Source organism: Lissotriton vulgaris, chromosome 6 (genome assembly GCF_964263255.1).
Source record: "Lissotriton vulgaris chromosome 6, aLisVul1.2, whole genome shotgun sequence".
NCBI classification, from domain to species: Eukaryota; Metazoa; Chordata; class Amphibia; order Caudata; family Salamandridae; genus Lissotriton; species Lissotriton vulgaris.
The window spans coordinates 1,311,534,842-1,311,606,930 of record NC_141694.1 but is presented as its reverse complement, the minus strand read 5'-3'; positions in this window follow the sequence as shown (position 1 = coordinate 1,311,606,930).

The window sequence follows — 72,089 nt, the reverse complement described above, 5'->3', positions numbered from 1 at the left end:
ACCACAAACTGGTGCTCATCGCTGTATTTCCCTATTTTCACCTGCACGGGTTCTGTCAAGGGGCTGGTTATTCTCCTGTTTGCGACCCCTACCACTTGTATTGTCTCTCCAGACATGGGCAGGCCTGGAACTGCGGCTGATCTGATCGTGGATCGAGTGGCTCCTGTGTCCACTAGGAATGTCGTGGGGCACCCTGCTACCTCGGCCTCAACATAGGGTCCCCTTTGATCCACCTCCAAGGCTGCCCCGAGGGTACAGTCCTCCCTGTCCACTCTCTGTCCAGTTAGTGGGTCTACGTAATAGCATTCCTCTCCACCTACAAACAGAGGCATCTGTCTATATGTCTTACCCATAGTCCCTACTCTCGGTGGCTGAGGGAACTGGGCTCGTGGAGGAGCCCCCCCCCTTTGAGCACCTTTCCCTGGTATTGCGTTACCCCTCTCGCAGGCGTACTCTGGACCTCTTCCTCCTCTACCTCCTGTTCCCCTATCTCAACATTGTAGGGACACTCGCGTTTCCAATGCCCCACCTCGTTACACTGGTGGCACCGAGTCGTTTTCTTCAAGGCAGCTATGTCTATTCTGGGTTTAAAGGTGGAGTTCTCCTCATTGCCCTTGTTCTGGCTGTACTGTTTCTTGCCCCCAGTACCCGTTCCTTGCTGCTGTTGCTGCTGTCCCCCCTTGCCAGCTGCCTGCATCTGCACCACCATCAGTTTCTCTTTTAGCTTCTTTGCCTTGGAGTCTATCTCATCACAGCAATACCTGGCATACCTCAGGATTTCATCTAATGGTTTATTTTGCCAACAAATCAAGTGTTGCTAAATCATTAAACTAATATCCGGCCTCAGGCCCAGAACAAACTTGGACACAAATTGCCCTATGTCCTTCGGATCCATTACATCCAGACCGCTATACTGTTTAAACGCCTTCAGCAATCTCTCATAGTATTCGTGAACTGTCTCTTTGGGTTCCTGTCTTGTTCGATCTATTTTTACCCAATCTATGTCCTGCATTGGCACTTTATCCTTCAGCCAAGTCATCACTCTCTCGTATTTTGCCATTACGGTCTCGGACGGCCCATTAGTCTTAGTGTCTCTCTCTGGCTCTGTTGTGGGCCACTCAGCACTAACCTTGCATGCTGTCCACAAATCTCCTGGTACTACAATGTCAAACAGCGTGTTCAAATCTATCCATAGGACCTTTGAGATTTTTACGAATCTCTCCACTTGCTTGTACCACTCGACAGGGTTCTCCCGCAATTTGGGGAACGAAGTGGTAAAAGCGGCTAAATCTCCCCTACTCCATGGCACATGCACATAGTTCCCATTTGCAACCTCACGCAAAGGATATGCCTCTATTCTCTGCGGTCCTCCTGGAGTCATACTAAGCATGCTTCTCCTGACGGTCCCTTTCTTGGACCACCTTTCCTCCCATTTGTCTAGTGCCCTCCACGTCCTTATTCCAGTGATCAATTCCCTTATGTGAGTTTTCAGTCCGATTGTTCTCCTCTCATCTAGGTCTCGATCTGAATAATGTAGCCTATGGTTACCCTGTAATGCTTTGGTCCTTGACAGGTCCACCATATATTTGCCTGCTAGTTCAACTAATTTCTCGTGAATTGTTCTCGCCTTTCGAGTGATGTCCTTTGCCATGAACAGTATTTCATCCTGCTCATACATTTCCATTCTTTCTAAAGGCAGTGTACCATCTACCATGTCATCCAGATCTGACTTTAAGCTGGCGACATCGAGTCTCTTGGCTTTTATCTCAGCTCGCAATATGTCTTTCGAAGGGGGCTCACTGGTCTCTCTACCATCCCAACTCCGAGCCCTACGTTTGGGCTCGGGAGAGTTAAGGAGTGTTCTCCCTTGCTCCCATCTTTCTAGGTCCCAGGCTCGGCCATCCGATCTTGGAAGGTGATGGAACACGGGCCTGTTACCCCCAATCTTATTTTGTCCATTCCCTCCTTCTTCTCTCTTTTCACAGTAGGACTCTCTGCTATTCTCCCTCCGGTCGCCATTCTCTCTCTGTCTAGTATCACTCAGCATTCGGTATGATCCTTCTTGGTTCCCCATATCCCCTGGATTGCGTTCTTGTCCGTCATCACAGGGACTATGGCGCGGCCTCTCGCAACTCCCATTCTGTTCTCTGTTGCCGGGCACACAGTGGGTACACTTAAAGCTGCTTCTGTACTCCTGCGTTCTCCTGTCCTCTTCACTGCGTGTTGGGCGAGACACCCCCCCACTCTCTGGGCCCCCGTTTTCCAGGTCTGATCTACCTCCACTCCGGGCCCAATGGGTGACTCCCCTACTGTCTTTCTCCCTCCCGTCCCACTCCGGACTGCTTTCATCAGCCCCGCAGTGAGTCCGGGTCCTGCTATCCTGACTTTCCCTTCCAGCTTCCGCAGCTATGATGCTCTTGTGAGTCTCTACTGCCTCATCCCACTTCTTCATGTACTCGTTTAACTCCTGAAAGGATTTCCGTCCTGATCCCCTCATATCCACTGGCCATCTATGGCCCCCCGGATCCCCTACCGGGTCCTCTGCTGTGTGTACTGGTGTGCTCCACTCTCTTGGTATCGGCAACTGACTTGGGGAATTGATCGTATCGCTCCTCCTTGCCATCTCTGCTCTTTCTCGGTCCCTCCGTACCCGTTCCTCCCCTCTCGCTCTCTCTGGGTCATAAATCGATACTATAGGACCTAAGGTAACAGGTACTTGTAGTGCATCTGGCAGTGCGTAGGATGTGGCACACTCCGTTTCCGGCACCCTTTGTACCACAAACCTCCCGACTACCTGCTGCACCGAACTAGGCTGGGACAGTTCTTTCTTTGCCGCGGGATCCCAATCGGAACTGGGAAGCGGTCCATGCTCTCCTACGTTGCTCCCCTCCCTTTCGCTATGCTCTACATCTCCCCCTGCTCTGTTATACGGGGGTGGCCTATCCGTCAGTAACCTGTTTATCAAGCTGTCCTCTGTTTCGCTCTCATCATCTTCTTCTAGGGGACTTTTGTTCCCGGGCATCTCTAACACTGGGTACAATTTATTTACTTCCATGTTATGCACTCTCCATCTTTTGGCATCTGCATCCCACTTGGCATCCTGCACTGCCCTTACCGATCGTTTCACCCTTTCTTGTCGTCTATTCATGTTCTTCTCGTGCGCTGCTCTAATCCAGGCATTGAGAGCTTCAAACTGGGTCGGTCTAGGCAAGGGTCTCATTGAGGTCATAACTGCTTTTAATCGGTGTAGCACCTCTAATCTGAACGTCCCGTACTTCGGAAACGTTAGTTCCTCATTTCCTTCTGTAATCTTACTCCACTCTGAAATCCACAAAATTGTATGCAGCCCAACATTTGCCGCCATATAACGAGCCGGCGTACCCTCCGGCGGGGCTTCTTCTCCTTCATAAGATCCCCGCCTCTCTTTCTTAAACGCCGCTCTCAACCATTTAAAACACTTCATGATTATACGCACAATTTCCAGCCTCAATACTCTGTTTACTTCCTGATGACAATCCACCAATCCTAGCGCGGCTTTGCTAGCTGGCCTATCGCAGCGCGGTCTTCCTCCGGCCGGCCAATCCCAGCGTGGCACTTTCTGACGTCACTCGTCTCCGCTTCGCAGCAGCACCCCTCCTTTCTCAGCTCTTCTCCCGGTCATGCATGCGTCCCATTCATACTCTGAAAAAAATGACTACTTCCGACCAAGCGGTCACTTCCCTCGACTGTACGTCCACAGTCTATCTGTAATTGTCAACACAACTGACGAAATGTCTATCGTCTCTCTGATAGGTTGTTTACACACACAGTAACCTCCGACCAGCGTCCGTTACTCACGCACTCACTCTTACGTTCCCCCTATCTCGGTCTTTCGGGTGATCAATGGTACCTCATGACCCCCTTCACACTGGTTGACAATTACTCTGGATGTCCGATACACCCGAACCACTTAAGCTCTCCTTGAACTTAAGATTTCCACCGGTTGCGCGCGCTCACAACCTGTTCCACAGTCACTCTACAGACATTCAACTCCGCCAGACATTACAACATAGATACAATACAAAAACACCGCAATCTAACACGCATGACCCTTTATACTCACTCTCGACCGATACTGCTGCTTTTCTGTCTCACGTCATCCGGACCTTCTTCGGCGGGCGGTTCTTCCGATCATCGATCTCTAGGGGCCTTGGGGTAATCTAACCTGGCCTACATCACCTTCCTCAAGAAGGCAACCATCCTCTATAGCTACCAACTGCTGGGGCGAGATTTTGATCGATACCTTATCACTATTGATCTAAAACCCCGTTCTGGTCGACTGAACCTTTGTTGCCTGTCATTGAGGGAAGAAAGTGCATCTTTTACCAAGTTAGTTCACCCAACCTGGACCAACGCATTTTGGAAGCTTTGAATCAGGTGGCACCTCTGGGTACGTCGAAACCAGGCGGCCGTACACAACGGTCGGCGCCCTGGTTCAATGAGGACCTGCGTACGGCCAAGGCGGCATGCAAACGCGCCGAGAGGAAATGGAGGATCGCATACTCCATACAGGCCAAAAACGGTTACACTGACTGCAGACGTGCTTATCACATGTTGATTAGGAAAGCTAAATCTTCATATTATTGCAATAAAATCGAGGAAGCTAAGCAGTCTACCAAAGAGCTTTTCTCTATCTACAAAAGTATTGCAATAGGAAAATCTGTTTCAGCACCAGAAAAACTTTGTACTACGGAGGGTTGTAATCGTATTGCGGAGTACTTTGCAACCAAGGTCTCCAATATATATAATTCCTTCCCCCAGAGGACAGATAGTGGCACTGCCCTCTTGGAACTTCTAAGAAGGGAAGGGGAACATCGGCTCACCAGGTTTGTTACCCCCCCCACTACGGAGCTCCTTCGTATCTGTGGATCCATTAAATCCGGTTCCCCCAGAGACCCGACCACTCCCAATCGGCTCATGGATAGCTTGCCAGTGCTAGAGCCTTATGTGCGTCAGCTCTTGGACACTTCCTTTGAGTCGCAAGTGGTCCCGAAGGCCTGGAAACAGGCAGTGGTACTCCCCCTGCAAAAAAAGGCTAATGTTAGTTTTGAAAAATTGGAGAATCTCCGTCCCATCTCCCTTCTCCCCTACATGGCGAAGGTGGCGGAAAAAACAGCCAATATACAACTTATGCAGTTCGTGGAGAGGGCTTCGCTACTCCACGACTCGCAATTTGGCTTCCGTCCCCGTCACTCGACGGAGTCTGCTCTCCTCGTGGCGGTGGAGGCACTTAGACAGGGAGTCGACGAGGGCCAGACGATGGCACTGATCCTCTTAGACTTAAGCGCAGCATTCGACACTGTAGCACATTCCACCTTGCTACAGTGTCTGAATGGAGGTGGGGTGACAGGAGCTGCGCTTGGGTGGATTAAGTCCTTCCTCTCTGAGAGGTGCTTCCAGGTCAGACTAGGTGAGTGTTACTCTAGGGAGATTGAGCTGGGCCAGGGCGTACCACAGGGTTCGTCCCTGAGTCCAACCCTATTCAACATTTATGTCTCCCCCCTAGCGGCCATTGTGGAGGGCTATGGCCTCCGCCTGGTGTCCTACGCCGATGACACGCAATTGGTCATCTCCCTTTCACGCGCGCCCGATCTTGCGGCAGACATTTTCAGGAACTGCATGAATGATCTCGCTGCCTGGATGTCTGCCAACTGTTTAAAGTTGAACGGGAGCAAGACCGAGGTGCTCGTGGTGGGGGGTGTACCGTCGGCGTGGTCGTCGGCATGGTGGCCACCGTGTTTGGGGGAAGTTCCCGCACCCTGCCGTGAGGCTAGGAACCTGGGCGTGTGGCTCGATAGGGACCTCACCTTTGGCCCACATGTCGGTCGGGTGGTGGGGGTATGTTTCAGTGTTCTGAGAACCCTCAGGAAAGTCTTAGACCTGCTTCCTATCTTAGCGCGTCAGACGCTGGTGCATGCCCTGGTCACCTCCCGACTTGATTATGGGAATCTTCTTTATCTGGGGGCCATCGGCAAGGTCATTCGTCGTCTGCAGGTTCTCCAAAACGCGGCAGCACGGCTGGTCCTCAGACTCCCTGGGAGGGCATCTGCCAAGCCAGCCCTGCGAGCGCTCCATTGGCTCCCTATTGAGAGGAGAGTGCAGTTTAAGGCCCTTGCCACCTGCCACCGTATTCTGAATGGCAAGGCACCTCTCCCGCTGCAAAGTCTCATAGCTTACTATGAGCCCACACGCAGCCTTCGGTCCTCGCAGACCGGGCTGCTAAAAGTACCCAGAATTTCCAAAGCTCGCATGGGAGGCAGATCCTTCAGATACCTTGCCCCCAAATGTTGGAACAATCTGCCGCTGGAACTTCGGCTTGAATCTTCCGAAATCCTGTTTAGGAAAAAACTTAAAACTTATTTGTTTCAGTAGGTAGCTTGGTTGGGAGTAGGGGGGACAGTTACTCCGCTTGCCATAGCGCGGGGACACGCCAGTGGCGTAACCAGGCGCTTAATAAATCTCCAATAATAATAATAATAATAATGGACTCCGCTCTGAAAGATCACAAACAACTTCTAGCTTTCAAAGATTTATTATAAAGTTAGGATAAGCTGCAAGTACAGGCATCTCAGAATTTATTTATTTTATTTATTTATTTATTTAAATGCTTATAGAGCGCCAGAATCGAACCCAAGGGTTATCTCCGCGCTATGGCCGCAAGCACAGGTGACTGAATAGCAACAGTACCGGTGAACTGATGATGCGTAGTGAGGAGGTGGAAGGCTTATAAAGCAGTGAACAGATTGGTCTTTAGTGCTTTCCTGAATGTAAGGTGGTGGGAGATCTGTCTGAGGCTAAGGGGCAGATTGTTCCACAGAGTTGGCCCCACTGAGGAGAGGGCGCGGCCACCTTGTCTGGTCTTTTTAATGAAAGGAGATTTAAGCAGGAGCTGGTTGCTGGACCGTAGATCACGTTCCGGTCTGTAAGGATGAAATAGTTGGGCTAGGTAGCTGGGGCCATTTCCAAAAAGGCATCTGTGGACAGTACAACAGATCTTGAATTTGATCCGTTGGCGTACCGGGAGCCAGTGAAGTTGAAGAATGAGATTCACAAGATACACGGGCCCAACTACATACATGTGCTCTCTGAAAACCCTCAGACGAGCAAAGAAGACTACGAGTACAAGTTCTAAGAATAACAAAGCTATAAGCATTGACACGTATTGAGATCTCTCCGTCATTTAAGGCTAGAGGAAAAACACAGGTTAGGCTGTCCCTACCCTGCTCTGGATGGTATCCCTACTTAACAAGGTCTCAACCTATCAAAAGGTGTCAGCGGTGAATGACCTCCTAGGGAAGTCACCCACTCCTAGTCTCTTGGTGAAAACCTATAGTTCTCCAGTCATGACCCCTCTCTGCCTACCCATCCGCTCTCTAAAGGGTCCTCAGGCATCTGCTCTAACTCCACCCAGGGGTGCTGTCCCTAATACAAAACACACAACATCGTTTGAGACGCCCCTCGTGAGACGCCACTCACGTGGTGTAGCTTCTGGCTTTTTCCATGATGAGGCCTCGTGCGTTAGAGTTGACCTTGCTTCTCAGACTCTTCTCCGGCCCGCTGATACCCCTTAAAACATTCCGGAACCCTCCTCCGTGTCTGTGCCGGCTCCTGAACAAACCTCTATTCATTTCATTTATAATTGGATCCCCCCTTTCTCTTGCAGACAGACATCTGCAGCCAAGATCCCAATTCTCATAGACTTCCAACAGGGTTTGCAACATTTCTCGGCCCAGACCAATACGTGTAAATCAATGTCCATAAACATGTCAGGCCTACAGCATTTCTCATAATGATTATACCATTCAAATCCTTCATTAATTCGGTAAACACATCTATACATATGGCCCATTAGCGCTATTACTAAAAGACATTAGTGCAATCCATGTCGTGAAAACAAACACCTTTCCCATCCCTTCCAGCTCCGGCCCTGAGGCCTTCCACATCCTACGTTTAACCGCATGCCATCTTACATTTTAGCAGCTACACGACATGGATTCAGGGTTAATCACGTCTAATAAAGTTATAAATTTCACACATTTCTGCATTAATTCCACTTCTACTTAAATCTCTAAGTTAACTGCGCATTTCAGAATACAGATGCATATAATATCAGCACTCATGGCATTTCTCTTCATGACTTGTGCTTACTACGTGTAAGTGTGAGGTACTCATACATTTAGGTCAGTTTGCGCTCTCTCAGGCTCCATGAGCCACTTGGAAAGAGTTAGTTGGTCTCTTTGGCTGCTGCCTCCGACTGCACGTATCATAATGTGTTGGTCAGGCCGCAACCGATTAGCCGTTGGTTGCAGTCCGGCCAGCATCGTAATTAGAACATAAGTGATTTGACCAGAATCACAGGATCTTGAGTTAATAATGGAAGTCAAACCTGGTTCGCTAATTCGATGGTCAGAAGCTCTACCTATGGACCACTTCTCAGAGTTATGGGGCCTCATTTATGACTTTTTGCCGTAGGGAAGCGCAGCAGGCCTTCCTGCTGCGCTTCCCTACGGCAATAGAAAAGGGCAGAAATGCGCTGTATCTATAAGATACGGTGCATTCCTGTCCTTTTACCCTGCGCCAGCGCACAATGGGCTGCCTGCGCTAACGCAGGCACCTTTGCACCATGGTGCAAGGGTGCCTGCATTGTGGGGATGATTATTTTTGTACAGGAAGGGAAACCTTTCTGTACAAAAATAATCACAAGAGGCTTTTCCTCTTTCTATGTGTGCTGTAGAATGCAGCACACATAGAAAAAGGAAATACGAGGAGAAATAGAGACATTTCTCCCTGTTGCGCCTCCCGTACGCCTCTCCTGGGGAGGCGTAAGCTTTTGGCACTGCTTCAGAGTTACGATTTCTCGTAAATCTGGGGCAGTGTCAAAAGGCCATGGATGTTGCTGGGAACGCCCCCAGCAACACCCATTGCACGCCCCTTTAACGCAGAACACAGCGTTAAAGGGACTGATATTTATCAGGCAGCAGTACGCCACAAAAACTGGCGTACTGCTGCCTGATAAATACCACGCAGGCTTCTGCGCCACGGAACTTCATGAAAAGTGAAGTTCCCATGGCGCAAGGGGCCTCATAAATGAGGCCCATGGGGTTTACATAGAAAACAATGAGATGTCATTAGGTTTGGTGAAAGTTTGTGAATTCTTCCTCATCCAACTGCAAAACTCCCCAGATTTAATATTGTTGATGTAAAGAAGTGTTCTTTTCACACTCCCCTCCCTTATCCCTACCTTATTCACTGCAGCCAGTTTGGGTTACAGCATGTAGACCATGTGCTTTGCTGATGCATGTGAGGTATTTTTTCACCTGCCCTTTTTTTGTAGCATGTCTCTCTAGTTTTCTGCACCATGCCTAATACCCTGAACAAGTCTATTTGTCAGACGTTACCCTAAAAGACCATCATATATTTGAATAAAGATCAGAGTGTTACTCTGGCAATGCTGAGCTCTGAGGGTGATCTACATAAAGGCCATCGGTTGAAAACTGACATGGCTAGCTACTAGCTGTCGATTTTTGGCTCAAGAGTATATGCAAAAGAATCTCAACTAATCTGACACATTTGAGATGTTAACACCTTAAAACGCCATCCAGAGATTGCCACCATGTATGTTGCAAGGGATTTGCGCCTGTTGAGGCAATCATTTTACCTGATGAGCTGGTGAATCTGCAAAATAGTGGAGGTGCATGAAGCTACTCTGAAAAACTTAATGAAAGTTTGTGCTGAAACTTTGATGGTGTGGACCTGAGAAGATCAAAGAACAAAGAAGCCGATTTACAAAAGCATTTCTGAGAATGGGAAGTAGTACTACAATAGTACTCTTGTACGCACTGTTACGGTCTTTGTACATTTCCCTAAAACGTCCAACTTCCTATTGGTAAAAGTGGAAAGAGGGCAGAGAGCTGTCGGTTTTTACTAATTGTATATAAATATTTCCTGAATATTCCCATTCTAACTGTTTGTGGTCCAATTCACAGCATTTAAAAGTACGTAAATGAGTTCTACAGGAGTGCTACTTTAATTACTTTAAAACTTAGAACTTACTTATCATTCCCAGCACCTACACAACCTATATTTTATTAGTATCACCATATCATGTTCTGTAACTTGGTGTTCACATCAGTCTTATTTTTTATGCCCTCTTTGTGAAGCTAATGCTCTAGGGAAGCACTTCAAAATGGGTCTAAGTGAGACTGCTTAGAAAAGGACAGCATTGCAAATAACATAAAAATAAGTTATTAGTATTATTACTGCAAAAATGATGCATAGGCGGGATAAAAAACAACATAATTTGCCTGCGAGATGACTGACTAATAAAAAGCAAAAGACACATGCAGCCGTACTATTTACATTAGCAAACGAGTTAGTTTACATATTGGAAGACATGCTAGGTTGTAATTATGATTAAATGGCTTATAATTATTGCTTACCACCTGCAAATTACCAGCAAGAAAATCGTCATGTGTTTTGAGTGATCAGTTTCTGACTAAACGCAATTGAACTCTAAAGGGAAGTGAAAACCCACTCAGTGACGAATGGGTTCTCCAGTTGACGTCATTGTTTCCAGCGATAAGAGGTCAAAATTAATTATTATGGCTTCTTTCTGGGTCACTGGGTTCACACTCAAGGAATGTTCGATTCTAACTCAGCATAAACATGTCACTTGCCTTTCTTCAGAATCCAGAGTGATGCCAGTCTCAGCATCACATTTGATAGCGGCAATGCTTAATTTGTGCCAGTGGTTGATGGTGGCGGGTGCCAAGAACACTGAAATAATATTGATCACACAAATATTGTGATACTAAAATATTGAGGCAAAAAATATCGAGTAGAAAAATATGATGTTTGCATATTTGTATAGGTATATGGAAAAATGTTGATAAAAATATAGTTTCACACTAATAGCGTTACAAAACATACAGAAAAATGATTTTCATTACATATAGAGAATAACAGTATATTCAAAATAATTTAACATATAGCATAAAATTATATAAAAATATTATTTTTAAGCTATACTAATATAATAAAGAGAGAGCCCAAACCTTTGAGGCGGGTAATCTCAGGAACCACAGCACCAATCACAACACCCAATACAGCGTTGGAAAGGGCAGTTGCAGCAGAAGGACATAGGCTATGCAGACGCCCACCATATACATTTAAAAGGTAAAAGAACCGTGCCAGCAAAGTAGTCCCTTGTGGGCGTGTCTGTGTTGTGCTGTGGGCGTGTGCTGGGGCGTGACAAACGCAGGGGGCATGTGGTACGTTCTGTCCTTCATGCCATGTCTCATATTGTGTGCTAATCCCACCCTGCTCCCTTTAAATACCCCTGCACCCCCTAATCATAGCCCACCCATACTCCTTAAAATAACCCAACACCCTTAAACACTAACCCATCTTAACCCTATAAAGCTAAAAGGACACTCCAGCACATAAATTGCAAACTCAGTTTTACATGTTAATCCCATATTTACAGGCCTTGCAAGTTGCACATTTACGAAAACCCTTGCTCGCATCCAACCAAGAACTGTTAGTTTTTTACTCTGGGCTGTTCCTGACAAAAGAATTACTCATGGACCTTGCCTTCCTGAATATTATATTGGGCGATTTCGCGAAATTAACACCCAATACAGGATCCTTTTTCACCAAGTTCCAATTTTTATTGACTATCCTACGGATAGTCAATGATTACTATAGGCCAGGATTAGTCTTAATGGATGCTCGGATAATATAGGCTGCTCTGTTATTATTTGAGCTTTACAAATCAGGGCCTGTGATCTTTCCATCCTTCTGGTTTTCTCAATGGCTTCGTTGACTTCGCCACTAGAATAACCCCTAGCCAAGAATCTCTTACAGCTGTCTTGTTGGACATTTTCAAATTCAAAATCAGTGCTGCAAAATCTACAAATTCTCAGCATCTCACCATAAGGGATGCTACGGACCAAATTTGTGGGATGGTGACTCATGACGTGCAACAATGTATTACCAGCTGTTGGTTTCCTGAATAATCTGGTTTCAAGCTTGCTACAAACAACCATTATTTCAACATCCAAGAAGTAAATGGAGTCCCTGCTAAGGTGGCCGGTGAATTGTAAATTTAGACTGTGCGTTATACATTTAAATGAAACAAAAAATATTAGAACACTATTACAAAACATTAAACTAACTTACTGACTAAAATGTGTTAGACTTATTTAAAAGAAATTAAAATATCTATATATAACAAATGATATAAAATTAAACAAACAAACAAATAATACTAATTTGTATTTTAACAATTTAAAAATAAGCATTTAAATAAGAAAATAAAAAAGCATTGGAATTTGGAATTCAAATGGGTAAATTGTACTATTACCTCTCTGTAAGAGTTTTCACTTCTTCTCCTTTAAGAGGTTCCCTGGGTCTACAGTCTGGTCTTAGGATAATACACGAGGTGTGAAGGTGTAAATCAATATCTCAGTTTTATTCACTGACAATAGTCCAACCATTTAAATGCGCTACAACATAATGGAGAGACAGCACAGTCTGGAAGCACAGTCATGGAGTGTAAGGCCTTTGGTCTTCAAGCTTTTCCCGTCAGTACTTTAGTCAGGGCCGGCGCTCCCCCAAAAGGAAAACAGAAAAAAAGGACACTACTATTTCTATTCGCTCTATTTTTCTTATAGCTTTATATTGTGCTCCCCATTACCAGAATGCTAAGGTCACCACTTAGTGAGGGTCGGTATATACAACGGTAGGGCTGGGAACATGAAGGTTCTGTGTAAAGGATTCCACTCATACTCTTATCAGTGCTCCTACTTGTGCCACCGTCTCAAGAAGCCCTTCCCCGACAACCTCCTCCTCCACCCTTCCCTCCAAGTCACTTGTCTGGGGCTACGGTCCCCCGGACCATAGCAGTGGGCATCTCGGTGTCCTTTTTCCTCGGGGGACTACCGGATACAAGCGTGGTGTGTGTCGGGGACTTCTCCCTGTTCTGAGCCACTCTGCCATAGTCTTCTACTCCATAGGGCTCCTCCGGTCCGTGTCTGTCTCCAGTTGCCTTCCTCCTCGCTCCCTCGCGCTTCTTCTTACTCGCGTCCTCCTCTCCGCAATCACCTAACTCCCCGCAGCTGTCCAAACCGTTGCACGCCTCCTGTGGCATCTGGTCTGATTCCTCGTCCACGACTAGACTGCTGACTCCCCTTTCGGATGACGACCATCTGGGCGCCATCTTGGAGGTCCCATTCTTTCCAGTCCCAGCCTCGGTCCAGCCCATATTACACCCTCCCAGTCTGTGCAACAGTAGGAAAAGGGTTTGAGTTTGGAGGGGTTGAATTTCCTTTACTCCCATTCCCCCCAGACTATACAACAGTAGGGAAAAGGTTAGCCTTCACTGGGGTTTAATATACTATTCCAACGCTTCTCTGTGCAACAATTGGTAAAGCATTGGACTTTATAGGGGTTAAATGTGCTATACCCACTCTAGTCTGTGCAATAGTAGGGAAAATGTTGGACTTCTTAGAAGTAAAATTTACTATTCCAACTCCACTCTGTGCAATAGTAAGGAAAGCATTAGACTTTGAAGGGATTACATTTACTATTCCGACTCCAACTCCAAACTGTGCAACAATAGGGAAAGCGCTGGACTTTGGAGGCGTAAAAGTTACCTTTCCCACTCCAGTCTGTACAATAGTAGGGAAAACAGTACACTTCAGAGGCGTAAAAGTTACCATTCCCACTCTAGTCTGTGCAATAGTAGGGAAAGCGTTGGACTTTGGAGAACTTGCATTTACTATTCCCACTCCAGTCTGTACATTTGTAGGGAAAGCGTTGATCTTCAGAGGGGTTAAATTTACTATTCCCACTCCAGTCTGTGCAACAGTAGGGAAAGCAGGGGACTTTGTCAACTTCAGAGGGGTTACATTCACTATTTCTATTCCAGTCTGTGTAACAGTAATTTACCTTCCTACTTTCTCTTTTCTTCTCTCCTTGGTGCATAGCGCCTAGACACCTTAGGGTATTAGAGCACTTTGCAAGTGTCACTTTATTCATTCATTCAATGAGCAATTAAATAATCATTAATAAATTATTATTATTATTAATTAAATTAAATACTATATAAATTCCCATAACAGCCCACTCCTAATTTACAATATAAAAAATATATCATTAAACAATTTACATAATTAATACTAAATTAAATAATTTATAACAAATTAATAATTCATTTTCAATTAATTATTACTTAATTAACTTCCCACCCTATATCCCAGCCTCTGGCATTGCTAAATTCTGGAATGCCTCTTTCTTCTAGTGCCCACCACCATACAATTCTTTTCCATTCATCCAACTCTTGCCATTTCTTTTTGATAATTGTATTCTAGCTTTGGCACTCTTACCCTCTCTTTCCCTTCTTCATTCTTTGTCTCTTTTCTGCTTTTTTGTTGCTCTGAGTCAAAGTGTTATGATGAAAAAAAAGTCCTGGTCCCTGAAATGAGTGCTGATACCTGGTATTTGCACAAAGTATTGAAATATAAATATTAAGATACACAAATAATGAGTTTTTAAAGGTGTGGCACATAAATAGTGTGATGCGGAAATATCATTGGCAAGAATATCTATGTTTGGGTAAGTAATTTTCGAGAATATCTGTGTTTTAAATATTGATTTCAATACTATAGTTTAAAAAAACATAATTTCTTAATCATTTTGATGTGCTTTAGTTCACATATTTATTTTATATCTTAAATATTGTTTGTATAATTGTTGACAATTTTTTTTTACAAATAATTTGTAATTCTAAGTTTTTTGTAAATTTTAATTAAATTGTTAATATTAAATGATAGTGTCGTAGAGGATTGTCAGGATAGTAGGGGTACAGGGTTGGAAGTTTATTAAGTTCAATTTATTAATAATACCTCTTTCATTTAGTATTAATTATTTAACGTTGTTTGGGATGTCCTGGAAAAAGGTGGTCAACATTCATGTGGAAAGAAATTCCAGGCAAATATATTCCACTACTAATGAGACCCTAAATATGAAAACATTGGCAAAGGAGATTGTGATTTAATACATAATTGTTAGTTTTCCTCAGTGTTTTCCTAAATGCAGCTGTTATGCCCAGACATTGTTCAATGTAGCATAGGACTTATGCGGCTCCCTACTGAAGATGTCCAAACAGGCCAAACTAGTCTGGAGTTGCTTCTGTTCCCATTCAGAATGGATTAGGTTTAGGAGCTCAGGTTGGAGTTTTCCAATGGGAACAGCACTGAGGATGATTTTCATACATTCGAGTCTCAGCAGGGAAGCTCAACATCCTGTCATTCTGGGCAAATCAGATGTAGGAGCCCTAATACCGGTCGGTAACGGCCGAATTCGGCCGTTACCGACCGGTATTAGGGTTTTCTGATGTAGGGGGCCTATATTTTACCGATTCTGTAAATTTACCGAATCTGTAAATTTACAGAATCGGTAAAATACAGAACCGGTATATTTACCGATTGGGTAAAATCATATGTAGGTGACAGTCCTAAGAGTGCCACAGGTCCTTAAGAGTCGGTATTTTACCACCCAATCCTATTGGGTGGTAAAATACCGAATTCAGGTGTGCATGCACACCTGTGCAATGTGACACACAGACATGCCCTTAGGGCATGTATGTGTGCCACATGGCACACAAGCCTGTACATGGGGTGCTAGAGGGTGTCAAAGTGACACCCCCTGCACCCTTGCAGGATTCGGTATTTACCGATTCGGTAAATACCGAATCGGTATTGCCCATTGATTCCTATGGGCTTCTAAGGCCCATAGGAATCAATGGGCAATACCGATTCGGTATTTACCGAATCGGTAAATACCGAATGTTAAAGATTCGGTAATTCTAAATAAATTTTGCTACATCTCCCTCCTTCTAATTTACCGATTCATAAATACCGAATCGGTAAAATTCGGTATTTATGAGTCTGTAAATTAGAGTTACCTACATCTGGCCCTTAATCTCTCTGTGCCTAACAAAAATGAATGTTTCTGTCTGTATCGCAACGGGTGCTCGTGTAAAGCACTCTGATACCTTTGGGTCTAGTTGCACTGTATAAAACTCAAAAATGAAAATACATTGGTTTCCTCTCTGAGGTGGCATGATGGGTAACAAAAAGATTGACTGGATTGTGGCCCAAAGTAATGACAAGTCTCAGAGATTTATTCAAGCAAATCCACTTATCACTTTTTCGTTTTCCTCAAGCATAGTAGAGGCATACAGACTTGCCAATGACAGTAAAAATATGTTGCCATTTCCCTGTAGCAAACAAAACCTATCTTTACTCAGAGGACAATTTCCTTGTGACTGTAATCAACTCAATAACCCATTGCGAAAGTAGAAAGCAGAACAGAAAGTGTATGTAGATGCAACACAGCCCTGTGATTCAAGTTCTTTGCTATGCCTGCTGGATTCTCTTGTGCAACTTTCTGTTTTGTAAGCTGCTAAATTAAACTTTTTACACACTTGCAGATCACATAAGGTTCAACGCTCTTACAATTTACAGTCAATAGAAATAGAGGTAGAATGGCTCACCTAAGAAAATGCATTGTGACAAGGGATGGACGATATATTTTTTGCAACCCTGATTTTTTGTTTCACCACCAGACCACACCTTTATCCTGATGAATGGTCACACAATTAAGCTAGTCAGTGAAAAATTGAGTCATATCAATTTCAGTACAATTCATGAATAAATGTTTCAACAAAGTGGCACATTTCTAAAGTTGCCATGTGTAAAATAGTTACACTAAATTTGACTTGGGCAGCCAGCCAAGCGTATTGCAACTGTTCTTTTAATATCTTGAAGTGCAATTTTAGTAGTCCCATCTGGAAGTTGGCACTGCTGTGTTATCTGTATTTACCTCCATACTATCAAATGGGGAAAGTAGGTATATTACAGTGAAAATAACAATGCAACGGTTTTACTGTCAGGATATGTGAAGTCCTCCTAACATATGTCCTGCTTTTTCATTTAGTGCACGCTGCCTTTTGGGCTTGTTAGGCCCACCTTAAAGGTGACCTCTAAATATTATCAGGGAAGCTTTGGGCTTTGCCAAGGGATGAAATGGCAAAGTCAAGCTAGCAGTTTAAAGAATTCAATTCAATTCAATTCAATTAATTTATATAGCGCGCTACATACCTAGAAGGTCTCAAGGCGCTTGGAGAAGGGTGGGGAATTACTTGTCGAATATCCATGTTTTAAGTTGCTTTCTGAATGCTAGGTGGTTCTGAGTGAGGCGAAGGTGAATGGGAAGTGAGTTCCAGGTTTTTGCCGCCAGGTAGGAGAAGGATCTTCCTCCCATGGTGGTTTTGTTGGTGCGAGGTACAGCAGCAAGGGCTTGGTGGGAGGAGCGTAGCTGGCGGGAGGGGGTGTAGAAGGAAAGTCGTGTGTTGAGGCATTCGGGTCCAAGTTCGTAAAGTGCTTTGTGTGCGTGGGTTAGAAGGCGGAATGTTATCCTCTTATTGACGGGGAGCCAGTGGAGGTTTTTCAGGTGACCAGAAATGTGGTCTTTACGCGGGATGTCTAGTATGAGTCTGGCTGATGCGTTCTGGATGCGTTGGAGTTTTTTCTGAAGTTTTGCGGTGGTACCGGCATATAGGGTGTTGCCGTAGTCCAGGCGGCTTGTAACCAGTGTGTGGGTGACCGTTTTTCTAGTTTCGGTGGGGATCCAGCGAAATGTTTTTTTGAGCATGCGAAGAATGTTGAAGCAGGATGATGAAATGGTGTTGACTTGTCTGGTCATCGAGAGTGAGGAGTCCAGAATGACGCCCAGGTTCCGTGCGTGGTCTGTCGGGATGGGTGCTTTTCCAAGTGACTCTGGCCACCACGAGTCGTCCCAGGCGGAGGGGGAGGTGCTTATGATAAGGACTTCTGTTTTGTCGGAATTCAGTTTCAGACGGCTCTGCTTCATCCACTCGACTACTTCTCTCATTCCTTTATGTAGGTTGGTTTTGGCGGTGTTAGGGTCTTTGGTGAGTGAGAAGATCAGTTGAGTGTCATCAGCGTAGGAGATGATGTTGAGGTTATGTTGCACTCTGTCAGTCTGCCATGTCAGCCTGGAAGTCATGCTTTACTTTGTCACACTTGTGGTGGCACAACCAATGCTTCAGTCCACAAGGGACACCTAACTTAAAGGCCTTGGGTACACCTGGTACCATATTCTAGGGACTAAAAAGTTAGTTAAGATATGTCAATTCACAGTAAACCAATTAAACATATACTCCAGCACTGGGCCTGTTCAGGAGCGACCAGTGCATTACATAGTCAATATAGCACTACTAAATCCAGCAACAGTAGGGCAAAAAATGTGGATGAGCCTGCAAAAAGAACATTTCCCCACAATACACACGTATCTTTCTGAAGTGGTATGCAATTTGGAATCTCCAGAGAAGTCCTGTTTTGTTGAGTTTCCAGAGGGCGTTTCTCTATACCTACTACCCACCCTTCTGCTTCACACTAATTCAGAGTCATTGGGGTCTCATGCCATGAGATTCTCTCTGGCATGCAAGTAAGGTAATTGTTTGCGCTTGATAACCCAAGTTTTGGAAGGCTTGTGTAATGAAATTATGCTCAAACAGTGGGTACCAGTTATTTGAGCATCAAAAGCCATAAAATCTTGAACAAGCCTTAAAAGTCTACTGGTATCTCAGACAACATGACATCAGCGTGTGAGGGCAGCTTGAAGGAGGGAGGTTGCTGGTAAAGAGCTGACGGTTATGGCTCCTGGCCTTTTTAAACTATTTGCTATTGTGTTTAATTCATTTTTGGGGCATTTCTGTTAACTTGCCTGTTTTTTTAAAAATATTCTTGGACACTTTTAAAATCTTTAAATCCTCTTTGCACTTACCTGCGAGCATAGTGGGACCGGGCTAACGCGCCTATTCTTCTCCTGCTCTCCCGACTTGGGGGTTCGTCCGTGCGAGAGGACCCGCCATCTTGGGATTAGCGGAGTGGCGGTCTAGTCTCAAAAGCGGACGCTGGCGCGAGCGCGCAGCGGACGCGCCGAATGCGCGCCAAAGGCAAGCCCGTCTGCGCCCGTCCGCGCTAAGGACGCACCTAGGGCCAGTTATGCTGCCTCTTTTGGGATGGGACTGGGACCAGCTGTTGGGTGTGGTCTCAGATGCTACACCAGTAAAGAACTAAACAACATTGGTGAGTGGGGTTGTGATAGGGGGACTCTTCTGCTGTCCGACACTGCTTTTCCTGTGTCAGATTTTTTGAGGAGTGACACTATAGCTGGTGGGCTTCTGAATGTGAGATCCCTACCCAAACACAGCGTTGAGATACAACTGGGGCTGGAGGCTCATGAGCTGGACATTTTGTGTATGACTGAAACATGGACTGTGCCTGAGTGCGAAATCGACGTTGGGAATGCATGTCCGCCAGGGTTTAAAATCCATCACAGGCCTAGATCTAGTGGGAGTGGGGGTGAGGTGGGTGTGATCATTAGAGATACGCTGGACCTGAATGTCATCGAGATCGATGCTTGTAATGGTTGTGAACTATTTGGGTTCTCTCTCAAGAATGCACAGAGGCATCTTTTAACGGTTATTATCTGTTATAGACCCCCTGGGATCTTTACCTTAGCCCAGCAGCAGTCGTTATTAGAATTGTTCACCAATATGGCTGCTACTCACAGCCAATTAGTGATTCTTGGACACTTCAATCTGTGGTTGTATGGCACTATGAACACAGGCCTTCTTAACGTGATTTATTCATGTGAGGGCTTTGGCCTCTCTCAGCGAGTTTTTCAGGCCACCCACACAGGGGGTCTTCGGTTGGACCTTATTTTCTCTGAGACCAACCGTCTCACTGTTACGTACCTTTTACCCATGGCCTGGACTGACCATTCCTTGATTACATTTTTTGTGAAGTCAGGCAAGTCTACTGCAAGGACATCTAGTCAAGTGAGGGAGTATGTTAGCAGGGACTGGAAGACTCTCGCTCTGAAAAAAGGTGCCTCACCCGTGTTCAGGGTTGAGGAGTGTTTCTCCCCTGATATGCAGATAGAGGTGAATTACGCCGCCCTCTGCTCGAAGATTACTTCGGTTTTGGATACCTCTGCTCCTTTAAAACATCATAGGAGTAGGGGCAGACCCTCAGCTCCCTGGTTCACGGACAGCCTCAACAATTTGAGGCTGGAATGTAAACAAGCAGAGAGGAGGTGGAGACATGCATACCTGGACAGGGGTAGGCTTGCTTGGAAAGCCAAGCGGGTGGATTATAAGAAGGAGATCCATAGATTTAAGGCATCGCACTTTTCTAAGGTGATTCTCAATTCCCCAAATAGCTCCCGTAGTATTTTCAATATTTTGAATAGCCTTATTAGTCCGGATTGTGCCAAAAATGAGGTCCCCCCCTCCCAGGAACTCTGTGAGAACCTAGCTAGGTTCTTTCAGGATAAAATCAAAATGATCATTGACGATCTGGGGTGGAGCAGCAACAAACCAGAATTGACCCTCTAGCATTGGCTGATTGTGGTAGTCCGCTGAAGCAGGTCCCGATGAACTTCGGGTCTGTTCCTGAACAGGGGGTAGATAAGTCCCTTGTGGAATTCGCGCAGTTGACTGCATATGAGTTCAGGGGAGTGGCCTTGGTATTACATCCGGGTCTCCGCTTGATCCGATTCCACTAAAAATCAGAAAGGAGTTCGAGGCTGAGCTCTTTCCCAAGCTTCGGCTGGTTTGTAACCAGTCGCATACTACTGGAGTGGTTCCACCTCAGTGGAAACAAGCAGTGGTGACCCCTTTTTTGAAAAGCCCACCCTTGATCCTGAGTGCCTGAAGAACTTTAGGCCCCTCTCGCTTCTACCCTATCCAGCTAAAATTGTAGAGCGGGTGGTGGCAGGCACTCTTTCTAGACACCTAGAACAGCATAAGCTCCTGGAGGAAGTCCAGTTTGGCTTTCGCCCAGCCCATGGCAACGAGATGGCCCTGGTGACCGTGCTGGATGAGCTTCGATAGCTGGTAGACATGGGTCAGGCAGGTGTTTTGATCCCGCTTGACATGTCTACCGCCTTCGATACGGTGAACCATGTAATTCTGCTGGACAGGCTAAGAGAGTTGGGGGTTGCAGGTAGTGCCCTTGGGTGGCTTGAGTCCTTTCTTCAGGACAGAGAACAAGCTGTGTCCCTCCCTCCCTTCCAATCCGCCTTTTCTACCATCTCGCATGGCATTCCACAAGGCTCGGCAGTTAGTGCGATATTATTTAACATCTATATGAAGCCTTTAATCGCGGTCATCAAACAATACAATATTGAAATTGTTAACTATGCTGATGATACGCAGTTGATTCTCTCCTTGGAGGGAGATGAGTCAACTTCTTTGGAAGTATTCCACAACTGCCTGCGAGATACGGCGGGTTGGCTGAAGGCCAATTCCCTGCAATTCAATACAGGAAAAACGAAGGTGCTGTATTGCCCAAGGCCTAGGGTGCAATCTCTTCTACCCTACAACTTCTGGCCTGTGGATTTTTCCCCATTGGTGAGTGCGGAACCTGGGTGTCATTTTTAACAGCGATCTTACCCTGGAGGTGCAAGTTTCGAAGATAGTAGCTGGCTGTCTGGCCATTATTAGACTCTTGAGGAAAATCCTTCCATTGTTACCCCCTCTTGCCCGGGTAGAGGTGGTGCCTTGCACCGTTCTCAGTAGGTTAGACTACTGTAATTCTCTGTTGTTGGAGTCTCCAAGTTATCTTATGGATAGACTCCAGAGAATTCAGTCTGCTGCGGCAAAATTAGCCCTGGAGTGGCCAACAAGATCCCCCTCTTCAAGGACTCTGGCTCAGCAGCACTGCCTCCCAGTGAGACAGAGGGTTCAATTTAAGTCTCTCTGTTTGGCCTTTAAAGCTCTCCATGGGATGGGCCCTGTTCGTTTACAAGGGAAGTTCATGTGGCATGCGCCGGCCCGTAACCTATAATCCTCCTCGGCTAGGTTGGTGACAATACCTAGGTTCAAGAAATCCAAAGCAGGAGGTAGATCGTTTGGCGTGGCCGCGGCGAAACTGTGGAATGCCCTTCCGGCTGAGCTTAGACATACCTCCAACCTCCTCTTGTTCAGGAGGAGTTTAAAAACATGGCTTTTCTCGAATCCTTAGTTCGCCATCAGTTCGCCCCCCTCTGATATGAGTCTGTCAGCGCCAGGATGCCTTTTTTAGGTGATAGTGCGCTTTAGAAGTGAAATAAATAAATACATAAATCAGCAGCATGCCACACTTCAGATGGAAGCCATCTATTTTCTCAATCTTCAACTCAACTGAGAGAAGTTAATGTAAAATTCAGGAGGAATTAAGAGGCAGACTGCAAGCGTGAACATCTCCACCTCACCAGGCTGTATATTTTGGTGGGTGCATTCTACATAAAGAGGGCTGTCACAATCACTGGGGTGGGAACAGCTCAAGTTATGTTACACCAGCTGCAGGCAACCTGCAGATAACCCATAGCGTGACGTACTGGCTACTGTGAGGACCTGGCCCACACTTCCCTAATGTGGTCTATATTGTACTTTTCCCCTGCCAAATGCCCTCACCTCCGTGCTCCATGTTACTTTCTTCCTTATGTGCTTCTTCCCCCACCACTCTGTAGCTCTTACACTCATATGCTGCTTTTCCCCTCCCATCTGCCCACTCTCCATTGCATCCTATACAATTGTTCCTCCATTGACACTCCCACCTCCAGCGGTTCTTATTTTTGTAATATTTTATGTTTTTTGAGGGCCAGGCAGCACATTGCTTATGGTCCTTCTGGCTTTAAAAAAAAAGAGACTGGGCTGCATCAACACAGCTTTGTTTAATTTTTTATTTTAGCCAATGCGGCACAGCATTGGCAAAAAAAATCCTTTTGGACGATAATATACACTGGTAAATCCAGTAGGCCAGGCAGCACATTGCCAATGGTCCCTCTGGCTTTAAAAAAAAAGAAACAGTGCTTTCATAATACTGAAATGTAAGCTTTTTTTATTTACTGATCAATTTTGGATTGTGTGATGACAACTGCACACATACCTTCAAACAGGCACATGCCTACAAAATGACACGACCGGGCTGCAACAACAGAGCTTTGTTTCATTTTTTATTTTAGCCAATGCTGCACAGCATTGGTGAAAAAATGTTTTTTCCAATAACAACCACTGGTAAAGCCAATAGGTCCAAAGTTGAGACCTACTGTCCTTACCAATGCTTTTATATACTGTCTATTATTCCACAGGACGCCTAGCATAATTCAAATTTCTAGTTGTCAGACGTTAGCCTAAAAGACCATCATGTATTTCAATAAAGGTAATAGAATTACACCTTCAAGGCTGAGATCTGAGAGACATCTACACAAGGCACACTTTTAAAACCTTACAAGTATAGCTACTAGTATCATTTTTGTGCTCAAGACTATATGGAAAAACACCTTGATCAAACAATTACATTTTGGATATCATCATTATAAACTGACATCCAGAAATTGTTTTGCAAGGATTGGGAAGGTATGCAGTCACTCAGTAAAGCTTATTGAAAGTGTATGCAATAATACAATAGGGTATTTTCACAAAAATGTTAATGAGTATGGAAAGTAGCACTCTAGGGGTATTATTTTACACACTCATAAATTACTCAGGGACCTTACATGCCTTTGTGAATCAGATGCAAAACCTCCAACTCCTTGTTAGTAAAACTGTACAGAAGGAACAATCCTTTCTATTTATACTAATTGTATAGAAATAGTCAATGAATAGTCACACTTAAGGAGTGATTACGATGTCGGAGTCACATCCGCCCGACACCTATACGGAAACGGGACCGACCGACCTCAGGTCAGCGGTGCCGGCTGCCAATTCACGATATTAAGACCAAACACTCGGTCGCATACTACCATTCCCCTATTTGAGCTCGTGTTACGGCTTTGAACTGGCCGTAACACAAGCTACCATAGAGGAATGGGAATCTGTGTTCCTCCCTGCACCGTATGACAGGCACCTCAGGGTGCCTGCTACATGAGATGAGTGCCCCCTCGGCCCCCAACCGGAGGCCGCAGAGGCAATAGGCCCTGCTCTGGGCCCCCAAACTCTATCTCTGACAAGCTTTCCATGTCGGAAAGCCCAACATGGAAAGCTTGCCTGCCTGAGACCGAGTATCATAATCCCCAAGGGCGGAAAGGCCGCCCTTTGGGATTACAGGCCAGCCTCCAACTGGCCGACAGGCTCCTTGAGCCCGTCGGAAGCCAGCCGTAATGGCCGGCTGGTTTAATATCCGACCGTCAATATTGTAATGCAGCAGTCAGAAATTAAACAAAGATGTGGCCCGGAAAGGCATCATAATATGGCCCAGTTTTCCCATTTTAAATATTTTGGGGTAATTCTCAAAAGCATGTAAGAGCAAGTAAAACAATAATACAAGAGTTCTACTTTAAGTAATCCAAAATGCCTAGCTACATGATTGTGATTGGGACTTATATTCTCCTGCGCACCTTTTATCCCCACCTTTTAGTATCCCCACTTCATGTTCTGTAACTTGGGGGACAATTTAATTGTAGCCATAGAGGGAACCCGTCACAATGGCAATAGAGTTCCCTACCCACCAACACAGTGGTCCACTTTATATGCAGTGGTCCATAGGTTTGGCTACGACGGTGACTACTCCGTTAATGCTGTAGCTAAACTTCTTAGATAGCTCGACAGATGAAGTGTCATCGCCGAATTGGCTTTAGTAATGTTTGCCCAATTAGGATCAGAGGACATTTACTGTTTTTTATTGTCCATCATCGCCTGGCATTAAGGGGCAATAAAAAACAAAAAATATCCCCTCACCGTGGGAGATGACTTCCACTGTGAGGGGATCATTACCTTTTTTTTCCAAAAAGAAAATCCCACCTCTGGATTTTCATTTTGAAAATAAAAAAGAACCCAGTCTGATACAAGGCTCCGTTATGTTGACCGAGCCCTGTACCAAACCTCATAAAGCATTGACAGGAACCACAATGACCAAGGTTCCTGACAATGCTTTAGAAATCACCGCCACCTTAGCAATCAATTCAAAATTCAGCAGGTGACATCTCCGTCAGGGCGACAGAAGTCACCTTGATGGAGAAATAGGTACCCCATGAAAATTAAAACGTCCCAATAGTGTGAACACCAGGCCCATTATGTGACTTCTTTATGAAACTCATACTGTGGGGAAGCACTTCAAGCTGGGTTTGAATGAGAATCTAGAGAAAAGGACAGCATTGCAAATAGTATAAAAATAAGGGGCATAATATCAAGACAGGCAATAAAATTATTGCCGCTTTAGAGGCAGAAAACTGCAGCTAAAACGGCGATAATGGGCTTGATAATATGCTCTATGGAATTCCAATTGAAGCCCATGTTAGATGTGAAGGACATCTAACATGGGCTTCAATTGGAATTCCATAGAGCATATTATCAATCCCATTATCGCCATTATAGCGGCAGTTTTCTGCCGCTAAAGCGGCGAAAATGTTATCGTCTGTCTTGATAATATGTCCCTAAATTCTTTGTTTTATTCTTGCCCATTTCACTGGCGTTTATTTCCCTCACCTCTTCTATGCTATTTTCTGTAAAACATTTGAAGGGGGACTTTTTATGCACAACAGGAATCTTCACATGAAAGCAGATGACCAAACCTAACAAAAATCTAAAATACAATCAAAGAACGAAATTCAGAATCTAATTCTAAGAAATAAGAACCAATGCTTCTGAATGGGGGTAAAGCACTAAGTTTCGCCCTCATTCGTGGCAAAAGTGCACCAATACCCATTCATTTTGCAAATACATTGGAAAAAAAGAATTTTTAATAACTGGAAAAACTAAAAGAAACAACCAGAAATTATGTACAGGTTAAGGATAAAAAAATAATTTGCCCGACAGACTAAAAAAAGACACAAGACACATGCAGCCGGACTAATTACATTGGCAACCGAGTTAGTTTACATATTTGAAGACGTAATAGGTTTTAATTATAATTGTTTTAATAACTGCTTACCACTTTCAAATTACTAGCATTAAAATTGCCATGAGGTTTGAGTGATCAATTTCTGACTAAATGCAATTAACTCGAAAAGGGAAATGTGAATCCACTTAGTAATAAATGGGGTTTCCGGGTGACGTCAGTCTTTCCGTTGTTAAGAGGTCAAGCTTATTATGCCTTGCTTATGGAACACTGGATTCACACTCATGGAGAGTCGGATTTTAACTCAGCCTCGCCTTGTCACTTGCCTTTCATCAGAATCCAGAGTGATGCCCGACTCAGCATCTCATCTGATAGCAGTGATGCTTAATTTGTACCACTGGTTGGTAGTGGTGGGTACCAGCCATCATTTTAGGGACCTTAATTCCATTTTTATCATCAGATTTTGACTTAAAGGACAGAAAAGCAGAAAAAGGAGAAAGAATGATGAAGAGGAACAGAGGAAAATAGTGATAAAGATAAAAAGCAATTATGAAAAAGTACTGCGAAGAGTTACATGGCGACATAAGAAATGTATGGTGTTGGGCCCCTAAAAAAAAAAGACACCCCACCATTCAGCAGTGACAGGGATTTCTAAAAATACTTTGGGCTGTGGACTGTGGGCCTCATTATTACAAGTCTGGTGTTCTTGCTACAGCCAGACTCGTAGTGGCACAGGAGCTCCCCAAGAATTATGCGGAGCAGGTACTTGCGCAGTCCCGCTCAGCATATTTAGAGTTCTTGTACCGCCAGCTTTTCATGGCGGAATCCCACCATGAAAAAGCTGTTGGTGCAAGAACAAAGGGCACCCAGGTCCCTCTCGCCATGGGGATACAGTTGTCCCCCCGTCTGTATTCCCCCCAGTTCCAGCATGGCATGGATGTCACCGTCCATGTTGTGGTGGAACTTTTGGTCGTTCCCATGGAGGTCCCTGTTTTCAAGGCACCGCCACGGGAACAGCCAAAGGAGTTGCACATTTTCAACTACTATTACCGTTGGCGGTCCTTGCGTGGCTTTGGCGCAGCGGAGGACCATTGCACCAGCGCCACTGCGCCAAAGTCATAATCAAACCCTTAGCTTTTTTCAAATAAGTTGAGCAGTGAATAGCAGGCATTCCTCCTATCTAGAAGCCTCATCAAGGCAAATTCCCCACTGTCAATATCTGCAAACCTGCAAACAGGAAACATGGGCTCCATTACTGTAACAGCTATGGTAATGAACTATCTTCACACCGTGGTCATTATTTGTCTGCTTTTGCAGTTAAGCTATCACACATTACTGCCAGTGTTTCAATCATGCCGCTAGCATGATTGAAGTCAGAAGAATGTACTGCAAATGCTAATGCGCAGCATCAGGTGGACATCCATTCTTGCGAAGCGGATACAAATTAAAGTGCAGTACCAGGTCACTCCTTGTCACTGACATATTTGAAGACAGGGATACATGGTGATAGCATGACAAAACATTTCAAGTGAGAAAAGATTAAGCAGACTGGGATTCAAGGCATCTGCATGGACTGGACCCCAGTATTGGTAACTCTGGGGTAGGGTGGCCCCCTCCCTCAGGGTATATATAGACATTTTTTTCATGTCCTGTACCTTTATGTTATAACCTAATGCATTCTGGGCATTGTAGTTCTTTTCCCTTCCATTGGACACATCAGAAATAATTTGTAGATGAAAATTTCAAGACTGTAGACAGTGTCCTCGGGACCTAGAGACAGGGTGTCACCCTACCGGCTGGGAAAAATTCCAGGCAGATAACTGTTCTGCTTTGAATGGAAGCTTAAATCTGAAAATATTATCAGCCTTTGATTTAGTTCAAACTCAATCATTGCTTATTTTGTTTTCCTTAGTATGATGTCCTAAGTGCGACTGTAATGCCCAGACAGGAGTCCCCTGCTCAATGTAACATACGACTTAACTGAAACCTTACTGAAGGTGTTCAAATAGCCTAAAACCAGGCTGAGGTTGCTTCTTCCTGTTTAGAAGGAACCTGGTCTGGAAGCTCAGGCTTGACTGACCCTACTGGAGCTGAACCATGACTGAAACACAAGCAAACCCCAAATTAACCTGTGCCTAACCCTAAATTAGCTTGGCAAAAAAAGGCAGTCAGGCTTAACTTAGAGGCAATGTGTAAAGTAGTTGTGCAGCACTTCAAACACTAATAAAGTGATAACCCAAGACAAGAAAAACTCACACAAATTTTGAAAAACTGAGTAAAATGCAATATATTATTTGAGATGAAAATAACAAAAATCCCACAGTAGACCCGGAGATACGCAATTTCAAAGTTTTATGTAAAATAGTGTCCAGAAGCATAAAGCGCTAACAGTGGTTAGTTGTGGTTAATAAGTGCTGCCAGCCCACTAGTGGCATTTAATTTACAGGCCCTGTGTACATGTAGTAACACTGTAATAGAGACTTCTAAGCAAATTAAATACGCCAAGAAGGTGGAAGCTAATTTTACGATGTTTAAGGGAGAGCACAAGCACTCTAGCACTGGTTAGCAATGGTGAAGTGCACAGTGTCCTAAGGCCAACAAAAAATAAATCTAATCAAAAATTTGGGTGAAAGCTACGCCAAGCATATCTGGCCCCGCTGAAAGCAGAAGGAACTACCTGCTCCTTGGAAAAAAAGGTCGGGAGAGGATCACTCTCCTCCTCTACTCCATCATCTGTGACCAGGAGCAAGATAACCTCAGACCTCTGGAAGTGGGGCTTAGTGATTGTCAGACAGGACCGGTAAAGGGCTCCTGGGGGTCCACCAAGCAGGTGGCATCCGCCTTTCGCTCGTTCAGTTCATAGCGCCCAGTCAAGCAGTCTTGTTTGCCCCTTGGCTCTACAAGCGTCACAAATCACGCTTCCTGTCCTGGACTTCTTGTCATACCATTGTTTCATAAACTCCTGGCTGGCTTCCAGATTCACCTTTACCTTCTTCCAAAAGCACTTCATCTGGGTGCAGAGGGCCAGCATGTAGGTGACTAGATCCTGCAGGGCTTCCTTGGGAGCATGCTCCCAACCTTCCTTCACCAGGCTGAGAAGCCCTCTGAGAGGGTGCCCATACAGAAGTTCAAAGGGTCCGAATTCAAGTCCCTGCTGCCATACCTCCCTCTATGCAAACATAAGGCATGGCAAGAGAACACCCGACTACTGCCTCATTAGCAGTGATTACGAGGACGCTAGAGAAGGTTAAATCACTGCGAGGTGTAAATCAGCTCGCGGTACCCGCTGCGCGGGTCCCGCTTTGCCGGAGGCCACCCCTGCACAGCGCCACTGCCTACAGTCATCTTCTGGGCACTCAGACCTGCAGGGCTGCGAGCGTGTTGTGGGCGCAGGACTCCAAGTCCCAGGAGCGCCCACAACTCCCAATTGCCAGCAGCTGGGACGCTCTCCCTGCAGGCTCCTCCCCTGGCTTGTGAACGCAGAGAAAAGTCGCTTCCTCACCTACATCGGCGGATTCTACTGTCTCCTTGCTGCTAACGAGACGCTGTGCTCGCTGTGTTGCTGCATTTGCTGATCCTTTCTGCCTCCCTCCTTCAACAGCTCGCGGTACCCGCTGCGCGGGTCCCGCTTCGCCGGAGGCCACCCCTGCACAGCGCCACTGCCTACAGTCATCTTCTGGGCACTCAGACCTGCAGGGCTACGAGCGTGTTGTGGGCGCAGGACTCCAAGTCCCAGGAGCGCCCACAACTCCCAATTGCCAGCAGCTGGGACGCTCTCCCTGCAGGCTCCTCCCCTGGCTTGTGAACGCGGAGAAAAGTCGCTTCCTCACCTACATCAGCGGATTCTACTGCCTCCTTGCTGCTAACGAGACGCTGTGCTCGCTGTGTTGCTGCATTTGCTGATCCTTTCTGCCTCCCTCCTTCAACAGCTCGCGGTACCCGCTGCGCGGGTCCCGCTTCGCCGGAGGCCACCCCTGCACAGCGCCACTGCCTACAGTCATCTTCTGGGCACTCAGACCTGCAGGGCTGCGAGCGTGTTGTGGGCGCAGGACTCCAAGTCCCAGGAGCGCCCACAACTCCCAATTGCCAGCAGCTGGGACACTCTCCCTGCAGACACCTCCCCTCTCAGGCAGTATAACTTTAACTTGAGTGTCCCGCTGCGCGGGAGCGCCGGGAGAAGCCCGGGACAAGGGCGGGACCGTCTGTGGCCGTCCGTGGACGTACGAGGACGGGACGGGCCACCCCCCCTTCCACCTACGCACCAACCTGGAAATCTCTGTGGATGTACGAGAGTAAGGTCTTCTCCTCTAACACACATATTGCGAGTGAAGAGAAGGGTGGTAGGGGAACGCAAAGAATCTCCCAATAGCAATACCACTTTCATCTTATTCTTGGCGAATTAAGCGATATAGAAATCAAATAAAACCGACAATCAGATAAGAAATGGGTTTTAAAAAACTGCGATCCCGTACAATATTTATGAAAAGAATGGGTACGGAGAATGCTGTACGGAAATCCTCTGATAAAGCTATAAAACATGGTCGTATAACTCACACGCCGGCAATCAGTTCATATTTCTCCACTCTTACAGTTAAAGAGGAACAAGAAACACACACAACAGGAAAAGAAATAACTCTCAATTCATCAGTAACCACTAGAGTAGTAGAAAGTACTTCAACGATACTTAGTCAACAACAAAAACTGTGTCACTTGGAGCCTGATTCAAGTAACAAATTATTCTGCACCCCAAAAGATCTTCAAAACTTGGATCACAAATTGACTCATTTAAAAACTTCAACTCCTATAAAAAATAGTGGGAGCACACCGCTACACGAGGAATCATGCATTAACAAATCAAACTTAATGACACAAAAGTCAGAACTTGGGCCAAACAATAGTATTTAGCAAAAAATATCTCCTCAAACTGTCTCACTCGACCTTTCGTTGGACCCCTTTAATCTCAAAAATAATAATATCATTAATACAGCTACACCAATGTCTAAGGCTCTTTTCTCGCTTCAAGAAATTCTGGAATCAGTTCTCTCTTTCTTGGGAAACATCTTAGAAAACTACGATCAAACCTTGGATGTTCAAATTGGGATATTAAAACATCTAGTCGAAGAAAAAAGGAAAAAAGATTCTTCCGAAACAGAGAAAAGTAATCCGTTAACAAAAACCAAACACGTGCAAAAGGACATTTTAAAAGATCATAACAAAGATCATGAGAAAATAAAACGTGAGTTTGGAACTCAAACAATAGATACCCAAATACAACAAAATCAGCAGTCGGATAACTTAAACGATTCAGTAATATATTCTCTAAAAAATCTATTTAAAGAAAAACATCAACAAAAAGTAAAACAATTCCCAATATTCACAAAAACAAGTGCAATAAATAATTCCAAATATGACTCTGTACAAGATACTCAGGAAACACACACAAAAGATATATCAAGCCATGGAAATGGAGAAATGATAGTCAATAAGAAAACGGAAAATTAAAAAGGAGGAAGGAAGAAAAAATCAGTAAGAAGGATTCAAAAAAAGAAAACCCGTTAACTAAAATTTCAAAAATCAGTCACTATATATAAACCCGAAGAGGAACAATTTGATGATTTAACAAAGCCTCAAAAAATTGAAAAGCTAGAAATTAATAACAAAAATCTTGAAGAAAAGACACCACACTTGGACCCAAGAGCAGAAGAGTACGTTCCAATCAGACTCTCCACACAATCAAACCAAAGTTCAAGGGAAGATAACTATAGGCCCAGACAAAAGGGAGAAGAAACATACTCTAAAACCCTCCAATTTGAGGAACTTTTCCCTACCGACTCAGCTCCACTCAATAGAGGAAGGATTATAGATCTTTTACATCACATAAGGCCTTTACAATCAATGACCAGCAGCGAACTTGATCTAGTGATCTTTCCCAAAAAAGACAATATCAAACTAGTGACGGTAACATTCTGGTCATCAGTTCTTCCAGGGATAATACTCAACGAAAAGGAGACACTACATAAACATGGATATGATGTAGTTGAAAGAGTGGAACCAATGGTTAATAAAATTCCAATTTGGTACAACGATCAAATACGAGCAATTTCAAATTCACATGTCAAAAAATTCCAGCAAAATTTTGATGTGACCACGTACTCAGGATCACACTTTTCAGGACAAGAAAATATAAAAATTCAGGTGGATAAAGGACAAAGGGCTGTCTGGTACCATGTTCCAAAAGAATCTGACAATAGCAACAGTATAAAGTCTTGGGCTTGGATTTCGGAGACTTTGAACAACCACAAAGTTACGACCACACTACAACAATCTGTTTAGCACTGGTCTAAAAATTACATCTTGGAATATCGTCGGTAGAACTAAGAATAAATTGTCTGTAGCCACGAGTAATCTGCCTGATATCCTGATCCTACAAGAGACGTGGGCGACTGAACCCTTCACTCATAAAGGCTATTATGTACATGAAATCCCTGCAATACCTACCAAACGAGGTCACGCTAAAGGTGGTTTGGCTATATTACTGAGGGAAGAATATTTGTGGGAGCAGGAAATAGTAGATACTAAATTAGAAAATTTACAGTGCATCAAAATCTCCGTAAAAATACATAGCACAGCTCCCCTAAAGGCAATCCTTCTCTTCAACGTATATGCCCCACCAGGCAAAAAACTGGATACAACATTCTTAGAAATCATGGAAAATATCAGGAAGATAACAGAAGACCATCTTTTTTTGTCCTTCTTAATTGTGGGAGATTTCAATAGCAAAATCTCCAACACTGAAATCAATAAATGGGCAAAACTATTCTTAGAAGAATCCATGGAAACTACAATTCCACACTTTCCTGAGGGTATACTATCAGACAAAAGAGGTAAACTGCTAATATCAGCGTTGACGAATCTAAATGGGGTAATACTGAACGGCAATACGGAAGGGGATATCCCGGCAAATTACACTAGACGGGGCAACGGGTCCCTATCCATTATAGACTACATTATTAGTAGTAGGGATCTGCTGGATACAGTTACGCAATTGCTCACCCAGTTTAGTCAAGAGAGTGATCATGCATTAATGCACTTAACCACAGATTGGATACCCAAATCCTCTCCAGCCTGTCACATCATATATCATAAAAGCACTATTATGATAAAAAGCGAACAGAGACGCATCTTCTGGAACTCTTCGACTCTGGATAAAATCTCAACATTGATTGATCATTCACAATTTTTAGCAAAAACATACTCGGAAAATCCTATAGAAAATTTTTAATCCATTATCAAGGACATCAAAAACTTCATTTTAAATATGGTAACAGATGGTACAGTAGGTAATAGTAAGAAGAAAGACAAAAACAAGCGCAAATTCAAGAACTCTGAATTAAAGAAAAAGTTAAATAAACTTATACGTGCCCAATATATGAATTCCTCGCCATCTACGAAGAAGGAAATAAATAAACTAAAAAATCAACTGAGACGTGAGAAAGAAAGTAACAACAAAGCTTTACAAGATCGTAACTGGGTCGACATTCAGATAGCAGCGAAAAAACATAACCAGCGCAAATATTGGTTTCTAATCGCAAAAATAACTGGAGCAAAAAAGAAATTGCAAACTATACCGGTCCCCCCGAACGACTGGGAAACTTACTTGACAGATCTGTACAAAGCAAATTTAATAAAATCATATGAAAAGAGCGAGGTTAACATCATAGGAAAAGATAAACGTTCAATAACCAAAACCACAGCTATATCTGTTGAACTGAATATTCCTAAAGCCAGAAGCACTGGTGCCTCTGGCCCGGACCAGATCCCGATCAAGGTGTTGCAAGCCGACCCAAAGGAATGGAGTCAGTTGTTATACCCCCTCTATAACTACATTTTTGACACTGGACAAGTACCTAAATCGTGGCAGGGGAGCATTATCATCCCCATTCACAAAAAGGGAAGCAGAATCCAAGCAGGAAACTATCGACAAATAGCACTTGTGGACGCCGTAGGAAAAGTATTTGCAGCAGACGTACTACATCGCCTGAAAGAATGGGCTTTCTCGTTAGGTCTGATACCCATGTTCCAAGCAGGTTTTAGACCTGAACACTCTGTAACAGACAATATCGCAGTTATTCAGGTCATTCTAGATAAATATGTAACCCGAAAAACCCAGGTCGTTTACGCAGCATTCATAGACTATTCCACGGCGTTCGATCGGGTAGATCGACCAACATTATGGAGAAAATTGAGGAGGCTTGGAATTCAAGAACAACTGCTACGAACCATAGTAAACTTACATACCAAAACCTGGTGTCAAGTCCAAATGGGGGGAGAAAAAGGACTAACAAAAAGAATCAAAACTGAAAATGGACTAAAACAAGGGTGCCTTCTAGCCCCGATTCTATTCTCCCTTTATTTAAGTGACTTGCCATATCACCTGCAACTAGGCACCAGTCTACCTCCTAAAATCGCTAAGCAAAACATACATGCATTGCTCTATGCTGATGACATAGTGTTGTTAGACCTTACTCCTTTCGGATTACAAATCTCATTGGATATTTTGGACAATTATTCCAAAGAAAACTACTTAGTACCAAACATAAAGAAAACAAAAGTGGTAGCCTTCTCGGGGAGGAAAAAAAGCGCCAAATACAGCTGGAGGATAGGAGGAGAAAAGATTAAAGAGGTTAACGAATATCCCTACCTCGGCAGGATCCTCTCGAAGAAATTAACAAATATAACACAAATAAAAAATCTACAAAGAAAATCCGAAAGACACGCCGCAGCACTCCAGAGACTCTACAGTGCCACAGGGAACAGGCATTTTTCCTCAATGATAAAAATTTACAGAGTAAAAATACCACCTGTATTATCCTATGCGACGGAGTACATCCCCATAAAGCAATGGGCCTTTATGGATCGCAAAGAAGGAAAAATTTTAAGAAGGATTATGAAAGTCTCAGACGCCGTACCTGTTCAAGCACTGAGATTAGAACTATCAATCACAAGCTCTTATGCTACAGCAATCGCCAACGTAATAAGGTGGGCCTACAATCTACTACATGCAAAAGAGAATACCTTAAGATCGTTGCTGAATAAAGAGACTTTTGGGTTGGACGCCAAAAAACAAACCTTTCTAGAGAACATGACTATTGCATTTCGTATGGCAAATATAAGCCCAGACATATTGCTCTTATGGTCATCAGCGCAAGTAAAATTGTTCTTAAAATGTTTCACCCCAAAATTGAGCTATGAGCTGGACTCCCAACATTGTAACAAACTAGCTATTTACAAACCCTTCGTTGACTTACTGGAATTCAAACAAAGCCAGTCTTATATCGGGCTCACCTTGACGCATGGCGCAAGGAGGGCCATCACCATGCTTCGATTGGGCATCCTACCTGTATCAGCATACACTTCAAAATGGCTCCCGGGAGGATCTCCAACATGTACATTGTGTGAAGGGGGTGTTCAGAATCTAGAGCACGTACTATTTGTATGTCCAAATCATAAAGTAACTACAGCTCGTGCAAGATACCTGGACCCTATTTACCGTTCTTGTAGAATCACAATGGTGAGAGAACTTATATTTTTGTGTAAGCAACCTCCGAACGAATTCGTTTGTTATAATCTTTACAAATTCTTAAAAACCCTTCTAGCTTTATTTTAAAAAAATGATTTTCTTTTAAATGTGTGTAAAATGTAAAATGTTGTGGTCCTCTGTCGAGTACCAACACAAATATAACTTTTTGACTTTGACTTTGACTGCCTCAAGGGCTCTGACTAGCAGATGATCATGCCTTTAAGGATCTTGCTGATTCTCTCAACAGGCCCATTGGTTTGGGGGGTGATAGGGGGTGGAAAACGTGTATGTTTTTCCACAATTGTCCCACATGGACTTCATGCCTCATTGGTGAACCCCCTATGGATAGCTACCCCCATCAGTGACCTGGCCACTGTGGGCACAGTCACTGTCCTCAGGGGTACCAGATGGCATGGCCCACCAATACCGGGATGAACATGCCAATGACTGGAAGAGGATCCAGGGGATCCTTGCACGTCCCTCCTGACTTCTCACTGGCTTGGCAGGTGAGACATGACTAGCAGAACACATCTGAGACCATCTTCATCAGCGACCAATAAAAATGGTTGACTAGCCTGCCACAATTCTTGTACTTCCCTAGATGACCTGCTGGGGAACATCATGACCCACCTACAGTAGGAAGGTTCTTTTTGAACTGAGGGACCACTAACATTTGGGTTGCACCTGGCTCAGAAATCTTAGGTTTGCTGTATAGGAGAAGACGAAAAGACACACAATTGATGGACGGAGTGCAGAACAAATCAAAACATTCACCCCTAGTCAAGAGATCTGGGTTAAATCCATCATTCTTTTGCTCAACATGCCACCCCAGTTTAGACCTGGCCATATGCAAATCAGTCTTGACCCTGTGCCTCATGGGAACAGTCCAGCCCGAACTGCTAAGCGAAGTCCTCCGTGGACCAGAAACAAGCATCCTAGGACCAGTTTTGGGGTTTTACCCTCTTCAGCCAGGATAGCTTGATTCCAGTTGCACAGTGAGCCCGGGAACCACGTCTGGGCATACCCGGAGCAATTAGGACGAGAAAGCAAAAGACACACAATTGATGGACGGAGTGCAGAACAAATCAAAACATTCACCCCCAGTCAAGAGATCTGGGTTAAATCCATCATTCTTTTGCTCACCATGCCACTTCAGTTTAGTCCTGGCCATATGCAAATCAGTCTTGACCCTGTGCCTCGTTCGGGGTTTCACCCCTTTTCAGCCAGGTTAGCTTGATTCCAGTGGCACAGTGAGCCCCGGACCCACGTCTGGGCATACCCGGCGCACTTAGGGCGAGAAAGCAAAGACACACAACTGATGGACGGAGTGCAGAACAAATCAAAACATTCACCCCCAGTAAAGAGATCTGGGTTAACTCCATCATTCTTTTTCCCACCATGCCACCCCAGTTTAGACCTGGCCACATGCAAATCATTCTTCACCCTGTGCATCATGGGAACAGTCCAGCCCGAACTGCCAAGCCAGGTCCTTCCTGGACCGGAAACAAGCATACTAGGACCGGTTTCGGGGATTCACCCCACTTCAGCAAGGATAGCTTGATTCCAGTGGCACAGTGAGCCCGGGACCCACGTCTGGACATACCCAGTGCACTTAGGGCGAGTACTGGGGTGAATGTATGACATTGTTCTGCATTCAGTCCATCAAAAGTTGTTTTTGCTGTATGGGAGACCATTCTCCCAGTAAATCAGCAAGATCACCAGAGGTGTTGCCAGCTGCCTTGGATATGGCCTGCCTCTATAGGCCCTCCAGAGTAAGACAATCCTTCTGCAGAACTTTTCCTGGTGGCACCTCCTTTCTTTTCCCAATTGATCTGTTCACGAAGGTATCCCATGGTGGCAATGCCCTACTCTGTAGGTTCCATTACGTCACCCTCAGGCTTAATCTCCTTCTGGACTGTAGACATTTCAGGTGCAGGTTTTCCGTACCCCTTGCACTTGTTCTTTTTGGTAGGTACCTGGGCACTTTTTCCGAACTCCATCTATGCCTGATTAATCTACCGGGTGGCCATAGACCATGTGATCAGACACACCCACTCAGGCAACACCAGCGTGCTCCGGTGGGACCGGAGCACCGCCTTTTTCAGATGGTGATGTCCAGGTCATTACTGGGCAGACAGGCATGGATGGACTCACAGCTACCCTCAAGGAACCTGAGACAGCCCCACACATTCAAAGGGAACCAGAGCCACTAGATAAGGACACTAATGGTGGGCAGGTACTAAAATCTAGTGGACCACATTAGGGACTTCCCGCTCTGAGGTCACCAGACTACACCTAACTGTTGTCATGCTGGCTCCTGTGCATCCCATAGCATCCACTCCTTGCCCATTGAAGATGACCCAATGCCTGTACTTCTTGGTGTTGTTAGGCATTTGGGCTCTTGGAACAATCTCTCTATCAACCAGAATAACCTCTACACCTCTCCATACTAACTGGTGCAACCTCCTTCCTAAACGCTACTGTACCTAGCCCCACTGGTGGCCCATAGGTTGGGGGCTGTGCCCTTCTCCGACAATTGGCATCACCCTTAAAGTAAACACAAGGAGATGATGGACGGAGAGCTGAAACTTTCAGACACTCACCCCAAGTCACAGATCTGGGTTCAATCCATCATTGTTCTTTAGTTCAATTCACCACTCCATTTCAGACACAGCTATATGCAAATCAGTCTTGACCCTGTGCCTCATGGGAACAGTCCAGCCTGAACTAATAAGCCATGGCTCCCCTGGACTGGAAACACGCATACTGGGACTGGTTTCAGGCTGATAGCCCTCATCAGCCAGGCTAGCTTGATTCCAGTGGCAAAGTGAGCAAGGGACCCATGTCTGGGCATACCCTGCCAACTTAGGGCAAACAAAGCAAACACAAGGAGATGATGGACAGAGCCTGGAACTTTTCAGACACTCACCCCCAATCACCGATCTGGGCTCAATTCATCATTGTTCTTTAGCTCACTTTGCCACCCTAGCTCAGACACAGCTATATGCAAATCAGTTTTGTCCCTGTGCCTCATGGGAACAGTCCAGCCTGAACAGCCAAGCCATGTCTTCCTCGGACTCGAAACAAGCACCCTAGGACCAGTTTCAGGCTCATGGCACTCAGCAGCCAGGCTGGCTTGATTCCAGTGGCAAAGTGAGCGAGGGACCCACGTCTGGGCATACCCTGCCAACTTAGGGCAAACAATGCAAACACAAGGAGATGATGGACGGAGTGCTGAAACTTTTCAGACACTCACCTCCAGTAACAGATCTGGGTTGAATCCATCATCGTTCTTTAGCTCCCTTTGCCACCTCAGTTCAGACACAGCTATATGCAAATCAGTCTTGGCCCTGTGCCTCATGGGAACAGTCCACCCGAACTGCTAAACCATGTTCCCATGAGGCTCAGGGCCAGCTCTCTGAGACATAGCTTAACCCTTTCGATGCTGATGACGAGCTCAGCTCGTCATCACCCACGGGTGTCGTGTGCTGATGACGAGCTGAGCTCGTCATGGTGCCACTAAAATTGCATTTTCCAGCACAGGGGGGGGGAAACGCCCAGCAGCCATGTGGTTAAGGACAATTATTTTTTCTTCCATGGCTAGTTTCTCCTTGGCCAAGACTCATACAGCCTTCCTTGCCTCTGCTTTCAACTTGAGCTTGGACATTGCTAGCCTACATTTTCTCTTAGCCTTCCTGTCGGCCAGCTGTTCTGTGGATAGGCCTTGTGAAGATGCCCTGCCCTCCGCGCTGGCTGGGAGTTTCAATTCAGGGGACAAGTCATCACACTCGCCTGAATTCTGCATCTCAGTACTGGTATTCAGGTCCTGCCTTGCTCTTTCAAATCAATATTTTCATCATCCTGGTCATCCACTGTTGCCAGAACTTGGTGAGCCTCCTCCCAGGCCCTCAAGGCTTTTTGGAGTTCCGGTTTGATGGTATTCCTCTTGTTTGAAGTCACCTTTCCTTGCAAAACTGCATGAGTTGAGCCACAGTGTAGTGATCTAGGTTGGCAAGCAGAAACACCATCCTTGCAGGTGTGGCCACAGATAGTCAGGTAGAATGAGGGTATATTTTGAAAAAGCAAAAAGTGTCAATCAAGGAGAAATTAAAGAAACTCAAAATTTTCTCAAATTATTTATTTGGGATTTTAGTTCATGACACCATCACTCCATGGCACTATACAAACACAAGTGCAAATCTCACAGCTGAACACCAATGTAGGAAATTGAGTTATTAGTTAGTGGGATGATACCCTACTCGAGCAGAAACCACAATCTCTGTCAGGGTGAAACACAAGAAAATCTCAAATTAACCTGTGCTCAAACCTCTGGTAGCTTGGCACAAAAACAGTCAGCCTTAAGGTAGACAGCGCGGCCTGTGCAGGTAAGAGAGGTGGGGCCAAGGTAGGGTGGACCTTAACAGACAATGACAAGGGAAATTTAAATAAATAATTATTTTTCCCTCGTCATCACCCGTTGAAATCCCCCATCCCCTGGCCCCACCGCTTACCTGCACGGGCCGCGGCCGAACGTAGAGACAATTTATGAAGTATCTGTGCAGCACTTCAGACACAGCAGAAGAAAAATCACACATCAATTTAGATTAGAGTAAAATTTAATCAATTATTTGTGATCAAAACAACAAAAATCCAATCAGTAGGAAAGGAGGTATGCAATTTCAAAGTATTAAGTCAGATTAGTGCCTTAAAGCACAAAGCCCCAACTGTGGTTATCTGGTCATGCCGGACTGGGACAAAGTCCCAATTCAGGCCTACTGCGATGAAGCACAGGCTGGAAACAGGAACCAAGTTAGGCTCACTGACCAAAGTACCTTGAATCCTGGGTCGGGCAGCATTGCTAGATCCTATGTTGAGGATCCATCGCGCAGGGCCGTTCGGAGGAAACTGCGTGGCTGTGATGTGGAGGCCTGCATCATCGTCAAGGATGCGGTAGACGATGGGCTTGTAATGCAAAGTCTGTTGTCGAGGATGCACCGCACAGTGGTGGTTCTGAAGACACTGCAGGGCTGCTTTGAGGAGGGAGACGACCTTTACAATGCCATTGTTACACCGCTGTATGTTTATAGCGCGGGTTTTACAACGCAATTCGTTTCAACGACTTGCGCTGGAGGGTAGCTGCAAGCTAAGGAATAGTATGATTTACTATCCAACACCTTCCCTACTGTATGTAGACTGGTGTTGGAATAGTAAATCGTACTGTCCCAAAGTCCAGCTCCCTCCAGTGCAAGTCGTTAAAACGACTTGCGTTGTAAAACCCGCGTTGTAAGATACCGCGATCAAATGATCGCGTAGTTTCATCATACGTTCCTTTGAGGAGTGCTGCATTGTAGTTGAGGATGTCGTCGACAAGAGGTTTGCAATGCAAAGGCCAATCCTGCTGATCAGTCGAGCAGCAGCAGTCTCTAAAAGACTGTTAGCTGCGATGTGAGGTTTGGCATCAGGGATGAGTCAAGCTGCGATGGCTCCAAAGCAGAGATGCCAGGAGATGCATTGCACTGCATCAGTTCTGCCTACAGTCGGGCTCGCTTCCAGGATTCCAGTACTGGGGTGTCACCATTTGGGGGTAGGACTCTCAGCAGATAGAGTACAGATGCTGGGTTGAAGTTGGTTGGAGCCTTTTATGTCTCAAAGGCTCAGATCAGAAGGCTAGGCAACTATACCTGGGAGTCACTATGGTTATCCTGGGCTCAAGTTGCTGGTCCAGTCCTTTCACTCAGGCAGCAGGACAGTGAAGAAGCAGTCCTTCTTGTAGAGCAAACAGCAATCCTTCTGAATGCCCACTTTGAAATAGGAGGAGGTTCTGGAAGTTTCTACTCCCCAGAAGTGTCTGGCATTTGCCTACCTGACCTGGCTCCTTTTGTCTGGATTCACAAAAGACTAGTGTCAAACTCTTTGTGAGTAGGTTTAGACAGCGCCTTTGTGAAGTGCAAGTGTGGTAGGTGATAGTCCTCCCACTCATAAAGTCAGAGATGGTCCATCCTACCAACATCTATTCCCCCTGTGTCTCACTGCCTGAGTGTAATAAACAAAGTCAAACACACATGAGGGACAAGGAGCACTTCTAGATCCAGCATACAAGCTCCCTTAAAGTTTTTGGGAACCAGTAGGGTGTGCAGTTTCTCTTGAGTCAAAGGAAAGAAGAGGAATATGGAGAAGGAGTTGGCTGGTAACTGAGAAAGCAAATCATGGGATCTGATTGCTCAGGAGCACCCAGATAGGTGTCATTCTTCACCATTGAGCAACTCCTTATTGGTCCCTGGGACCACTTCCTGCCCTTAAAAAAATGAAACAAAAAGGTTTAATTTTTCCTTTTCTAAATGCATCCCATTTTCCTTTAAGTAAAACGGGCTGCATTTAAAAAAAAAACTGCTTTATTTAAAAGCAGTCCCACACATGGAGGTCTGCTGAACCCAGCAGTCCACCATACATGGGAGGGCCAGCCATTCCCAATGGGGTTGCAAATTGCGAATGCCTCATTATTATTCATGAGGCATGCAATTTGAGACCCCATTCGGAATCACAACCAGTGACGGAGACACTGTTGTACATTGTGATTGGTGACTAGCAAACTGTGACTCGCAATTTGCGAGTCGCAGATCATAACGGTCGTACATCTGGCCCTTAGTACTTATGACATGAAATCCAATTTTACCATTAGACCGGGTTTTAAATTACAATTCATTTGAGTGTAAAATGTCATTCTTACCTGTTCCCATTTAAATATTATTGATTAATAAAACTAATAAGGTAACCCAATGCTATCCTGTGGGAAAACCAAATTTAGGAGTTTTCCACTCCCAGGACATGTAAAACTTAAGCATACATGTCCAACTTTTTAAATACACTACACCCTTCCCTAAGGGCTGTTAAGGGCCTACCTTTGGGGTGACTTATATGTATTAAAAAGGTAGGTTTAAGCTTCACAAAAGTTTTGTTTTGCCAGGTCAAAATGGCAGTTTAAAACTGCACACAGGATGCTATGGCAGGACGGAAACATGTTTCAAAAGGGATACTTAAGTTGGTGGCACAAAATATTGCTCTAGGAACAATAGTTGCTTTCAATTTTAAGACCCGGGGGTACGTGTTATACCACTTTACTACGAACTTCTAAGGAAATTTAATGTGGCAATTTTTACCATTTTTAAGGGAGTGAGCACAAGCACTTTAGCACCAGTTAGCAATGGTAATGTGCACAGTGTCCTAAAGCCAAAAAATGAATTTTCATCAAAACAGGAGAGGAGAAGGCAGAAGGTTTTGGGTAAACAATGCCAAGGATTTCAGGTCTAACAATCATGAGCTGAGAAAGCTTTTGATTTTGCACAATATGTACAAAACTTCAATTGTACGATTTAATTTTATCATGAAGGCCTTTGTTTATTGCTCGCAGACAGTGACACAAAGGTGGCCTAGATGTTGGAAGGATGACCATCCAGGCAGGATGGAAGATGCGGAGCAGAATACGGCCCCTCTTATATTTCAAAGGAGGTGCATCAGCACACTCACAAAGAACTTCACACTAGTATTTTGTCATCCCAGACATTCTGTAACCAGGACAGGGAGAAGGAAAATTCCAGAAACATCTGTGGGATAAAACGACAAAAGTTTCTCCCATTCCAAAGCTGGCACCAGGCATAAAATAGGACCCTCAGCCCCACTCTCCAGGACACTCCTAAACTTGCAGAAACTACAGAAGGACTGCCCTGCTGCCAGAGGACTGCCTTTCTGCTGGAGTCCTGCTCTGCTCTCTGGGAAGGAAAACTGGACTTGCTCCCTTAAACCCAGGCTACCTGAACGACTCCAAGGATCAGCTGACTGACCTCTTGTTCTGTGCTACAGGGACACAACATGCTCCAGAAGCCTCCCTGCAACTGCTCAGCTGGCCTGCTGCACTGGACCTGTAACTGGCCCTGCCTATCCTCTGCTGTCCTGTGCTGGAGTGAGTTTCTGATTCCCAGGAGTTGCTTCCCCAGGTTGTGGACTATTGACTGGCATCGGAGAGGACTCCTAGTGGCCTAGCTTAAGGTTCTATCAGATGTGGTGTGAAGCAATGCACAGTCCTTCAAAGCTCTGCAAAGTCCTGTCACACAGCTGCAAGTTTCATCAGAATCAACACCAAGCGATGCACTGCATTCCGCAGGCTCGCCACACAGCTATAAGGTTCATCGGAACTGATGCTGAGCAACGAATGCATTTTGAAGCCTCATTCCACAGCAACAAGCTTCATCGGAACTGACACGAGAGACGCAAAGCACCACAAAGTCTTGGCGCACAGCTACAAACTTCATGGGAACAAATGCTGAGTGACGCAAAATCCCATAAAACCTTGCTGCATGGCTGACAGCCTTAGTGGAACAGACTTCAGACAACACACAGCCTCACAAAACAACGTTGCACAAGCCTTGCATCAAGGATTAGGTACAAATCTCAGTGAGCCAAACATGATCCTGTGCCCACCCAACGCTCCGTCATGGTTGGCCTGAACTTGGTACTTTGTCCTGGTTCAGTGTGACCAGGAACCCTCAGATGGCACTATGCACGCCTTGGTGCTACTTTTGTCTAAACATTAAATTCAGCATCTCCAGTACTAGTGAATGGATTTTTGTTTTTTTATTCAAGTTATTTATTAAAACAAAAGCTGTTTTACTAAATTGGTTTGGGGTTTTTCTTATGTCGTGTTTTCACTTTTTTACTGTTGGTATGCTGCATAAATACTTTACACATTGCCTCTAAGTTAAGAGTGGCAGCCTTTGTGCCAAGCTAGCAGAGGGTTAAGCACAAAGTAATTTAGTGACTTTGTTGATCACTCTGACAAGGATTGTGGTTGTTGTATGAGAAGGGTTTCAACCCCCTCAACCAATTACCCAATTTCTCACATTGCGGCAGCTTATGCAAACTGATAAACACGGCCTGAAAGGAGCTGGTTTACAGTGACAATAGTAACTGTTGTCAAATACACTTACAACCAGAACCTTTTCACTAAGACTGGGCCCATATGGGTAGGATTTCTACTCAGGTTCAATACTATACTTTAGAGCTAATGGACCTTTCTCCGTCATAGTGAGGGTCAGGAAAAATTATGTTGCACTGTCAGCTACCCAATGAGAACTATTAATTGGCAGCCAACTCACAAATTGGGGATCAGGTTCAGGTAAATTACTCTCAAAATCATGCTATAGAAATAAACTAATGCAATTGGTAGACCGAAACTCCTAATGAAGTTTCTTTGAACAAGAATCATGCAAACCAAAAGCTCTGCTGTGGCTACACAAAATAAAAGTAAACAAACCTGATTGTCTGAAAATAATCTGCAACTATCTCTGTTATGCATAAAAATCAGCACAGATTCTACGGAAATAACATTAAACATAATAAGACTCAGACAACTTAAGATAATTTGGTTATTGTATTAAAGATCCAAAATCAATGCATATAAGTAACATTTTAAGAAGCTCAGTCATGAATCTAACAGTTCGCAATATAAAACCACACATCTAGTTGAAATAATCTTTCCCTAAATAAAAGTATTCATAAAGATGATGTTTTTTGGAAACAAAAAAATTATATCACCACCAAAGTAAGAAGTTGGTTCTCAAAAGGTACTCTTGGCATGTGCAAGAGAATCAAGTTAAAGCCCTAGGGGAAAAGTCCATGGGAATGGGCAAGGGAAATGCATAAATCAGGAAAGTTCAAGTCTGGTTTATCACCAAACTGTTCCAAATCGTCAGACAGGCAAGTTCATCAGCAAGGGCATAAAAGTATGTTTGGAAGGCTGGTCGGAGGCAAGGAAATTGAAAGTGAAACAGGGTCATCTGAGCTTAGGCAATGTTCTCTTAAAGGGGCACAATAAAAACATACGCGTATCAAGAGCGAGAGAGAGGACTAGAAAGCTAGTCCGAGTCCCCGTAGTTTATATGTGTTATCAAAAGAGACTAGCTTAAATATGACTAATATTGTTAGGACTCTGATTAGATTTGTCATGGGCACCTCGTTGGAGAGTTCATGAAGCCCTCACCCACCAACCTGGTTGGTGGCATGCTTCATCATCGGTCCCACCCAGTGACACCTAATGGGTCCCGGGTGTACTGCGACGCCTGTTTACAGCGGAGCTGGTATTTTACTGAGAGTGCAGTGTGAGGTGTAAAGTGAAGTGTAGGTTAAAACTGCTTGGCGAGGGTCCCAGTACCCTAGGGTAAATTACATTTTAATAACTGGGCCCCCGTCAGCGGTTAAAATAAGGCTTAGGGATGTAATCAGGAGTCGCAGCACACCCGGGACACATTAGGTGTCACTGGGTGGGCCCGATGATGAAGCATGCCACCAACCAGGTTGGTGTGTGAGGGCTTCATGAACTCACCAACGAGGTGCCCATGACAAATCGTAGAGTCCTAACAATATGGGTCATATTTAAGATAGTCTCTTTTGATAACACAATAAAAGCATACTCTTCCTCCTGAATGAAGTATTTATATAGTTCATATTTGTCATCATGACATCAATGGTCGGTCCACAATGGTCTGATCATCATGTGATCATCCTTCCGTCTTTCCAGGTACTACGGCATATTTTCTCACGCACATCATGAGAAACGACTGTCCTTCCATCCTCATGGGTTAGTTGACAAAGAGCCTATTTATTTTGTACTTACCACAGATATAGGGGGAAAGTCAATTTCCCAACATTCACACACTAAGAGGTAACAGAAAGATCTTTGTTGTTCAAGGAATGCAACTTGAAACAAGAACAAATAAAGCTACATTTGATAAAACGTATCAAAGTCCATTGCACAAGGCTATGACATGATGCAGCCTAAGGAGAAAACACATTTCAATTTGTTTTGAAGTCAACATTTCATATTTAGCAAAATAAACTCCTAATTAAGTTTACGCATAATGAAATAAATCACACATATTATATATAAGCATTTGGGAATACTGTCTGTAATGATTACACAGAAATGTTTAACTTCAAATACGGGCTACTGCCACGATTTCAAAAAGTAACAATGTATAAATTAATTCTAACAAACAATAAAATAAAATCATTTGTGAACACAAATGTTCTTTATCATGTTAAGCACCTATACTAAAAACTTGAGACATCTAACACATTTAGTTTTGGAATTGCTCCAATATCGAGTTTGTTAGGACACTTTGGAATTAAATCAATAGCGATGCTAAGGGGTCTTTTAGGATGGCGGGCGGAAAACCAGTCTGACCGCCGTGGTAGCAGAAATCAACCCTTCGCACGTACCGCAGAAAATCGGCGGCCAGATCAGGAACCATCGCCAGAAAAAACTGACCGCTGCAGAACAATGTCACAAAAGACTGCCAGCTACAGGGCGGAGCAGGTAAATATCCGTACGCGGCAGTTGGATCCGTGGCGGAAAAATCAGTGAATGTAACCGCACGTCCAATTAGGATACCATTGAGGAGATCGCAAACATTGATGAATGGGAGAGCTGGCGGAAGGACGGTTGCATACCCACCGCAGCGGCTGCTCCAGAACAATTATGGTGATCAACAAAAAAACACACACAACAAGGCCACCAAGTGTACACATCAAACTAACTCAGCTCCCAAAAACACCTAACACACCTCAATGACACATCCCCATGGCAACCTCAAAAAATGCGTATCCCTGGACAACCCACACCACACACCTGAGAGCACTGCTCCATTTTGACACACCCATATAGCTAAGTATAAAACCATCCCCTTCCCTGACCTAGAATCCTTTGCAATACTCCACCCCCGAAGGAACCAGCCCTACAGCACATAGGAGAGAAGCAAACTACCACACATCTCACCAGTACAACACACACACACCACTTACATCACCACCACCACTCTCACACCAGCACCTTTAACACATTTGCACATCACATACCATGGTACAGAAGAAAATGCCCAAATTCACTGACAGTGAGTTGTCAGTATTGGTAGATGAGGTAATCAGAGTTGAACCACAATTGTTTGGTAACCTGGTCCAACAGAGACCATTAGCCACCAGAACACAAATGTGGGCAAGGATAATCAGCAAGGTCAATGCAGTAGGGATGACCTCGCGCTCCAAGACCAAGGTGAAAGAGAGGAACAAGAACCGTCAGCTGGCTCAGATGACTGGCGGTGGCCCTCCCATTCCACCAAGAACATTCACTGAATAGGAGGAGAAGGTACTTGCCATACTGCATCCAGAGAGTCTCACAGGAATACCAGGGGGAGTGGAGGCTGGTAAGTACCAACAAATGTCTACCATCACACTGCTATGTACTGTCTTGCACAACTACAAAGCTACACCTCATAGGCCCAATTCCATTCATGTGCACCATACTCTCCTCAACACATGTCTCACAGATCCAGCATTCACTCCCTCTGATTCAACCCAAAGGTAGCTAGCAACATTACCATGGGGGCATGTGTACAGACAGCCAGCACTAAAACTCCTACCAGGCCCCTTTATCCCTCAGCTCAGCAAGATGGAGCACTCCACCCTACCCAGAAGCATGAGTCAGCCATTACATTTCCCGCTTCAAACTAACAGGTATGTAGCCATGTTCACAGGGAGGGGGGTTCGTGGTGAGGAAGCCTGCACTACAACTCCAACCAGGCTCCCTTGTACCACAGCTCAGCAAGATGGAGCCCTCCTCCTCATCCAGAAGCATGTGACAGCCATGGTATTTCAACAACCAAACTCACAGGTAGGTAGCCATCTTCCCAGGGAGGGGGGTTTGCTCACATCAAACTTATAGGTAGTTAGCCATCTTAACAGGGAGGGGTGTTTTTGGGTGGTGGACCAGCCCTCCAACACCCACCAGGCCCCCTTGTCCCACAGTTCAGCAAGATGGAGCCCCCCACCCCACCCAGAAGTATGTGGCAGCCATTGTATTTCAACAACCAAACTCACAGGTAGGTAGCCATCTTCACAGGGAAGGGGGTTTGTCGTGAGGAAGCCTGCACAGCAACTCCCACCAGGCCCCCTTGTCACAAAGCTCAGCAAGATGGAGTATTCCACCACACACTTAGAAGAAATCTGTCAGAAATTTCCCCCAAATGTGCCATAGAAGAGGTAAGTAGACAGTGCGTGCACCCCGCCATTTCCATCAAAAAGATTAGAGCCATATGACCACACCAGCCCTCACATCCCACCAAACTTGGCATAGATCCAATAGCCACTTCCAGCGTGCAGACAGCTAAGCATATGTAACTGTCACCAAAACCAAAGTGTGACCCACCAAATCACATGTTGATGCAATCCACGGCACAATCATGCACAGCACTGAATGTTACCTGTAAGTGCCATGGGGGCAGTGCATCAAGGCACATATGAAAACAATACAAGCATGGTTAGTAGTAAAAAGAAAGCAAAGGACATGATATGACAATCAATCAATCAATCAGTGACATTTATAAAGCGCGCTACATACCCGTAGGGTCTCAAGGCGCTGGGGGGGGCGAGGGGGGGTGCCGCTACTGCTCGAACAGCCAGGTCTTCAGCTTCTTCCTGAAGGAGAGGTGGTCTTGGGTCAGGCGCAGGTCGGTCGGGAGGGAGTTCCAGGTCTTGGCGGCTAGGTAGGAGAAGGACCTTCCTCCTGTAGTTGCTCTTCGGATGCGGGGGACGGTGGCTAGGGCGTGGTTGGCTGATCGGAGGTGGCGTTTGGGAGCGTAGAAGTTGACTCGGCTGTTGAGGTAGCTCGGGCCTTGGTCGTGTAGGGCTTTGTGTGCGTGGGTGAGGAGGCGGAAGGTGACTCTCTTGCTGACGGGGAGCCAGTGGAGGTCTCTCAGATGTCCGGAGATGTGGCTGGTTCGTGGGATGTCGAGGATGAGTCTGGCTGAGGCGTTTTGGATCCGCTGGAGTCTCTTCTGGAGCTTGGCGGTGGTGCCGGCGTAGAGGGCGTTGCCGTAGTCCAGTCGGCTGGTGACGAGGGCCTGGGTGACGGTCTTCCTGGTCTCTGTGGGGATCCACCAGAAGATCTTCCGTAGCATGCGTAGGATGTTGAAGCACGCCGAGGAGACGTTGTTGACTTGCCTGGTCATGGAGAGGGAGGAGTCCAGGATGAAGCCCAGGTTTCGTGCATGGTCTGTCGGTTTGGGTGCGGTGCCCAGGGCGGGAGGCCACCAGGAGTCGTCCCAGGCGGAGGGTGAGGAGCCCAGGATGAGGACCTCCGTCTTGTCCGAGTTCAGTTTCAGGTGGCTGGTCGTCATCCACTCGGCTATCTCTTTCATCCCTTCGTGCAGGTTGGCTCTGGCGGCGGCGGGGTTGTTGGTCAGGGAGAGGATCAGCTGGGTGTCGTCGGCGTAGGAGATTATGCTGAGGTTGTGTTTGCGTACGATGGCCGCGAGGGGGCTCATGTAGACGTTGAAGAGGGTGGGGCTCAGAGATGATCCTTGGGGGACGCCGCAGATGACTTCGGAGGCCTCTGACTTGTATGGTGGTAGGCGGACTCTCTGTGTTCTTCCGTCGAGGAAGGAGATGATCCATTCCAGCGCCTTGTCCTGGATTCCGACGTTGCTGAGGCGCCGTACTAGGGTGCGGTGGCAGACCGTGTCGAAAGCCGCGGAGAGGTCTAGGAGGATGAGGGCCGCTGTTTCTCCATTGTCCATCAGGGCACGGATGTCATCGGTGGCGGCGATGAGGGCGGTCTCGGTGCTGTGATTGGCTCGGAAGCCGGACTGTGAGGGGTCGAGGGATCCGTTCGTCTCGAGGAAGGCGGCCATCTGCTTGTTGACGGTCTTCTCGATGACTTTGGCTGGAAACGGGAGAAGCGAGATGGGGCGGTAATTCTTGAGGTCGGTGGGGTCCGCTGTTGGTTTCTTGAGTAGAGCGCTGAGTTCGGCGTGTTTCCAGCTCTCCGGGAAGGTGGCGGTGTTGAAGGATGTGTTGATGATGTCTCGCAGGTGGGGTGCGATGACCGCGTCGGCCTTGTTGAAGACGTGGTGAGGGCAGGGGTCGGTCGGTGATCCGGAGTGGATGGAGTTCATCGTGCGGATGGTGTCTTCGGTGCTGATCGGGGTCCAGGCGTGGAGGGTGGTGGTGGGGGGTGGTTGTTCGGTCATGGTGTGCGTTGGTTGGTTGTCGAAGCTGCTGTGTATGTCTGTGATCTTGTTGTGGAAGTATGAAGCGAGGGAGTAGCAGAGGTCTTGCGATGGGGTGATGTCGTTGTTTCCTGCGCTGGGGTTGGAAAGCTCTTTCACGATGTTGAAGAGTTCCTTGCAGTTGTGTGCGTTGTTGTCCAACCGGTCCTTGAATGCTGTTTTCTTGGCGGCGCGGATCAGCTGGTGGTGCTTCCGGGTGGCAAGCTTGAGGGAGGTCCTGTTGTCCGGTGTCGGTTCCCTTTTCCAGACTTTCTCGAGAGCTCGGCAGTTCTTCTTGGAGCTCTTGAGTTCGTCGGTATGCCTGAGAATACAATGGCTAGTTCATGCTCAGATGTAATGTCTTCCATGCAGGGTAAACAACAAAGATGGTTCACATAAAGTTGTTGTGCTGCTAGTTGTTAGATGACAACAACAACATGTCCTTGTAATCACACAATATGTACGTAGTGCATGGTATCTATTGACATGTCACACCATGGACAAGTAATGTATGTACCTCCACATCATGTCATGATGTTCAGTACCGTGCAGCCATACAAAGTCAATCTAAACTGTGTGGTGTATAACATATAACAGCCAAACATCTAACACCAAGCAAGTGGGGTGTACTTCAATGACAGTGTCCCCTCTGTTCCACAGGTGACCAATAACTGACAGCTACAGATGAGTACACCAACCTGTAGACCCAGTCTCCCCCCGGAACATGGACGCTCTGATGCAGACTCCCTAGACTCCTTGGATGTGGAGCCAGAAGCCGGCCCATCAGGCCTGCCAGGGCGTAACAGGTCCCAGGCTCCCACTGTCTCCACTGCCACCACCTCAGCAACAACAACTGCGCTGATCCCTGCTGTAACGACCTGTGTGGCTACCACGAGCACCACTACCAGTGCTGCCTGCAACAATGTCCCTGTCTTAAAGGATGCCCACATCACCCCACAATCTGAGGGGGGCAGGGAGAGTATGCGGGTGCATTGAGTGTTGATGCCACAGGTCCGGTACAGCAGGGAAGGTGGTAGGGCAACTGGGCGACAAAATCAACCAGACACTGGGACCGAAGCCCTGGCCAACATCGCCAGAGTCCTTGGGCATATGAACAAGCCCAGGGACACACGGGCCAGGCTCTGGAAGAATCATGTGAGCTCCACCTGCTGCTGAGGTCAATAAACACATGTATGGGCCAAATCGTCGACCTCTTGGGCTAGCTTGTGGGTGGCCTGAGAGACAGGCCTGCAACCTGAAGAACAGCTCAACCTCCCTCCAGTGGCCCGCAGGATGACAGTCCCACCACCTCCCCTGCAGCCACAGTCAGGGGTGAGTCCTCAGACACCGCAGAGCCCACAGCAGAGTCCTCCCTGCCAAACGCTCAAGGGGCCATCCAAGGAAAACCAATGGAGGATCACGTGGCAAAGCACCAGCCAAACGCCAGTCAAGAAGCCAGTCATGGTGGCACCTCCCTTCACCTTGCCATTGACTTTGTTGACTGTCCTCACCAACACTGCCATATTGATAGCAGGCGTCTGTTGGACTGTGTCACCACATCAATGTGGTGACTACTCTATTGACTCATCTACCATCACTGACAACTCATTGATTCCCTTTTTACCTTTTTCTAAATGTTCACGTCCCTGTCACACATACCAATTGTAAATAAACACTTTTTACACACCTATGTTTTCTTGTCAGCTCCATGTTTATCACAGGATGTACAATGTTGACTATGATTATAATGCATCAGGAGCACTGATTGTCTTGAGGCATTGAGAGGGTGAAGGGACCTAGGAAAACACAAGATAACAACATTCACTTGTCAGGTGATTGCATCACAGTCATTACACAACACTTGTTATCAAGGTACTCAAATCTGCACACATTACAGTGAGCCCTCATAGACATCCTGAAGCTGTGCATAACTACCCTGTCCCAGAAACATTGGCAGCCAGCACAGAGCCAACAGGCAGCAGTCACAAAGCTCCCGTAGGCTTTTTCACCAACAATAAAATCTGCAGACAATGGCACCGTTGTACGTTTTTACTCACCTTCAAGGGAAGTAGCGGTTGATGAGCTGTTGACGCAGGTTGACACCTTCCTCCTCTACACTGTCCTCGTCACTGGACATGTGTTGGTTTGCAGGGGGGGGCCTCAGCTGCTCATCATTGCCCAGGACAGGGGGGATCTCTTTGTGCAAGGCCAGACTGTGGAGCATGCAGCGTGCAACTACGATATGACACACCTTTTGGGGAGAGTATATCAGTGCACCTTCGATCTTGTTCAGGCAGCAAAATCGTGACTTAAGTAGACAAAAAGAACGCTCCACCACATGACTGGTCCTCCCATGGGCATCATTGTACCAGACTTCACCCAGTGTCCTGGAATTCCTCAGTGGACTTAGCATCCAAGGCCGGGTGGGATATGCAGAGTCACCTAGATGTGAGATACACAGAACAATTTTATAACATAACTGTGGCAGAGGACAGCATGTCACACGTATAGCACGCTACTTGACTCTGCGTACTAACACACAATCCATGCACGCTCTGGATGCAGATTTGCCATCAGCTGTGGTACAATGGTGTTACGCAGGATGTAGGGGTCATGGGCTGATCCAGGATATATGGCACAGACCTGGGAGATTATAATATCTGCTTGGCATACCACTTGCACATTAATGGAATGGAAATGTTTCCTGTTCCTGTAAATGTGCTCACGTGCCTGTGGTGGAACCAGGCCAACATGTGTGCAGTCAATGGCACCAACAACATTAGGGATGTGGGCAAGGTCATAAAAATCACCCTTCACAGCTGCCAATTCATATCTCCTGGGGAAATGGAGGTAGCTGTCCTTGTAGGTCATCACCTTACATGTTGGTGTCACAGCAGTCGGATAGGTCCTGCGAGGCCTCAGATGTGGCTCGAATTGACCACATAGGTCTTGAAGGTTAGGCCGATCCAAACGGAATTTAAATATTATGTCCTTGCCCTCCATGTCTGCAAGCAATGTGAATGGATGATGCACATTTAGTCGCCTCCTAGGTGAGATGAAAGGGGACACGTCAATTCAATTCCCCTATGAGATGTCCGCCTGTAAGAGCGGGCCCGCCTCCACTTGGGTCAGCGTTCTAGCTGTTTACCGTCCATTAGCTGTAAAATCATGCTGGCGCGAGCGCGCAACGTATGTAATGCTGAGGCTTGTGTCCTTTTAAAAGGCTGCTACTCTGGCTGCAAGTGTGCTCACTGTGCAAAATATTCATATGTAAAGTGCTTTTTTAACAATATGTTGGGTTTTAACTTTGGCTGTTTTTTAACCTCAATTGCAAGCACACTCTCCGGGGTAGAATTTTATCATGCTATAACCCGCAGCGTCTGCCTGTAACAGCGGGCCCGCCTCCACTTGGGTCAGAGTTCTAGCTGTTTACCGTCCATTAGCTTTAAAATCACGCTGGCAAGCTCGCGGGTAGCGCCGATGGCGCACCAAAGGCAAGCCCATCTGCGCCCGTCAGCACCCGGAATGCGCCCAGCGCCAGGACCCTTGGTGGTGTTGGGCCCCAAGTCTATTCAAGAGAGGCGATGATGAAGTTCCGCAGGGAGCGCTGCAGGGACTGCACAATATTCAATATGGAGGGTGAGATGGGAGCGTTTCTGTGCACCTATTGTCACTACCATGTGGCTGGGGACTCTGATAACAGTGTCAGGAAGAAGGGTGGGGAAGCCTGGCATGTGGAAGGCAAAATAGGGCGGAATCTCTGCCAAACGTTAACATGTCCCCCACTCCTAATGATCAGGGACCGGCGACAAGCTTGGTGGCTGCACCAGAAAATAGTATTTTCCGCATACTTTTGAACACACGTTCTGTAGTTAAGCACCAATATGAGTTAGAAATTTTGCTGAACTCGCACAATCCTGACATGGTCTTTTTAACAGAAACTTGGACGGATGAAACTTCCGTCCCAGACTGGAATGTGGCCCTGCCCCCTGATTATGCACTATGGAACCAAGATAGACCTGGAAATAGAGGGGGAGGCATAGCCATTATTTATAAAGATGGCCTGAAGGTTCAGGTGGAATCAGTGGCTGAAGCTATGCAATTTTGTGCTAGGCGCAAGGACGCCATTACATTTCAGGGCCTACTGGTATATCGGCCACCGGGCCCTAGAGCTGCTTTTCCACCGGCCCTCATGTCCTACATGGAATCTTGCACAGACTCCAAATTTTTTACAATACTCAGTGATTTTAATACCATCTTGAATTGGGCACAAACCCCGAGACCGGGAGACTTATAGATCTCCTAGAGGTAATTGGCTTACGTCAGCTAGTGTCTGAACCCACACACCAAGGGGGTCATACTTTAGATGGACTCTTTTCTAACCACTCTGATATCTTTCTGGGTTGATTGGAGGCACTTCCTTAGACGGACCATAAGGCAGTTTTCTTTGATGTTAGGGGTAAGGGCACAGGGAGGTGCCCCCCAGAAAGCAACTAAGGTCACGTTTCGGCGATGGTCAAGGTAAAAAGTAAAGATTTAGAGGTTGCTCTCAACCGTTCCCCTCCAATTTTAGAAAAGGATAATGAGGCTGCTGCGTCCCAGGTCAATGACTGGATTCTGGGGGTGATCAACTGTGTTGCCCCTGAGCACACAGAACAGCTGAGAGGTGGCCTTTGGAGACACCATGGTACGGCTCAGAACTTAAAGGGCTCAAGGTTGAATGTAGAAGGTTTGAGCGCCTTTGGAGAGTTGATTATAGCAAAAAGAGTAAAGACGCCTATAACGGGGCCTTGAAAAGGTATAAGGAAGCTATTTTGAAAGCTAAAAGAGTGTATTTTACATCAAAAATCCAGGAAGCAGGAAATTCAGCAAAATAACTTTTTAAATCTGTGACTATTTTAGGTAAACCTCAGCAGGGTAGCTTCTTCAACCCTGACCAGGTCGTCTGTAATCAGCTGGCAGTTTTCTTACAGAACAAGGTACAAGAAAAATATGATGGCCTAGCTAACTCACTAAACGTTTCTGCAGTTAGGCATCAACTCTCTTACGTGGGGGAGACACTGCCATTTAGGTTAACAGGTTTTAAAGCCCTGTCTGAAGAGGTGGTAATAGACAACTTAAAATCTATTAAATCTGGGTCACCCTGTGACCCTTGCCCCCCAGCTATTATGCACCTGGCTGCTGAAAGGATTAGCAAAACCCTTACTCCTTTGATTAACCAAGTCCTAGCATTAGGGACCTACCCAGCAGCCTGGAAGCCGCGTGTATCAGGCCAATCTTGAAGAAAGTTACACTAGAACCAACCGAATTTAAAAACTATCGGCCAATTTCGGGTCTGCCATTCGTAATTAAGGTCCTTGAAAAATCGGTCAATAAGACATTAACAGAATACTTGGACAGCAATAGGCTACTGGACCCCACCCAACATGGCTTTTGTCCAAGACACTCTACTGAATCCGCCCTGATCGTAGCATCAGAATGGATTTCGGACAGTAGTGAACATTGGTGGCAGGGCAATCCTTGTTCTCCTTGACTTGGCAGCCGCATTAAACAACGTGAATCACACGGTGTTGGTGCGGCGACTACAGGAGATGGGAATTAGTGACTTGGCTCTGGCCCTCCTCTCCTCGTTTCTTGAGAACAGGAAACAAAGTCTGAACTGGGATGGCATACAATCGGACAGTTTGAATTTTCTGTGCAGTGTGCCGCAAGGATCAGCTTTGTCTTTAACGTTTATGTGAAGTCACTGGCAGCACTTGTCAGGAAACATGGCTTCACAATTGTGTTCTATGTAGACGACTCACAATTGGTGATATCCGTGTCAGACAGGCCTGTGTTAACAGCTTCCAGCTTTCACTCCTGTTTGAAGGACATCATGAATTGGATGAGTGTGAATTTTCTGAAAATCAACACTGAAAAGACAGAAGTAATTAAATTTGGGAATGGACCACCAATCTGGAATAATTCTTGGTGGCCGTCGGAGGCTGGGGAATGTCCCCAACCCGTAAAGAAGGTTAGGAGCATTGGGGTCATTTTTGATGACAAGCTCAACATGTCGGCACAGGTGAATAGTTTAACATCTGCCAGTTTTTTTCTACTGAAGACCCTGAGTAAAATGTTTCCGTTTATTCCCCTAATACTGCAGAAAACAGTAATGGCTGCCCTTTTTCTGTCCAAATTGGATTATTGTAATGCGATGTTTTTGGGCATTGATAAGCATCAGGTCAGCAAACTTCAATCACTGCAGAACTCGGCAGTACGACTGATCTTAAAGCTTCCAAAGGGCCACCCCATGTCACAGGGAAGAAGGTCACTACACTGGCTCCCCGTCCAGCAGAGAATTGAATTCAAGGTGCTCTGCCTGGTGCACAAGGCTCGATACCGAGGTGGCTCAGGTGACTGTCAGGAAAGGTTCAGTCTCTATACCCCCTTATGAAACCTACGGTCGGCTAATCTTGGCCTGATATGTACCTCAAGGTTTCGACGAGCCAGATGGGGTGGCAGGTCTCTATCTAGTTATGCGGCGCAACTGTGGAATAAACTGCCGGTGGCACTGACACTGCAGCCTAACCTTTTATCTTTCAGGAAAAGTCTGAAATATCGGCTGTTTAACTCCGAGAGGAATGAGGTCAGCACCTGCCCTGTATACACACATCAGCGCCAAGACCCTTTGACATTCGAGCGCTTAATATGCTCTATATCATCATCATCATCTTACGTTTTGACTGACTCAGCGCCTACAATGACTGGCATCAAACCTCAGCTTACAGCACAACTTAGATGTTGAGCCACCTTGATCTAAACTAGTCGTACACTTGTCCAGTATTCACACAGTGAGTATCCCAAAAATAGATTCAGACTATGTGAATGCCAAAAGTTACATGTCAACATCTTGCTTAACCAGCCCTGAGAGTAGTTGAAACAGCAATATTGCTGGCTTCTACGTAGCTGCTGTACCTGCCACACCTTCTTGCATAAGTCAAACAGGGCACACATTTACAACACAATAAGCACAGTGTGTGCATAAAGATCAAGTATGTACATGAGCAAAGCAATGTACACAGTGAAATAGGCACATTATCTAGTCAGATCTTCATCGCTGTGTTGCTTAGCCATATCACACATTGACATGTGTACATATTGGGGAGTCCATCATAGCACAGATCTGTGTACATGCACAACAATATCATAAGTGACATGTGAGGGAGAAAATGGCAATGAATGAAATCCTGTGCACTGACATGGCATGCGTAGTCATCAGTGAATCAAATGTAACAATACCATTTTCTTGAAATATCTAGCGGCATGATTCATAGTAAGTGTCCACTGTTCACCAATGTCATGCAGCCAAATTGCAGAAGCGACAGCCAGGCCCTGCCGTGTGTCACCACCAATGCCCATGTCCATCCAACCAATGGGAACTGCAATCATGGCAGTGATATACACATTGAGAAATGGTGGTTGGCATGCTCCGCCACCAGAATCAAGGCCATAGGTACCAATGTCATGCAGCAAACTCGCGGTAGCGACCACCTGGGCCCCGGGGTGTGTCACTGCCAATGCCCATGCCCATTCAACAATGGGAACTGCAATTGTGGTATTGGAATACACATTTGAAAATCACGGTAGGTGTGCTCCGCCGCCGCGGGACGGTCATTAGATGCAATTGAAAGATGCACGATTGCGGTAGCGACTGCCTTGCCCCTGCGTTGTGTCGCCACCAGTGCCCATGCCCTTGCAGCCAATGGGAACCACAATTGCTGTAGTGAAATACACATTGGAAAACTGCAGTACGTGTGCGCCGCCACCGCGCGGCCGGTGATTATATGCAATTGAAATATGCACGATCGCGGTAGCAACCGCCTGACCCCTGTGGTGCGTCACGGGCAATGCCCATGCCCTTGCAGCCAAAGGGAAACGCATTCACGGGTGTGAAATCTACATTTGAAAATTGAGGCAGGTGTGCTCCGCTATCGTGGGGCCGGTCATAGATCGCATTTGAAAAAAGTTGAGCTGGTACACCAATTGCAGCAGCTTAGTATCACTGAAACAACCCCATGGGGCTATGTGTGGGAGAGAGCAACATATTTCCACTGCTTCCAGACACAGCTGACTGACACTCTTCACCACCAACTGCTGTTGTACCTGTCTCCTGGACCCAATGATGGCGAGGACTGAGAACATCAGGGCCCGTCCCTTCACCACAGAGGAGCTGGAGGTCCTGGTGGACGAGGTGCTCTCACAGTATGGGAGGCTATATGGTGCTCCTGATGTCATGGTAAGTGAGTGAGAGTAGGGTCGTGCAAAGAGTGCACACATGAAGTTCATCTTCTGCAGTATGTGCCTGAGAGTGTGGGTTTTTGTGATACACTGCCTAGCATGCTGAATTCAGGAAAATTGTTTTTTTCCTATTTTGAACATTTCCTGTGCTACATTTCTGGATTGGAGGGACATGCAGTGTTTTTGCAGCCATACAATGACACTGCTAGATTGGAAAGTGGAAGTCAGAACAGACATTGCCTGAGCAAATGGATGTTTGAGTCCATGAGATTTTCTCATGCCCATTTGTGACATTACAAGGACTTTTCGTACAGAGGGTACTGATGGAAGTGAGTTTCACTTCGTATTGCCACCATTGATCTGTGAGCAGTATGCACAAGGGTGAAATGACTGAGGATGACACTTTTGGTGGAAATTCCCATATGATACAGCAGATTGTTGACCTTCAGGAACATCCCCCTTCTATTATTTTCCTTATGTGTACTGACTTGCATGTGTAGGCACTATTTGCCCTCTCATATTGAACACGCATGTGACTATTCAGATGGCCCACATTTAACATCAGTGTGAGCCCCTGGCCTGTGCAGCTATTGCCCAATTTGAGAGGGGCCCATCACAAATGGACAGAGTGAAACATTTGTGTTGTCTGCCACCCTATTCCTCAATGAGCTATCTTAGGCCTGTGGATTGCACCAGACAGACCTCGTGAGAAGGGAGTGTTAATGTAAGATCATGTCCCTAAATGTGACCTCCATGACACAGTGAGACATTCACAGGCCAAGGACAATGAGGAGGGTGCATTTTTGGACCCAGTGAGTCTGCCCCGAAACAGCATTTACAATGTAATGTATGTCTTGTTCACTCACAAACTGCATTGTAGATGAAGGCCTTCTTCACATTTTTTTCTGTGCTTGAATTCTGCATGTGCATGAGATGGCCTGGGACTGTGTCCATTCTCACACCTGCATGCATTTAGGTATAATTGTGTTATGCTGATGTACTACATGTCATGCTGTATGGTCTCTGCTGAACATATCTGAATAGGTGTGCTAAATTTGTGCATGCCCATGTACTGCGACATAGTGGGCCATCTCCCAGTGTTACTTATATTTCCTCCTCTTGTCTCCCATGCTTGCAGCTTAAAGCCCACCAGCATAAGGCTGCCTGGATGGCCATTGCACGCAAGGTGTGGGCTCTGGGTGTCTGCAACTGACTGCACACACAATGTCACTACAGGTGGGATGACATCTGCCGGCTGAGCAAAAAAGTGGCAGGGATGACGCTGGGGCTGTTCCCTCAGACTGGCAGGTTGGCGTGCAGTAGCATGATACCACTAATGGCCCGCATCTTGGCAGTGACACAGCCAGAGCTGGATGGATGCTTTAGGGCCCTTCAGCAGCAAGTTGAGGGTGAGTATTCTGCGAAGGGTGACTTTGCATGTGAATGACTGCATATATACCAACCCTGAGCCAGTGCGGAGCTCTGTGTTGTTTCTAGTGTGATGTAATGGCTTCTAAGTGGCCTCTGTGTTAAGTGCAGCTGTCATGCATTTTTGCTACATGTACTTTCTCATGTGTTTAATGTAATGGCCCTTGATATTGCATGCTGAAATGTGGCCTTATGGCATCTGCTGCAATAGGGGAGTCATGGACATTACTGGGCATTGAACTGAAGTGTGCCTCATCTTAGTGTGCTGTTGTCGATGTGTGCAGTGCCTGACCTTGAAATTGTCTGAACTGCACATCTGACACCACTGTGCAACTGTAAATGTGCTTTAAAGAACGACATGGTGGATAGCGGGAGCTTATGGCCGTTGCAAAAGGACATTTTGGAATCTGCATCTGTGTTATCCCCTTAAAGTGACTCAATTTCTGACTGTCGCAACATGTTGATATGTACATATTTTACACCTACAGGCATGTAGGTATGCTTACAGGAATCTGTATGTCAGGTTACATGGATGCACGGGCAAGATATTTGGCTGTATGAACATCACATGGGCCATAAATGCCAAGTATGCATGTTACCAGGAATCTTTTGATTTTTGCATTAAGGTTGCACATGCAGACTGCACAGTGGCATGTGCAACATGGGGGTATCATCATCTAGTTTTCTGCTTTGTATGCAAATTATGTTTGTGAGTATGGCACTAAACTGTACCAACGTCTCTGTCTCTTGCAGCATCAACCTAGGGCACAGAAGGACAGGGGACGGACACCTGTGGTGAGGCATCTTGCATGACTTCTACACACGATCTCATTAACACTGATGTGACCAGTGCCTCGGAAGGGGACAGGAGTGTCCTTGAAGAATCACGACCAGAAACACCAACCTCAATGTCATCTGACGCCAGCAGTGACTCCTCGATGTTGCCGGGAACAGGGAGTGGGAAATCTGCCTCTTCTTCCACCACACATCGTCCAGTGCCCACCCTCCCGGCTACTACCACAAGTGCTGTCCGTGCCCACGGCCCGAGGAAGGGTAGAGTGTCCTTCCCCCAGGCACCGCTGCCCCTGCATCCCCTGCTGCCCTCAGTGTTGAGGCTGTGGACCTTTTGTGCCAGCTGTGTCTGGGTCAGACAACTCTCCTGAATGCCTTCCAAGACCATGACAAGAAGTTGGCACAGGTAGTCGCCTTCATGGAGGGGATTCATTCTAAAGTGAGTGGGCTAAACAGAACTGTCCAGTCTTTGTCCTCCACAGTGACAGCAGCCGTTCAGCTGTCACAGGCCCGGAGTCCTGTTCCAGTCCATTGCCAACCCCCTGCCACTGGCAACATCTGACGAGAGTGACCACACACCACAGCCCTCAGGCTCCAGGTACTCCAAATGCAGCACACAACAGCAGCACCCCAAGCGGCACAGAGCGCAGACACCATCCCCCAAACAAACAAAAGTCACACAGGAGATAATTTTTCACTATTCTTATTTTATTTGGATTTTTATAAAGCAGGCACCTAGCTCTAGAGGGAGTGGAGCATTGTACATAGCAATATGATATGTAGCCAATGTGAGGATAAAGAGATTTGCAGTGACAATGACATGAAGGCACATTGAACAAGAGAACTGAGGCAATAAGGGTGTGCACATGCAGAAAAGACCAAAAACACAGTATCAGAATGGGGAAAAGGGCAAGCTATATCACGTGACAGGCAAAAGGGAAGCTACAATAGTGACTTAGTGCCCCAAGGATGCAATGTGTTCTTGAGGTTTTCTTTTCCCCCCAGATCATTTCCATTGTACAGGAGAGGTAGAAGACGCCTGCTCAGCCCTTTCCCTATTTCCTATCCGGAGTCATATATTTTACACATGAGTAAGGTCAAATAAGCTTCATCTTTGTCATGGGAACCTGACTCTTTGCTAATGTGTGAACACTTTCTCCTTTGTGCCCCTGCTGTTTTTGCTGATGGCCACAAGGGAAAAGAGAGTCCTGGGCAGTGCTTCACTTGTAAAAGAATAGGTGACAGGGTCCAAAGTTTTTCGCTGAATCCTCTGGCCAGTGCCATTGAAGGTCACAAAACTGAATATGAAAGCCGCATAGACTTGAGTCCACCTTATGCCTCCTTCATCCATGACCAGATACTATCTGAGGGCCCGAGTCACAGAACTAATCTGGGACAAAATCCTAAACTTACTACTTTTTGGTATTCACAGAAGGCACTTACTACTTTTGGTATTCACAGAATGAACTTACTACTTTTGGTTAAACTTACTAGTTTTGGTATTCACAGAAGGCAGTTAGTAGTAGTAAAGTTAGGAGTCCTAACTTTACCACTACTAACTGCCTTCTGGGAATACCAAAAGTAGTAAGTTTACCCAAAAGAAGTAAATTTAACCAAAGGTTGTGAGCGCATTCTGTGAATACCAAAAGTAGTAAGTGGCTTCTGTGAATACCAAAAGTAGTAAGTTTAAACAAAAGTAAAAAGCATTTTGTGAATACCAAAAGTAGTAACCGCCTGATTCATGATGCAAAATTGCACTCGCAAAGGGCAAGATTCTCAGAATCTTGCCTTTTGCGAGTGCAATTTTGGCATTTGGGATTCACAATCCCAAATGCTAAAATCGCTAATGAGGAATTAGCAAATATGCGAGGATTAGCATTTAAGGAATCTCTATTAGAGATTCCTTAAATGCTATTCATGACACTTGCAAAAATTGCGATTTAGCAAAATTGGGCCGCTATTTACCGAGAGGTCAGACCTCTCGGTAAATAGCAAAAACATAGAAAAATGCTTTTAAAAGCATTTTTCTAAGTTGCATGTTGCACACACACATGTCCTTTGGACATGTGTGTGCGCAACACCTGTTCAAATGTGCATTTTAGGGGTGCTACAGGGTGTCCTTTGGACACCCCTGGCACCCTTAAAATCGCTATCTGATTTGCGAGTAGCAAATTGCTACTCGCAAATAAGGGATACTCCCCATTCATTCCTATGGGCCTTTTGGCCCATAGGATTGAATGGGGAGAAATTCCTTTTTTTGCGAGTAGCAAATTGCTACTCGCAAATAGAGAACATGTAGGAATCGCTATTGATTTAGCAAATCCTACATGAATGCCGTTTTGCGTGTCCTCAATAGCGAGTCGCTATGATTCGCTATTAGGGCCACGCAAAACGGCCCGTACATGAATCAGGCTGTAAGTGCCTACTGTGAATACCAAAAGTAGTAAGTTTAGGATTGTGTCTCAGATTAATTAAGTGAATCGGGCCCTGGCTTTTTATCTCGCTCTTTGCAGGTTTTTTTTCACCCCTGCTTTGTGCCCCTGTCATTGTTGTCCCTACCTTCCTTGACACTTTTGTTTTTTTCTCTTTGTTGCTCTGGATCAAATTCTGTTGCCAGTACCCAAAAAGGAGAGTTGGTGGTCCCCACCTTCAACCAGTGGCTTAAATTAAGCACAGCTCCTGGGAGGCGAACCAATTGCATGCCATCCAGGAAGGTTACACTAAAAGTGCCCCCCTTGATGGCAGTTGGGGTGGGTGGGGCTCCATTAAAAAGTCTCTAATAAATTAAATTTAGCTATGGGTATGCATGACACCGAGGCACTGCTAACACTGCAAGTTTCTGCCTTTATACATGCTCATTAATGATGGGTTGATGCTTAAATGCACGTATTTGGAGTCCATGACCCTCAAGACATTTTAGCATGAACGCAGTATCAGTTAGACATGGAAACGGTTGGTAAAGAACAACAATGGTGAGCCCTAAATTATATTTATCACTGAAAAACATTTTATATACTTCTTTTTTTTTAGAGACTTGTAGGTTTGAATGTGCCTGGCAATCTTCTCATTTTCTCATTCCAGTTGATTGATATGGTTTCCTGTGTAGAAGAGCCATGTTGTGAGTCTTCTGACAATTGCTCTGGGTGACTTTACATTACTTTATCTGTTGTTCCACATCCAAGTGCAAGACTCATTTTCTGATAGCGATATACGAGAAAGTGGTAATCCTTTTAACATTGGTGGCAGCTGTCCCATGGCCATGTCACAAGACAATTAATAGCAGCTGTTTATTAATAGTGCTGTACAGGTCTTTTTACCTGAGCAAATGGGATACAAGAGACTATTCAATTTGATTAACAAAAACAAACTATATGGCCAGTGTGACTGAAATTTTTTTCAGATTGCTGTACTATAATGGTGAAACAACTGTCCCTTGAAGGGTCAGTCAGATATGACTCTGGCCAAAGAAAGCTTTCTAAAAGGATGCTGAACCTAATGGACAGCCTGAGTAACCAAGAACTGACAAGGGTCCATCTCCAGTTCTTTAACAAGGGTCTTTAGGTTCTTCCTACTCAGAAATCTGATGGCTTAACAATACAGAAAGCAGAAGGTGCATTTTCCAGAAACATACGTCTGAGGGTAATTGATGCCCAGGAGTCCATGAGCCAATTAACCACTGACAGGAGTTGGAGGAAACTCCAGAGTCTGTCTCCACCTCATACCTTCCCTATTAAGGACACAACATTTCAACAAGTAGGCCTCAAACTCTTAGGAGCAAGTGAATAGTTCACCACCAGATGAGGTTACCACCAGATGAGGTTAAGCTGCGAGTAGTGGAAAGGATATTACTCCACAACCAAGATGAACATAGGGCAGTACATTTACTTCAACTCAGGCCTGTTTGTACCTCCATAATTTTGAACTGCAATAGGTCAATACTTACAACAACCTTTTTCTCTACAAGATACAAATATGGTGACAATATATTGCAATGTATTAGCAGTTTGGGAAGGCAGCATGATAAAGACTAGACCTTTGATGATCAGGATCTTCATTTGAATTTTACTTGTTTCATTAGCAATGAGGAGCTAGTCTTCTTCTTGGACCTCCTCGTCACTCCTGTGGATGGATCATTGAAAACAGAGGTCTAATCCAGACCCAAAGATTAAAACTTGGACAGTTAACCTCCAAATCTACAATACAGGCAGCCCGTGTAACTAAGATGTACATGTCCAAATGACATCACTTTTGAAGCACACGATGGTGAACTCCTTGAGAAACGTTACCCAAAAATATTGGAGCTTCGCGGAAGGAAGCAGGCTGCATTAAGAATCACAAGGCCCTTCAGGAAGCAAACATTAGGAATCTACACATTTACTTTCATGTGTTACATTTATTAGTCATGGTTATATATGGACTAAGCTAACCTACAAACACTTGGCCATCCTGAGCATCGGTCACCTTCAGAATGACAAACTGATTGCATTGAAAAGGTGAAGAAATCTCAAATACTATCTGGTACATACAAACCAAAAAAATGGTCATGGAAAATTTACCACAGAGTACTCTGTGCACCTTTCTACATTTTTGTGGCCCCTGAGATAATTGCTAATACCTAAAGAGTCACCAGTACCACAAAAGAAATGAATTTAGTTAAGGTAATGAAATGCAACAGGACCAATGTGATATACTTCATTAGATGCCCTTTTGATGTTATACATTCGAATGCCAACAAAAAATATAAACATTTGCAATAATAAGCACAAATGCAAAATAAGTTGGAGAAATGCTAATACCAAACTTACAACTCATTTTGTATAACAAGCCTACAGTGAGTTCATGCGAGGAGCCGTCCCAATGACAAAGCCTGCTACCTCAGTGGGTGAGAGTTAAGCATCTGTCTAACCATACAATGAAGTGTAATTACACAATCCTAGTAGAGGAATGTTACAATTTCTTTGGTTACAAGGGGTATATTGTTTGTTTTTACCCTCCTGACTCCCTCCTCTCTGACTGTGTAGAGTGCTTGAGTACCTGAATGGTGGATAGCCATGTCGGATACCCCCTGGATATGTGTAGCCCATACTGATGTAGGGAGATCCCCAGACTTTTCATGGTAGTCAGTGCTCTGACTCTAGTCAGTGCCATGACCAGATCAGCAACATATACAAAGAGATGTCTTACTCGCCCATGTCCACGTTCTGTGTCCTTTTTTTCTGGAAAGGCAAGGCCCAGCAACTGCGCCTGATTGGCCAGAGACCGTCTGAATTTCAACACACACATAAGAAGGACAATTCCCATGAAGCTGATTGCCATGGAGATGTGAGTTACCTGGAAGGAAAATGCACTTTGACATGGTTTACTTCCTCCAAATATTTATAGCCATTTTTGAATGTGAATGCCTAGTAAATCAGGATCTAACTGCCATTTTATAGGATACAAACTGACTGTACTGGCTTTGACTTACTTTGTATCTTATTGCATCTAAACTTTTACTTTTCAGCAAGCAATCTGAAATGTCAAAAGTTAACGCAAAACAAATTGAAAATTGGGAAATATACGGTTATAAGGAATCATGAAAAAAAAATTAAATGAGAAAAAAGAAGTTAAGGAAGTTGGGAAAATAAGGATATGGGCAGGTTACTCCTCTTAATTAAAAAAGGAGAAACTAAAAAGGAAAATAGCCATACAAGCGCAAAGGAGGCATAGGAACATGATCTAATAGAAAATAAAAGAAGGACATTTGAAAATATATAAATGGTTTCCTCCATTAACCAAAAAGTTGAGGTATTAATAAATAAATAAAATTGGTGCAGTCGAGCAACAGTGGGAAAAAAACTCAGGGCCCTATAACAATGTCTGCCGCACAACACCGTCTCAGTCATGGGACTGACCAACACCACGGTTGGCGGTCCTGACCGACTAATTAGGATGTGACCAAACACTGTTCAGTCACATCCCTATACTCCGGCCAAAATGCATGCTCCCATTGTAAAATAGGAGGTGCAGTTCATCCCTGCACCCTGTGGCAGTCAACTCAATGTGCCTGCCACAGGGTGCGGGGATCAACAGGGGGGGCACCGTAGGTGGCCCCTGGGTCCACGAACCGGAGGCGACGCACCGAAGGGGACCCGTAAATTTGAGTTCTGACTGCCTTTCCATGTCGAAAAGGCCGGTAGGGAAAGGCTACCGAAACCTGGCATCATAATCCCTTGGGTGGAAAAAGCTGCACTTGGGATTACTGGCCAGATCCCGACTGGTAGGTGGGCTCTACGAGCCCATCGGAAGCCAGTCAGAATGACCGTTTGGGTTCCTTTATGACAGCCTCTATCATAATGAGGCAGTCAGAAAGGAATTTGACCGACATATTACGATGTGGTCACAAAGGCTCCCACTGACAGTTTGAGCTTTTTCCAACCTCAACGTTATCGGCCCCTCAGTGTTAAAAATACATAAAGACAAATTATAGTACAAAACTGACAAGTGATTTTATTTTTAATTTATACGGTACATTCGGTTATCCAGAGTCCATCTTTTACTTGAGGAATCTTTACCTCTCTGCAGTGGAAAGCTGGAAACAGAGGTGGAATTTGTGGCTGTCTTCCTTGGTCGGACAGTGAGAGGCCTCCAGGAAAAAATGATGCTGCTGTAAACTGAGAGAAAAGAGGGAGATTGACTGCCCAGTGTGGCGAGAATGTGTAGTGCATTAGGACGCAGCCTGAGCTCAGAGATCTTGAGTGCCTCTTTGAGGAGTTTAAGAGGGTATGCACCTGTTACAACGCAATTTTTACTCCGCACTACCACTACAACGCAGGCATTACAACGCATACCGTTACAACGCATTGCGCTGGGGGGCGCTCTAGGATAAGAGGTAAGTTTAATTTACTATCCAACACCTTCCCTAGGGTCCACGGGGACTGGAGTTAGAATAGTAAATTATACTTACCACTATCCAGCACCCCAAAGCGCTATGCGTTGTAGCGGTATGCGTTGTAAATACCGCGTTGTAATGGTATGCGGAGTAAAAGTATGCGTTGTAACGACATACATCCGTTTAAGAGCCATGTCTGCTGAAATCAGCGGCTTGCAGCATTGCCCAGTCCAAGTGTGCCTTCCTGTGCTGTGTCTCATGGATCTGAACCTTTACAGTTGCACCGCAGATTCGGCAGCACCTCATTCCATGAGGGCCTATGGGGCATATTACCAAGGATGACGTTATTGAATTATCGCTGCTTTTTGGCTGCTAAGCGACGATAATTCCATCGCCCTATTACCAAGCTGTCGCTAACACCAGTTAGCGACAGCTTGTAGGCGATAGCGAGCGGTTTGGGGCCGGCTTTGCATGTTAGCGATATTTATCGCTAATGACATGCAAAGTGGGCGTACCCAACCGTTTAGCGATTGACAGCAGTCGCTAACATCGCTATCGCCTATTACCAAGAAAGGCGAAGCAATGGAAATATTTGCGCTAAGCGCGAATATCGCCAAACGCCTGCAAATACCAGTTCTTAGCCATGTTATTCAATGGGAGGTACATAACATGGCTAACAGCATTTGCACGCTAATGCGTGAACACCGCGGGTTTTCCAGCGATATTCACGCTAACGCCTGCAATATTATCGCTTTTGAGATAAACGTTGGTAATAGGACGTTATCTCAGCGATAATATTGGGCGAAGCGCGGCGTTAAAAAAACTAAAGCTAAGCTCAGTTAGCGATAAATATTAATAACTGTTGGTAATATGCCCCATGTTCCTCTCCTTGATGTTGGAACCCAAGAGCCACAGTGCTAAACAGAGACTCCCTAGGCAAAGACTCCTGTGCCTTTGAATTCATCATTGCAGCTGAAAGTAACTGTGATCAACCATGAATCCCTGCATTAGGCCCCAGGTGTGACTCCACATTAATCATTGCACCAGGATGCTGCTGCAAAGATCTATAACTTAATGTGATGACTTGTATCTGTACTTCTTTATTCATACATTTGTATGCCTTTGAGCTCATTGCAGTGGCCATCCTTCGCTACAAGTCACAGGGATCCCTTGTGTTGTGACTTCGCAAGACCTTCCTCCAAACTGCAACCCTACCCATTTTTTCAGAGTGTCCTTGGCAGTAAGAAACATAAGCCTCTCCCTTACTGTTATCGCCAATCATTTGTTCTTCAATAGCATGCTCGTTCTGACACAGGGCTACTGTTTGAACTGAGTGGTAATACCAATAGAGGCCACTGCCGGCATTTTCGGGGCATGTCTGTTTAGGTTGAAACATTGTAACGTCCCCTGTTTAACTGTTTCTGTCCTACAGTACACATAGATAGATTGAGACACACAGAGGCATATTTACAAGCCCTCAGTGCCATTTTCTATATTTACAAGGTGGCGCTACGCCAGTTTGTGTGGCTTAACGCCACCTTATAAATATTCCCCTGCGGAAAAGAGTGTGTAATGGGTGTTGTTGGGTGTGTTTTAGCACACCACCCATTGCCTTTTGACGCTGCCCCAGATTTACAAAGCGGAGGCAGCACCAAAAACAAACGCCGTGGAATACCAGGAGTTAAAATGGTGCAACGAGGAAAATTATTAATTTCTCTGCGTTTTCAACTCTTTCCATGTGCGCTGCATTTTGCAGCACACATAGAAGGTGCAAATCGACCCTTCCTGCACATAAACAAATTGTCTCTGCAGCGCAGGCACCCTTGAAACACAGTATAGTTGGGGCCCTGTGAATCTTTGTGGACCTCCCATGCTTGGCGCCAGCCCTGCCGACTACATTGTTTGCAGGTTTTCCCGCATCTTCACCACTGCGGTGTCGTGGCCAGGAAATTGCAGTGATTTCGCAGTTGATGTGTGGCCCGGATGCGGAGGGGTGATTTTCTGACAGGTAGGACATGCGTGGGTATGCTGGAGGATATTTTCCTGTCCCCACCAGAGTGTCTGATGTGGACAGGAACCATATATCAGCTCAGGGGTTGTGTGTTGTGGTTGTGTGCAGAGTTGTGTTATTGCGTACCTGCGACGTTGTCCCCGACGGTGCATTATTTGTGGATGAGGTACAGCACCAGAAAGGCTTGAAGGGCTAGAACCATTGCAGTGCGTTCCGAGTGGAGAGGACTGGGAGTCTAGTTTTGTGCTCCGCTGTCGTGCTTCCGCCGTCTCCGGGTGGGTGATTTCTCCGCTACGGTCTGATGGGCTGCTGGGGCACCGTGATTTGTACGGCGGAGGAGAAATCATTCCGCATGGCGGTGGGTCTCTATTGGCTCACTCCGCTGCGGTGGCGGGCACAAATATCTGACGGTTCATGTTGCTCCGCGTCGGATGGTAAATGGGCTATGTTTGCTCATTGAAATACGGCAGACGCAAAGACTGCTGCTGGAGTGCGGAAAAGGTAATTTTCTGCCAGCACCGCGGGTGTGCCTCCGTCCGCCATCATAATGAGCCCCTGAGGTATCATTAGTGTTCATCACATCTCTGTAAAGAATATAAGGTTATGAGTTCTTTAAACATCTTAGATTCACTAATTGCTTGTTCCTACTGTTTCTGCCTAGTCCATCATGCTTTTACAGGGCCGCTACATCCACTTTTCTCAGTTTCTGTGTCATTTTTCTAGACATGTGTAAAGTGCACATTTATATTTTCATTGTCGAGATAGGTTTTGAGTGTTGTGCAAAGCAAGATCAGCTTTTAGGCTGCCTCATAACCTTAGTTAATAATATTGAATGGGGAGGGCGCACCAGGCATGTATTGACAAGGGATGGACAAGGAACTTTAGATTTACCCCAGGCTGTCTGACCCTACACCATTGTCAAATGTGATCATTTTTCACTATTCTTATTTTATTTGGATTTTTATAAAGCAGGCACCTAACTCTAGAGGGAGTGGAGCTCTGTACATAGCAATATGATATGTAGCCAATGTGAGGATAAAGAGATATGCAGTGACAATGGCATGAAGGCACATTCAACAAGAGAACTGAGGCAATAAGGGTGTGCACATGCAGAAAAGACCAAAAACACAGTATCAGAATGGGGAAAAGGGCAAGCTACATTACGTGACAGGCAAAAGGGAAGCTACAATAGTGACTTAGTGCACCAAGGATGCAATGCGTTCTTGAGCTTTTCTTTTCCACCCAGCTGGTGCCATCAAAGACTCCACAGAAAAAGCACTCTAAGGCAGATTCATCCACAACCTCAACTCCCACCCACACCCCTGTGAAGCTGGGACAGGAGGGCACTGTGGGGAGTTCACCTGGTCAACAGGGGATGGAGGCAAAAAGGCAGGCCAAGGCCAAGCATACCGCTAGATCCAAAAGATCCCCAGAGGGAGGACCACCACCTGCACCTGCACCTGATGCACCTTTGGTGGAGAGTGTGCCTGTTGTGCCCGCACCACTTTCCACTCCGCCCAAGATGGTTCTGGGCTATTGAATCCCCATGAAGTGGAGAGGTAGCCCTCCACATTCACCCACATACACTGTGTCTCACGGCAGCATGTCCTTGCTAAATACCAAGTTTTTTGTTTGGGTATGGTTTCATGTGACACATATTCTGTATGCCACTTTAACAAAGCCAAAATTGCTTGTTTCACTTTTTCAGGGTTTGCCAGAGGTGACAGGCACCTTGGTTCTTCGTGACTCTGAGGCTTGAGGGTGCAATGATGGGTGTTTGGTATGATCCACTCTTATCCTAATCATTCTGTGGTCAAATTTGCTAAATTGTACACATGTCCTGTTAGGATGCAAGACCAGAATAGGGTTGAATCTATCCACGGGATAACTTGCGGGGTGGCCAGTGTCCATCAGATCTGAGTGATCATACTTGATGTGTGAACAGCAGTGTTGATGTGTGGTCATCTTATGATGGCTTGTCTTCCTAGTTACAAGGGTACATTTGTATATGTGCACTTGAATGGTCATGAAGTGTGAAGGGGTGACTTGGTCAGTAGTGTTGATGTGTGTGTGCCCCTAC